Source organism: Ochotona curzoniae, unplaced genomic scaffold, assembly GCF_017591425.1.
Source record: "Ochotona curzoniae isolate NIBS_2020 unplaced genomic scaffold, NIBS_Ocur_1.0 contig_517, whole genome shotgun sequence".
NCBI classification, from domain to species: domain Eukaryota; kingdom Metazoa; phylum Chordata; class Mammalia; order Lagomorpha; family Ochotonidae; genus Ochotona; species Ochotona curzoniae.
The window spans coordinates 8,125,536-8,189,287 of NW_024466454.1; the positions used below are offsets into that span (position 1 = coordinate 8,125,536).

The 63,752-nt window shown below is 38.9% G+C and overlaps 4 protein-coding genes across 4 annotated transcripts; 3 read left to right on the plus strand and 1 right to left on the minus strand.

The window, feature by feature from the left end:
* Window positions 1-5,371: 5,371 nt before the first annotated feature.
* LOC121162138 (olfactory receptor 502-like) lies at window positions 5,372-6,316 on the plus strand. Its single transcript, XM_040988984.1, has one exon. The coding sequence runs from the start codon at window positions 5,372-5,374 to the stop codon at window positions 6,314-6,316; it is 945 nt and encodes a 314-aa protein (XP_040844918.1).
* A 13,785-nt stretch (window positions 6,317-20,101) lies between these two features.
* Window positions 20,102-21,052, minus strand: LOC121162175 (olfactory receptor 10K1-like). Its single transcript, XM_040989017.1, has one exon. The coding sequence runs from the start codon at window positions 21,050-21,052 to the stop codon at window positions 20,102-20,104; it is 951 nt and encodes a 316-aa protein (XP_040844951.1).
* Window positions 21,053-35,226: 14,174 nt separating this feature from the next.
* On the plus strand, window positions 35,227-36,172 carry LOC121162139 (olfactory receptor 502). The gene has a single exon (XM_040988985.1). It carries the CDS (start codon window positions 35,228-35,230, stop codon window positions 36,170-36,172), a length of 945 nt encoding a protein of 314 aa, XP_040844919.1. The 5' UTR covers window position 35,227.
* Window positions 36,173-51,594: 15,422 nt separating this feature from the next.
* On the plus strand, window positions 51,595-52,533 carry LOC121162140 (olfactory receptor 491-like). The gene has a single exon (XM_040988986.1). It carries the CDS (start codon window positions 51,601-51,603, stop codon window positions 52,531-52,533), a length of 933 nt encoding a protein of 310 aa, XP_040844920.1. The 5' UTR covers window positions 51,595-51,600.
* The last annotated feature ends 11,219 nt before the right edge of the window (window positions 52,534-63,752 follow it).

Below are 63,752 nucleotides of genomic sequence, written 5' to 3' on the forward strand. Positions count from 1 at the left end.
TTCTTGTCTTTCTGGACTTCCTTTATTTGTCATTATATATGTTTTCTGTCATTGCTATATTTGCATGCTCTTTTCTTTCTTTTTAAAAAATTTTTCTTTTGTTGGGAATTCCAATATACAAAGAGAAGGAGATACACAGTCTTTTGACCTCCTGTTTTCTGGTTCACTAAAAAAGTTGGCTGAAACATCCAGTGCTGAGCTGATCTGAAGCCAGGAGTCAGGAACCTCTACTGAGTTTCCCACAGGTGACCAGATACCTAAGGCTTTGGGGCATCCTATACTGCCTCCTAGGACACAAGCAGGGAGTTGGATGGGAAGTGGAGCAGTTGGGATAAGATGCATGCTAGGTGCATAGTAGGTGAGGATTTAGTATATATGCTACTGTGCTGAGTTGTCTTTTATTATTTTTAATATTTTCATTTGGAAGACAGATTTTTACAGAGAAGGACAGACATTGAGAAAAGGTTTTTCCTTAAATTGTCACAACAGCCATAACTCATCTGAAACCATTAGTGAGAAGATTCATTTAGGTTTCCCACAAGGTTGCAGCATTCCAGGGAGCCAACCTCTACTGCTTTCCCAGGCCATACGTTGAGAATTGTAAGTGAAGCAGCTGGCATATTAACCAGTGTTCATATAGGATGCCAGTGCCACAGGCTGGAGAATTAGCTTGCTGTGTCATTACACTGGTCCTTGATTTTGTTTTGAGACAGTGGATATAACCGATATTTCATTAGGATTGAAAGAGAAATCAGTTATCCTGGCAGTAGGATCACTATGAAGAAACAACTTACCATCAAAATTTAAAGAGAAAGGTCACTTAAGAAGTATATCATTTAAGATAGAATCCAGAATGATAAGCTTTGCTCACCAGCAACTGATCCAGAGATTCATGGATCAGATTCTACAAAACAAATACTATTGCTATATGCCCGTGCAGATGGTGTTCAAATCCTCTACTTTTCTATTCTTTGGAACAGCATTGATGTCCCACAGGAAGACAGTATGGTTGCTGGAAGTACAACAAAAAATGCCTTCTGAAATCTGGGTTTCAAGAAAGCCCATTGGTCTCAGGGATCCAACTCACTATGCCCCCACAGCCACTGAGGGGATGACACAACAGAGTTCCTCAGGAAGAATCACCAGAGACAGTGTGATCAAGCATGTCTATTTGTTGTAAAGCAAACACAATCTTACGTAGCCCAAGGGAAGGGGAGGGCAGAATGGAATCAACTGATAATCATCCCACCCAAATATGGCACTGCAATTGGCAAGAAGACATCTCTATCTCTCTGGACTCTACAATCCTGCTGCAGGCCATAAACATCATGTATGGCAGGTATGGTGCAGGTCATGTAACAACGTACGGCTGTCAGGGAACAGGGGACTGTAGAGACTTCTCAGAGTTTCTTTTCAAGAAAATCCCAGCACAGGTTTGTCCAAGGGTGGAGAAGGAAGACAGGGAGCTCCCCAGAGGAAACAGCATTCCATGTCATTACGACCTTCCAGATAGGCTGAGTAGGCAGAGAGATACATGGGTAATCTCCCACACATGGGCTTCTATCTGATGTCCACAGAGACACAAGTCTGGGAGGCATGCTCCATGAAGGTCTGGCTTAGGAGGAGGTTTTGAATGGTCAAAAGCAAGAATGATGCAATGATGCAAAGGTGTGGGCTACTTAAAGGTCCTGTTCACTTCTCCTTCACAGTTGATCTCTATTTACTTTCCAGTAATTGAATCAACACCGTTCTCACTGTCGTAGTGTGAATTATGAAAGTGAGTGTCATCTTTACAGACTTATACACTGGCTATCAGAAGGTAGTTTTATTCATCAGATGCACTTGTACCCAAGATAAATTGGTGAGTAGATCATAGCTTCTTCCTCTGCACTGGCAGAGGCTGCTTTTTTGTGTTGGGCACAGTATGCAGGTCAGAGTGTGTGGTGGTGGGGATGCTGCAGGCATTCACTCCATTCATGCAGCCTGTACTGCCAGTTTTCTGGTACTCCTTTCTTTTTTGACAGATTTATATATTTTTACTGGAAAGGCAGATCAGATTTACTAAGAGGAGAGACAGAGAGAAAGATCTTCCATCCACTGCTTCACCTCCCAAGGGCTGCAATGGCCAGGGCTGAGCCGATCCCAAGCCAGGAGCAAGAAGCTTCTTCTGAGTCTCCAACATGGGTGCAGGGTCCCAAGTGATTCATTCCCTCAAGCTTAGCAAGTTTTCCTGAGATCAGTCCTTCACTATAAATCACTCATACAGAAATTTGTAAGACCTTGATGTTGGTGAGCTTGTCACAATACAAAGTCCCAGTGAACACACAGAATGAGGTCTCCATATAATTTATAGTGCATATTGAGAATTTAAAATAAAGAAGAGTATGAACATCAAGTTCTGAATGCTGGCCACCAGTCCTTCCCCTGGGAAAAATAGTTATAACCTTTAAGCATCATGTCCAGTCATAAAATCATATAGACTGAATTCCTTTTTTGTTGGTGTTAAATTTTAATTTATGACTTGAAGGAAAACAAATGAAAATATGATAAGCTATTTTTTATATCATTTAATGTAGACATATGATTAGATGAAGTGACAATTTCATGACTGTTCAGATGATAGGAGCCATTCAAACACATTTCCCTCTGTGTTACAGGCTGAATTTCTATCCGCAGGCCCTCAGCACTTCCTATATTGGAGCCCCGAGTTATGTAATGACACACGGTACAGATAATTGATGCAAATACATTTCAGTACATTCAAAATGACTGTAGTGGATTGTTGAGTGTTTCACTATGAAGAATCCCAAAGCAAGCTTGGAATCAGTATTTATCTGTATTATAATTTATTATGTCACACTCTTTAATAATGGTAAATAGAAGTTCTGGATTTTGTATGAACACCTAGATATATAAAGAATAAATTAGCCACTGGAGTTCTAACTACTCTTGAAAGATCAGTTGTGTGCTTTGGAACTAAAATGCTAAATATCTGCTCCAGAAAATAATGACACCCTATGGTGCTTTTACCTTCCAAATTGATTCTCTGGTGTCTTCTGACATTTGTCCTCAAAGGAGAACACACCTGAAAGATAGCTATATAACCTCTAGGACTTTGATTTGTCACTGAAAGATGAATGAGTTCTCATTCCAAGAGGTAAGACTAGCAAACATATTCTAAGATGTATTGGTTTTTCTCTCACTATTTGGTAACACTTTACTCTTTTAAGTGGTTACCTGCACTCATATGATATAACGTGGAAATAGGGCAGATGTAATCAAACATTCAGGTACTGAACAACTTTGGCTGAATAGCTTTGTCTTCACCATCAGTTTTATGTAAAATATTAATATCCCCTGTGAATAAGATAGAAACTCCTTGTCTAAACACCATTCAAAGTTGGCGCTTGGTGAATGTCAGCTTTGAAATGGTTTGATAATTTATGGATATTTACAAAGTTTATATTGAAATTTTTAAAAGTAGGGTCTGGCACAGTAGTCTAGTGGCTAAAACCCTGGCCTTGCATCTGCTGGGATCCCATATGGGTACCAGTCTTGTTTGTCCCACATCTGACCCAGTTCCTTGCTTGTGGACTGGGACAGCAGTCAAGGACTGCCCAAAGCTTTGGGTCCCTGAGTCCACATGGCAGACCTGGAAGAAGCTCCTGGCTCTTGGCTTCAGATGGTCTCAGCTCCAGCCGTTGTGGTCAATTGAGGAGTGAATCAGTGGATGGCCATCTTTCTCTCTGTCTCTCCTTCTCTCTGCATATCTGCCTTTATAATAAAAATAAATCTTTAAAAAAGAAAATTTAATAGTAAAGACTTCATATGTTTTCAGAAATGTTTTCTGAGTTATGCATCTCAATGCTCTATAATCAAGACAATCATACAGGAAAAGATTGGTGCATAAACTTAATAAATGTGAAGGTGAACATCAGCTGGTTACCAGCACGCTGATATTTTGTGATTTTGAACTCTGCACTTCAGCCACAAATTTCATATACCACCCTGTCAACTACCAAACAGAAAACAGCGTTATGGTGGAAGCGGGGCTGCCAGGATTAGAACCCGTGCCAGTATGAAATCCCAGTGCATCTAAGGTGAGGACTTTAGCCACTAGGCTATAGTGCCATTCTGGATGATTTCATTGTAAATTATAGTTTCACATCTCTATCCCATTATAATATCAGCAACATACTTTTCTTTTAAAAATGATTGCATTCAACTGATAGATATGGTGAAACATGTAATTCTTAGGTGACATTTACATATATTAGTTGTCAAATGCTTAAAGAGGGTCAGTCTTTTACTCACTTCTGGGTGTTCTGCACTCTATGGTAAGTTATTCTTTAACTATACTTACTACACGGTTACTAAACGGTCTATTTTCTGACTCCACTATTTCTGTGTTGTTTTGCCCAAGTTCTATAATTTCTTTCTGACTTTGCTGAGACCAATGAGAGCAATATTATTTTTCAGAAAATGTAATGTAGTATAACATGCATATGCATAATCATTTAATGATATAAGAATATGATTAATATTTTAATTGAAACTATTGCTTTACTAAGTAGCTTAAGATAGCAATGAATCACTGAAAAAGCATGACCTATAATGATTACTCATATGGTCATATTCTAGTCTTATCCATATGCTTTTCATTTAGGTAGCATACAAAATGTTAGTTGTTACTGAAGATTTCATTAAAAGATTCTATGTATATGCTTTATTATGGCTATTTTCATTTTCCATACACACACACACACACACACACACACATAGTGATTGAGAGACAGAGACTTATTTATTTGAAATGCCGTATTAGAGGTATATTCAGAAAGATTGAGCAATAGACAGTTTTCATCCACTGGTTCACTCTCCAAAAGGCTGCAATGGATAGATCTGGGATAGTCTGAAACCAGAAGACAGGAGCTTCTTCCAGATCTGCAACAGGGGTTGCAGAAACCCACGCAAGTTGGGCTATCGTCTGCTGATTTCCCTGGTGCATTTTCAGGAAGCTGGATTGGAAACTGTGACTCATAAGGGGGGCTGGTAACTGCAGGAGGTGAAACTATGCTATGGCATTGACCCCTGATATACAGTTGTTATTTTTGGTATAGAGAATCTCAAGTGAATGTTTCAAAGCAGTATATTACAGAGAGAAAAGGAAAAATTTAATGAAGGAAATTTTGGTGATTTCTGATAACAACCAAATTTAAATCTGCAGAGTCATTATTGAATGTAATGGTGCTTGAATATCTTTCTAATGACATCTTGTAAGTTTTGATGAAAATGAAGGCATCACATTTGTAACTTCTAAAATGTACTTAAATTTTTATCAGATTTATTTTGTGAGAATCTGCATTGTCCCATGGATTCCCTGGTGGATAGGAACCTGACGTCAGTGTCAGAATTCATCCTACTAGGCTTAACAGATGACCCCATCCTACGAGTCATCCTCTTCACGCTCTTCCTATGCATCTACCTTGTAACCATATCTGGAAATCTCAGCACCATCATTCTCATCAGAATCTCTTCTCAGCTCCATCATCCCATGTACTTCTTTCTGAGCCACTTGGCTTTTGCTGACATGGGCTATTCATCTTCTGTCACACCCAACATGCTTGTCAACTTCCTGGTGGACAGAAACACAATATCCTACGCTGGATGTGCCGTCCAGCTTGGCTCAGGAGCTTTCTTTGGGACAGCAGAGTGCTTCCTTCTGGCTGCCATGGCATATGATCGATTTGTGGCCATCTGCAACCCACTGATTTATTCAACCAGAATGTCCACACAAGTCTGTGTCCAGCTCTTTGTAGTGACTTATATAGGTGGTTTTTTTAATGCTTCTACTTACATGTTTTCTTTCCTTTCTTTAATCTTCTGTGGACAAAACAGAGTCAACCACTTTTTCTGTGATTTTGCCCCTTTGGTTGAACTCTCCTGTTCTGATGTCAGTGTCCCTGCAATTGTTCCCTCATTTACTGTTGGCCCCATCATTATGGTCACAGTGTTTGTCATAGCTGTCTCCTACATTTACATCCTCATCACCATCCTGAAGATGCGCTCCACTGAGGGACGCCGTAAGGCCTTCTCTACCTGCACCTCCCACCTCACAGCAGTCACTCTGTTCTATGGGACCACTACTTTCATTTATGTAATGCCCAGGTCCAGCTACTCAACTGACCAGAACAAGGTGGTGTCTGTGTTCTACATGGTGGTGATCCCCATGTTGAATCCGCTCATTTATAGTCTCAGAAATAATGAGATTAAAGGGGCCTTTAAGAAAGAGATCAGCAGGAAAATATTTTCTTAGGGATCCTTGCAATTTTTGTAGCTTTTTGTAAAATGACGTTCCATAAGTAATTAAGAGGAAACTGAGAGATCATAGTTGGAATGTGTTTGCTTCTATATCATTAGTCAATATTGAACTTTCCAATAATGGAGGAGTTAGATTTGTAGAAAAAAAAGTAAATCAGAGTATGCAGTGAGTTACTTTGATAAAACCAAGTTAATTTTATAATTGAGAATATAAATTATTCACAGGAATAACCTGCCATAAATCCTTTAAGAATTGTATTCATTCTTGAAAAGTTGTGCTTTGTTTGATCTAAGTTTACGTTACTATCCTTCAAACCCATAGAGTATGTGCACTTCAACATTCACTAATTCTGAGAGAGATATAGTTATGATTGTGTATATGTGAGAAGAGATGACCTAAGGATGAGTGATGTGGGTTCATAAAATTCTAGTCTATGTTCTTACTTTCTGACTCTTGCCTTGGTTATGAGAGAACAAAATATCCCTGAAATATCCCTGAATAATCTGTGAATTCTGTTAGCTCAAATGTTGGTGACACACTCAGGTGGAATGTACAGTGTTCCTGAAACCCTACGGCATGTGTGAAGCAAACAAACCTATATTCAATAAAAAAAAAAAAATCAGCTTGTATCGTTGAAACTGAGCTTGCAAGGCCCGGCTTTTTGGAATTGCTTGTTTTTCAAACCCATCTCTTGCTCACCTAGCCCATGGGGGCTTTTTCTCTCTCCTGAAACACTGAATGCCTCAGGAGAGATTTAATCAACTTTCACATGCTGAAAACAATTGCATTCATTTAGCTTTCCTTGTCTTCTTCAGTGGTTCAGACACAATTTCCATCTTTGTTACGTGAACAGAATGAAGAACGTCAATATTTTCCTTATTTATGCTTTCATACCTTTTAAATCAAATGGAGTTATTATTATATTCCAGGCACTCATCTGGGCAACTGAAGATATGAATGAGTCAAAAACGTGTTCATTCATGGAAAGTGTTTTCTTTATATAATTTACAAAATAAAATTACAGTAAGTAATGTGGACTCTTAGAAGGGGTTGAGTACTACAGGGAAGGGAAAAACACAGCTAAGCTCACAGCATAATGTGCCAGAGATAGAAAGTAGTCAGTGTAAATCTCTCTGGCATTATAATATCTGAGAAAGGAACTCACAAAGTGACAACAGTTTAGTTTATACTGAATGTACAAGCTGTTTGGTATAAATGGAAACCAGCATGAATGTGAGTAAAAACTAGGTTCCCACGCAGGACACAGTAGTCATGGTCATGTAGTAAGGAACCAGGTTTAACAGGAAGAGCTGAAGATTAAAAAGGAGATAAGAAAATGCTGTTTGTAACAACTCACAAAGTTCCCAAGTTGAAATGCTAAAAAGCTAACTGCTGTGTATTTGCCTCTGTATCACCACTTGCTTGCGCCCACCAATGCTAAAAATAGCTCAAGTAACTTCTCTATGAATACTCCAGGAAATGAACCCTTGAGGCCCAAGTATTATGGAAGGATCCATGTTGGTTCCCTCTGGCATAAACATAGGCTATTTCCTTTCCACATGAGGCTATGGTGGTCAATTTTTCATTCCAGAGTTCCCAACAGGATGGACCAGGATGCTCTGATGGCTTGAGGTGACCTATCTCCAGGATCTGGGGCTTTTCACCCAAGGTTCAGAACTGAGAAGCACGCACACCCAGAATGATACCTGGGCTGTCCTTCCAAGAAGTGGGTCCTGACCGCAGAGCCAAGGACACAAACACATCAAGTAGAAATGAACCAGCCTACGCCAGCATTTCTAGATGGGGTAAGTCAGGAGAGGCATATGCAGGCAGGCTTGTTAATCCTGCGTGGAGCTGATGAGAACTGGATGTGGCTCACATGGTAAGGGTGGACAGTATGTGTCTCAGACTCACTGGATACTGGGGGTTTCTCTGCCAGTGTTGGAGTCTCTGCCTTAGTTAGCTCAGGAATTTAAACTGGAAATGCGTGGCCTCTGGGAAGGTTAAAGTGAGCTTGTGATTCCCTGCAATATGTTAACTCTAAGTCATTCTTTTCTTGCTAGAGGTGCTTTATGAAAAGAAAACACAAGTTTCATATATGCAAGTGTTTATGCTACTATACCCCAGTAAGTCAATACAGAGTAGTTCAGAAAATTGTGAATCCAAGTGTTTATTGGTCCATGTAAGTTAATAAAATATTTGATATAGAATCTGCTTTAAATTTGTTAACAGAAAAAGATACATTGAATGATTTCACAATGGTTAAGATACATTTGTGCTTGTGTCTGTTGGTCAGGGAATGTTATAATTATTCTTGTTATTGGTTTAAAATCACAAAAAATGTAATTTTGACTTCAGCATACTTTAGATGAAGGTATAATATTTATTGTGTTCTGTGCTTGAAATATAATGAACACGTTTTCGGGTTTTCTACAACAAATGATCTCATACATATTTCCTAGGTCATCTGGGTACAGTTGCTAAATGTAAATTTGGTAAATGTAAATAGAATAAATGCTTCTAAATACAGACTTAAATAGTCATGGCATATTATATTCTATCAAAAAATCTGGGTTTTAAAATATATATCTCCATAAATTTTATGTATATGAAGAGTAATTCAAGACTATTTCAAAGTAACTAATGTTAAAATTTGGTATGTTTTATTATAATTCAGAAAATGCCTTAATCTGTAGAGTTTTCAACAATTAAAAATATAATTCAAGGCAATTAGCAGATGGAAAATGCTGACAAGTATGACAACGTGTTCAAATAAGAAAATGTATAAAAGAAAGAGAATTTTTGGATAACAAAGTGCATTGCTCATAAAATATTTGGTCCTATGGAACAGTAGCTATATTACCCTAGGCTGGAAAGAAACAATGGACAAAATAGTGAAAGTGAGGCCACCCACACCTTCAAGTGCATGGCACAAGAATTACTAGGTCATTTTCTAACTCTGTTGAGAGACCACCAATGGGGAATGCCCCCCACCACTGGTTCCAGTCCAGACAAAGAGGGGCCAAGGAATGCCTATAATCCACAGACTCTTAGGAAAATCCTTCGGTCTCTCCTTCTCTGCTCTCAGCAAGCAACCCACCTCAAGACCCTCTCCTGAGAAGTGCTTCCCCCTTCCCTCTTCCTTCTATGTTCACCTGGTTACTTTTCAAAGAAAACTTGTCTGTCTGCAACAGATTCCTGGCTTTTTATTTCTATATTTAGCTGAGGAAAGAACCCAATGAGCTTTTTGGTACCATAAAAGTTTCATTATATTGAATAAAGGATGGGGAAGTCACACAAGTTTTGAGAAGAATAAATCTTGTATGGTTTATATGTGATATAATGGGCTATATTTCCTAAGGTATTATTACAGCATTGTCTAAAAATTTGGTATTCATACTTAAAGAATGCTGAGATAGAATTGAAATCTGATCCTCTGTTAAAGCAACAATTTTTCTGAAATACACATATATTGATATGCTAGTAAATAGCTGAACTAGTTGCTGTCTAATTTCCAATCTCTTTTAAAAGCCTGGAGCATCTCATTGTGAGGGATTAATGGTCACACTGTCAATTTTCTAGCAATGTCCAGAGAAACCTCCCATTCTGACTCTTAAATTGCTCCAAGTTACATGCCAATTCTCCTGTTTAAGGTTTTTATATCCTTTTATGGTGTCTGACTAAGGAAACATCCATCTTGTGTTTCTGTAAGGAAACCTCTTGGTTGCCTGTTATCTTTGTTCAGTTCCCATGGTTTAGAAAGAGCTGAGTTTTAATACGTAAGGATGTTTTTACATACGTACTTACTTTGAAATATTTGAGAGATCACTTCATTAACTGTCAATAAATCTGATTTCTTACTGGTTAGTTAAATCACCCTGACCAAAAGGGTAAACATTACTTTGTGATGATGAGGGATCTCATTTTGATGAGACATTTTAAGGCCTCTTGGCATATCTGATAGGTTTAATTCCTCTGGCTTTGGGATTTCCACATGGGCCCCTGCGAGTCTCAAGGTCCAGGGCTGTATCTTCCTTCTGATCAAAGTGGTAACTAATTTGGCTGTTTGAGTGTATGAGAAGCATTGTTAAGATGTGAAATTATGCTAACTTTGTTATGTCAATATTAAAGTGTTATTGATTTATATCAAAAAATAATATGAAAACTTAAAAAGTCTAATGGTTTTGTTGCATTATCAGTTCTGATGATCATCTTGATAAAGGGATGGCTCCAAGGCCTAAAAGAGACAAATGTAGATTGACATTTTATCTTGGAGAGTTTGTAAATCTGAGATGATTGTGTGTACTTGATGCAAACAGTCACACAACAAACTATAGTATGCTAGAGCTACATGAATAGTCAATTGTGATGTGTTTGCTTTTAGCATGCAAGCCCACTCATTACTTTTAAGATGCAAAATTGATTTGTTACATTTTGTTGTCTTTGATATGTATCTTTTTCTACTTGATCTTTGTTCCTATTGCTTGTCAGAGTTATACAAAAGTACAATTCCCAGCAAGATAGTGTCAGGCCTAGAACTTTCAGATGAGGACCCATGCTGTAGAACAGAAAAAGCTAAGTTTGAGTATATGCATCAAGTAAAGTTAGCATCAGGACCATCCCTGAACACTTTTTAAAGATGAGAGTAAAAGCCTGCAAGATGCAATATACTAAACTGAGAATTAAGTCAATGAACACAAGGTGGTTAAATCAGCTTATTCTTGGATGTTACAGAAATTTGGGGAGTGAATCAGCAGTTAGGAAATCACTTTCTGTCACTTCTCTCTATAAATCTGCCTTTCCATCTGAAAAAAAATAAATGTTAAAATACGAAACAAAACTCCAGTAATGCACCCTAGAAGCCCAGCCATTAAGCAACTATCCAGGCTGATGTCATCTATTGAACATTAAAACTGCGCTCGCTTCGGCAGCACATATATTAAAAATTGAAAATTAAAACTACTTCCCTTCCACAAGGGGCTACTGGGTTTCTCTATTGGTCAATCTTCATAAAAGTGTTAGTCTCACGTTTCATTTATATACAGTTAATTTTCTTTTGAGTTTTCTAATCTAACAATGGTAGGGTTGGTCATTGTAATCAATCCTATGGTGAGCACACCTAAAAGGAATGGTAAGATATCAAACATCTCTGAGATATCAAGTAGTGTTTACAGTGTAAGAGGAGGTTTGTGGGAGATTGCTCCTGGACCTCTGCCTGCCTTGCCTACGTGCGAGGTCATAGGTATACTGTACGTCATGTCCCCAGGGGAACACCCTGACCTTGGCTTTGGCTAACCGAGCCCTCAACCTGGCCAGTTCCCTGGTCATGCAGGTGAGAAAAGTAGGCTGCACCCCAGTCCCTCTTCACTGTCCTTGGACAAACTGTGCCAGAAATTTCTTGATAAGCAACTTGGAAAAGTCAACTGTGACCCATGGCCTACATGCTATCCACATGTTGTGAAAGTGACCTCAGGTGTATAGAAGACAGTTGTATATAAACTGAAATTGAAATGTCAATGAGCTAGTCACAGGATGTGGTTAAAACTTGCATTTTTAAAAAACATATTGGTTACTCAATACCATATCAAATAATTCCATAATGTTGTAAATTGTTGTTGATGTTATGTTGTGGCTTTTAATTGATTGGGATGATATACTGCCAGCTCTGCCTTCAGACCAGAGATGGTCTCCCCAAGAAACCATTGAATTTATCTGGACAATAGGATGCTGGACTCTATTCTTTGTATATGCTTGCAATCAAAGAATCTTGACTGAATTTGAATTGTAATATTGTACCAAATTAGAGGAATCCACCATGCGGTGGGGTGGGGGGGGAGGGTAAAGGGAGGGGCAGAGGGAATCCCAGAGCCTATGAAACTGCATCACATAATGCAATGTAATTAATATTGAAAAATAAATAAATCTAAAAACAAAGAACATTAAAAAAGAAAAGAAAGTGACCTTAGGAATACCTGCCAACCTACTTGTTGTATGTGAACTGTGATTTGATTGGAGAATCCAGAGAGACAATTCAAGTGTCACCGTTTGGTGGGAGGAATGCTAAGAGATACCCTTCTGCCTTTTCCTTCTTAGTCTTTATAAGTGTGTGTTTGCATTAAAATAAATGGACAGGCTTGATCAGACTGTCTCTAGTGAGTGCTGCTGAGGAACCCTGCTATCGCCTCACCCCCTTGTTGGTTTGAGGGAGGACTGCTGCTCAGGAAACCTCCAAGAGAGGATTAATGGTCAGAAAGTCTTAGGACACGGGAAGATAGATGTAACACTCAAATACTATTTATCCACTAGAGAATTTGGCAAGTCAGAAAAAAGTGTTGCAGTATTTTTACATATGTGGCATAAGTAAAAAACAATAAAACAATAAATCAGAGACATTTAGCAACTTACTTTGATAAAAACCAAGCTAATTTTATAACTGAGAATGTAAATTATCACAGGAAAAATCTGCTATAAACCTTGAAAAACTTATTCATATCTCTAAAAGTTGTTTTTTGATCCAAGTGTAGGTTACTACCCTTCAATTCTTTAGATTGTGTGTACTTGTATATCTGCCAATTCTGAAAGAGCTACAGTTATGACTGAGTACATGTGAGAAGAAATGAGAAATATGAGCCAGGTAGGAAACTTGCTGGAAACATTCTGGTAGAGAGATGACCTTCTAGGGATGAGTGATATGGACTCATAAAATTCTAGCCTATGTTCTTAGCTTCTGCCTCTTGTCTGGGTTACTAAGAGAATGGAATGAGATATCCCTGAATAATCTGTGAATTCTGCAAGTTCAAACACAGGTGACACATTCAGCTGGAATGAACAGGGTTCCTGAGTACCTATTAATTGAGTGAAGCAAAACAAACCTACATTCAATAAAAAGAAATCAGCTTGTATCATTGAAATTGAGGTCACAATTTGGAATTGCTTTTGAATTTTTTGGAACTGCTGTCTGCTCAGGATGCCCTAGGGGCTGGGTCTCTCTCCTGGACCTCTGAATGCCCCCAGAATATATCTGATCCACTTTTATGTGATGAAAACAATCATACTTATTTTAGTTTCCTGTGTCCTCTTCAGTGGTTCAGACACAATGTCCAGTTTTGCTTTTGTTAACAGAGTGAAGACCATCAATATTTTAATTATTTTTGCTTCCATAAATTTAAAATCATATTGAGTCATTTTTACATTCCAGGTACTCTTCTAGGCTACTTAATATATGAATGCATTAAAAAATATCTTTGCTCAGGGAAAATGTCTTCTTGTATAGAACTCGCACAAAAAATTAGCAGTAAATATTGTAGACTTCTAGAAGGGGATGAGTACTACATGGAAGGGAGAAACACAGTTCAGCTCAGGGAGGGCCAGAGGTAGAGTGGTCAGTGTAGATCTCTCTGGCATTATATCACCTGAAAAAGAAACTCACAAAGTGACAGAGTGGGAGACGCAGAAGAAACCTCAGACTCCTGGATTCGTAATTGCTCAGCTCCAACCATTGTGGCCATTTGGGGAGTGAACTAGTGAATTGAATCTTTCTCTCTGTATCTCCTTCTCTGTATATCTGCTTTTCCAATAAATAAATAAATAAATAACCTGTCAGAAAATACCGAGGAATCAATTAAATCAAGATCTGACACACATCTACAATTAAAACAATAACACTGATGAAAGAAGTAAAAGGATGCGTATAAAAATGGAAAGGCTTTGCATGCTCATGGTCTAAAGACTTTAATACTGTTACAATTCTATACTACTCAAAGAGATCTAATATTTAATGCAATGACTATAAAAAGAAAAATCATTTCCACTGTGCTAGAAAAACAATATTAAAATTCACTGGGAGTGGAAAAGACTTTTTTTTTTAAAGATTTATTTATTTATTGGAAAGACAGATATACAGAGAGGAGGAGAGACAGAGAGGAAGATCTTCCATCCGATGATTCACTCCCCAAGTGAGCGCTACAGCCGATGCTGTGCCTATCCGAAGCTAGGATCCCGGAACTTCTTCCGAGTCTCCCACGTGGGTGCAGGGTCCCAAGGCCTTGGGCCGTCCTCAACTGCTTTCCCAGGCCACAAGCAGGGAGCTGGATGGGAAGTGGAACTGCTGGGATTAGAACCGGCGCCCATATGGGATCCTGGTGTGTTCAAGGCAAGGACTTTAGCTGCTAGGCCATGCCACCGGGCCCGAAAAGGTTTTCAAACAGGCAATGTTATGTTGAGTAAAAAAGTAGGATACTAGGATACGGGCCGGCGTGGTGGTACAGTGGTTAAGGTCCTTGCCTTGCACATGCCCGGGATCCCAAATGGGCGCCAGTTCTAATCCCAGTGGCCCCGCTTCCCTTCCAGCTCCCTGCCTGTGGCCCGGAAAAGCAGTCAAGGACATTCCAAGGCTTTGGGACCCTGCACCCGCGTGGGAGACCCGGAAGAGGCTCCTGGCTTCAGATCGGCATAGCATCAGCCGTTGCGCTCACTTGGGGAGTGAATCATCGGACGGAAGATCTTACTCTCTGTCTCTCCTCCTCTCTGTATATCTGACTTTCCAATAAATAAATAAATCTTTAAAAAAAAAAAGTAGGATGCATCACAATATGTGGTTTCCAGGCAAACTTCAAATCTATAATAACTAAAGTAGTAGGGTATTGGTACAAAACAGGCACACATACCTAGAAAAGAATGGAAATTCCAGGAATGAATCCAAGCATTTACAGCCAACTGATTCTCAATAAGGAAGATAACGAAATACACTGAGAAAGAACAGCTTAACTGAATATCCATATGAAGACTGAAACTTGGGTCCCCTACAAAACTAAACTCTATATGAAACTCAACTCAAAGCTGATTAAAAAACCTAAATATAAGACCGGGAAGCAGTAACCTGCTATATAAAAACACCGAGGAAATATTTCAAAACATGGAAATAGGCAACAAGTTTTTGGATAAGACCCAAAAATACAGGCAACAAAAGCAAAACTAGACAAAGTAGGTATAATCTAGACCAAGACATTTTTTGATAGCAAAGGAAAAATCAAGTGTGAAAAGAGAACTGACTGAATGGGAGAAAAAATATAAATAGCAAATTATTTACCTGCCAAAGAATTAATATCCAGAATATACATATGAGAGAGAAAAGACTCAATGATAATAAAAGGAAATATCCAGTAAAAAAATGAGCTAAGGAAATGAATGGACATTTCTCAGAAGAAATACAAATGGTCAATGGTTACATGAAAAGATGCTCAATATTGCTAACTACCAAGAAAATACAAATCAAAATCACATGGAGGTATAATTTCCTCCATGTAGAATTTCCTCCATGGCTATTATCAACATGACAAAACATAACAACTGCTGTAGAGGAAAGGGAACCCTTATACCCTGTTGGTGCAGATTAAGCTGTGAACCTGCAGGGCCAGCATCCCACAGAGGCATTGGTTGGAATCCTGGTCACTCTTCCAATCTGGCTCCCTGCCTATGTGCCTGGGAAAGCAATGAGAGATGGCCCAAGTCTTTGGCCCTGTCACCCATATGTGAGATCTGGAAGCCCCTGGCTCTCGGCTTTGTCCTAACCCAGTCCCAACTATTGTGGTCATTTGTGAAATGAACCAGGAGAAATGAACCAGGAGAAAGTTTTCTCTTTCCCCTACACCCTACCCTCTCCTCCTTTCTATATCTGCCTTTCAAATACATAAATCATCTAAATGTTCATGAAAATTTTTTAACTGATATAAAGTATACACTGTGCAATGTTCTAACCAGACTAAACATATCTGTAAGTTTTTTAACCAAAAAAGTATCATCCATTTTTATTAATCATTTCTACATCTATTTGAGTAAAGAGATGAAGAACTTATCTCAATTAGCTGTGTGCAGTTTTATCCATACTGTGTTTATCTCCTCATTGCTTCTTTATATGAATCAGAGAAGAATTTAATGAGAAAAAAATTGTTTTGAAGGAATGAAAGAAAAACATCAAAGCCCATTATAGATGGTTTCCACTGATCTTTGTTGGTGAGCTATATCTCCTGTAGGCAACAGACAGATGAATTTTTTTTTAACTTATCATACAATTTTGTATGGTCTGGATTCCCCTCTCCCCATTTTCTGCCCCCTGACTGATTTTCCCCATAAGGTCACACTCTTTATAAGGAGTTACAATTCCACCAGTCTGCCATTTAAGTGTGCCCTGACAATACTGGTATAGACAAGGTCAGACAGTCCATCATCCCATTGTCCAGATATATCCAACATTCTTGTTGGGAGTCCATCTTTTGTGTGGAAGCAGAGATGCAGGTTGCATTGTGTCCTCACCCTTGGACAGGGTGGTCCTCATTACTCCACCACTATACATTCCAGTTTGTATGATGGATTCCTTATATTAGAGAAAACATATGGTATTTCTCTCTTTTTAAAAAAAGATTTATATTATTTTTATTGGAAAGGCAGATATACAGAGAGGAGAGACAGAGAGGAAGATCTTCCATCCGATGATTCACTCCCCAAGTGAGTGCAATGGCCGATGCTATGCCGATCTGAAGCCAGGAGCCTCTTCCGGGTCTCCCATGCAGGTGCAGAGTCCCAAAGCTTTGGGCCGTCCTCGACTGCTTTCCCGGGCCACAGGCAGGGAGCTGGAAGGGAAGCGGGGCCGCTGGGATTAGAACTGGCGCCCATATTGAATCCCGGGCGTTCAAGGCAAGGACCTTAACCACTGCGCCATCACGCCGGGCCCTGGTATTTCTCTTTTTGTGATGGACTTATTTCACTGAGCATAATGGTCTCTAGTTGGGACCATCTAGTTGCAAATGGTGTAATTTCATTCTTTTTGATAGCTGAATAATATCCCATGGAGTAGATGTACCACTCCTCTTTGGATGAGCATCTGGGTTGTTTCCATGTTTTTGCTATTGTAGATTTAGGCTTAGATTTGCTATTGTGAATATAGGCTTACAGATCCCCTTCTCACATGTAGTTTTATTTTTTGGATATATTCCGAGGAGTATATTGTAAGGCAGTTTCATTTGCAATTCTCTAAGCTTTCTCCATACTGATTGCCATATTAGTTTTACTAGCCTACACTCCCACCAGCAGTGAAGGAGGGTACCTTTCTCCCCACATCCATGCCAGCAGGTGTTGTTAGTTGAGTTCTGAATGTAGGCCAATCTGACTGGAGTCAGGAGATGCCTCAATGTGGCTTTCATTTGTATCTCTCTGATGGTTAGGAAGCCTGAGCATCTTTTCATATGTCTGTTAGCCATTTGGATCTGTTCTTTTGAAAAATATCTGTTCATTTCCATTGCCCATTTTTTTCACAGGTTTTTTTTTTTTTAACTTTTACTGGGTATCTGAGGCTCTTTGTAAATCCTGGTTATTAGTCCCCTATCACAGGTGTAGAGTGCATAAATTTTCTCCCATTCTGTTGGTTGCTTCTTCACTTTGCTAATTGTTTCGTTTGTTGTACAGAATCTTTTTAGTTTGATGTAGTCCAATTGGTTCATTTTGGCTTTCACTGCCTGTGCTTTTGGCATCTTTTCTAACAAGACTTGCCCTGTTCCTACTTCTTTAAGAGTGTTTCCTATGTTTTTCTTTAATAGTTCAATGGTTTCTGGGTATAGATTTAGGTCCTAGATCCATGATACATAATTTTTGGTGATATTTGTTGTTGAACTAGATGGATTTTGTCAATTTAAATTCAATGTACTAAATTACAAGGCTTGATTGATTGGTTTTAGCCATTTATATTCAGGGTTAATATGAATGGGTGGTAATTTGGTTCTGTCATTTTAGCATTGATTTAGTCTTCTGTTGTTGTTTTACTGGGATGGTCTTCACATTTGCTTTTGGTTTTGGTGGGTGCTATTCCTCTTCTCTGTCAAGAGAACATCTTTAAGTATCCTTTATAGAGCAGGTTTGAAAGACACAAATTCTTTTAACTTTTTTTTTTTTTTTTTTACCGTGGAAGAGTTTTATTTCATTTTCAAAGACGAAAAAAGAAAAAACTTTCTGGATATGTTATCCTGAGCTGAGAATTTTTTCTTTTAGAATCTGGAGTGTGTCTCTCCATTCTCTTCTGGCATGTAGAGTTTCCTGTGAGAGGTCTCCTGTGAGTTTAATTTGCATTCCTTTATAGGTCAGTTGATTTTGTTTTCACATGCACATTTAAGTGTCTTATGCCTTAAGAGATATGCCTTATGTTCGATTGAATAGAGCTTGATAATCCTGTGTCATGAAGAACACTTTTGGTCAAGCCTCCTGGGAGTTCTGTGCCCTTCCTGGATGTTGTTTCCCAATTCATTCTCTAGATCAGGGAAATTCTTCCCTTATTATTTCACTGAATACAGCTTTAAACTCAGCTTCTCTTTCTGTGCCTTCTGGGACTCCCACAACTCTTATATTTGGCATTTTAATAGTGTCTTTTAATTCTTGAATAATTTTTTAGCTTGACCCAGCTATGCTTCCAGCTTTTTGATTGTTTTCCCATTAAGACAAGAAATATCTTCCAATTCTGAGATTCTTTCTTCTGCCTTTTCATTCTATTATGGAGAATTTTCAATCAATTTTTAATTTGCTCTATTGAGTCCCCGATTTCCAATAATTCTGCTTGATTTTGTCTGTGTTGCTATATCCTGTGTGACATATTCCTTGAACTCCTGCATGTGCTTCACATTAATAAGAAGCTTTATACCAAGAAGTTTTGAATTCTGTATTCCCCATTTTCTTGATGTCTTCTTCAGTTAACTCTGAGGTTGGAAAAGGCTTTTGCTCCTGTGAAAGGGGGCGGGTCTTCAATAATATTCACTGTGCCTTTGTCTCTTCTTTTGCTCTTGGTCATCATATTTCTGGTTAGTAGAATCTTCTCCTTTGGGCAGGTTTCTAAGCTGTGTCAACCACAGGTCTACAAATTGATTTTGCTGATGTGTTTTGTGCCCAGTTCTTTTTGTGTAGTCATTTGTGCCACTCTACAGGGAGCTTTAAGCCTGGGCTCTTGTGTTAGACTTTCGCCGTGATCTCTGTAGCCCCATTTCCAGGCTCCCCGCTCTTCACCCCCTGTGATCCCGTGCTGTAGCTGCACCATTGTCTACAACCTTTCTCCGACTTCAGTTTGAGCTCTTCCTATTTAGAGAGACATCAGGTGTTCTGAAAAATTAGGTTGTTGGTGGTACTGATCCTGCTGGAAACTGTTGTCCATTTTTCCCCAATTCAGTGCATCCACACAAAGCTCATGGCTGTCCCTCCAGCCTTTGCCACACTGTAAAAAATGGCGCATGATATGCCAGTGGTGGAATTCTGTATCTGCTGACCATTAGGACTGGGGCTACTCAGACATGAGCTGGAAGAGAAGTGGAGCAGCCAAGACATGAACTGGTGCCTATATGGGATCCTGGCACAGCAAGGCAAGGACTTTACCAACTATGCTACCACACCAGCGCCCCATCTCTACAACCTTCATTTTAACTTTGAAGGGCTGTGCCTTCTGCCTTAAGGAAATGAATTTGTATCTTTTCCTTCCTCTTACACTTACGTAGTTAGTATAATTCTTTTCAATAACTACAGATTATTACTTTTCTGATATTGTTTCAAAATGTGATGCATTTTCAAATATATATGCATGTGCATATATAATACTTAAAATACTCTAAAATCATATATTGAGTAGAAAAATGGCAAAATAAGGATACCTGTCAGGTAACTTAGATAACATTTTGAATGCTTCGTACACAAGCTATGATTTTACCAGTTTCAGTTATCAAAGTCTTAACATTTGTACTAAGAATTCTCATCTCATTTATTTGCCATCTGAAAGATAAACCTACTGCAATTGTCTAGAACTTTCTTCAGAGCGATTCGCATTTCTTGATTCCTTAGACTATAAACGATGGGGTTAAGCAGTGGTGTTAGCACTGTATATGTCACAGCCATCAGCATGTCTTCACGAAATGCGTCACTGCCCTTGGACCTCAGATAGACAAAGCAAGCAAATCCATAGTGTATGGACACCACAATGAGGTGGGAGGAACAAGTTGAAAAGGCCTTATACCTTCCTTTTGTAGACGGCATCTTCACAACTATGGATGCTATGAAGACATAGGAAATCATAATTAAAACCAAGCTACCGACCAAGACAAAGGCAGAGAGCACAAAAATAGTCATTTCATGATGGAAAGCATAATCACAAGCAAGGTGCACCACAGGTGAGATGTCACAGAAGAAATGCTGGATGATGTAAGAGTCACAAAAAGACAAGTTGAATACAATGGTGATGATGCACAGAGAAATGAGGAACCCAGTAATACAAGAGGCCACCATGAGCTGAAAGCAGATCTTATGGGTCATCAGGATGGGATAGCGCAGCGGGTTGTGGATGGCTGAGTAGCGGTCATAGGACATGGCAGCCAAGATGAAGCAGTTGTTGGACGACAAGCCAAAGAAGAACAACATCTGTGTGGCACACTCAGGAAGAGATATGGTCTTGCTATCTGATAACAAATCCACTAACATGCGGGGGATGATCACCAGGGTGGTACAAGTTTCTGAAAAGGACAGGCCAAAGAGGAGGAAGTACATGGGGGTGTGAAGGTTTGGACTGAGCCTGATGGCCACCATGATGGCCGCATTTGCAGCCAGGATGGTCACATGGGAGAAGAAAATCACCACAAAGAGTAGACTCTGCAGGTGTGGGAAACTGGAAAATCCCCACAGAAGGAATGTGTGCACTGTGGTGTGATTGCCCATCCTCCCAAGGCTGATGGGCTTTTTCACACAGGTTTGCAGGTGCTTAAAGGGCAAGATCCTGAAATGATTGTAAAAAGTTTGTGCACTGCTGTCAGCTGGACACAGAGTCTCTGGACAAGTGTGAAGCAATGCTTCGTGAAAACGTCTGAGGACAGGGAGAAAATGCACTTGGCAGAAGTCAAGGTCAGGATTCTGAATGAAGAGAATGACTCTAGTACAACAAATCATGTAAATGCAGTAAGATGAATGCTGGAATCTACCAGAGCTAACTGTAGTTTATTTCTCCTCTTGTCATTATCTGCAATGAACAGATAAATAATACGTTTCTGTGATCTATTTTTTAAAGTATTTATTTACTTACAGTTAGAATGAGAGACAGAGATGGAGAGAGAGAGAGAGAGAAGGAGAAAGAGAGAGAGAGAGAGAAAGAGAGACAGAGAGAGATTTTTCTACCAGTTATTCTCCTACTAAATGGCCAGAATTGATACTGCCGGAGAAGGTCAAAGTCAGGGTCATAAATGTCCATCTGGGTGATAATTATGAAAATGTTTGGAGAGCATGGATGAATTTGACATGCAATTTTGCTGTGTTGAGATATATAACAATACGAAAGTACTTTTCAAAGTTCATGGAATATGTGTTATGAAGAAGCATGAATGAATTTAAAAATATTTTATGTTTGTTACATATTTAAATTCCATTTCATATGAACTTCTGAAGCATGCTCATCTTTGATGGTTGAAATATGCAATAGGTCTTGTCAACAAAATTAAGATATATCCTACACTTTCAAAGTTGTTAACAACTCAGTGAAATTCTTTTAAAACTTGCCTAATAAAACAGCTTGCAGTGAAATGATTTGGACGTTGCCATCTAATTCTAGTATAGCATATTTTGGTGATATTGTGATGAATTTTGAGTTTTTAGCAGGAACTCTAGGACATTTTCTGATAATACATATTTTAAGTTATTTCTTTTTGCAAGACTGATCTGAGAGGAATCAATTCCAATTCCTCAGATAGACTTTGCAGATTTTATTTCTATTTCAATCTTTCATTAATTATCCAATCCATGGGTTGGAGGAGATAAGGACAGAAGAAGTACATGAAAACTACACATAGACTCTCAATTTTTAATTTGCTCACCGTTAAAGATGAAGGCAAAGCAAGGAAGCAATCATGGAAACTAAAGTGGCAGGGAGCAACAGAAAGACTGGCTGACAATTACTATGTCAGATTCACAAACATTAAAGAAAAAGAAGATGAAGATCATGACTATACTGTTAGCTGAAATGTTGCTAATTTTTACATTTATATTTAACCTTGGGCACATAATATAAGAATTCAGGTAAACAGCACTTACTAGTGATAATTTGCCTGATGGTATAAATGCAATTAAGATAGCAGTAAAATGTATAATGCTCACACATGTATGTGGTAGCAACTTTCATTTAGATTTTACAAAAGATGCAAGCAAAGTACATCATGATTAATTGGCTATCAGGTCATGAATTCACCCAACATGTGTTGACTGACTAATCATGATTTGCAAAACAATTCTCTGCATGGGGATCAGACCATGGCACCCCACACACAGGATCTCTGAAGTAGCAGCACATGTCTGATATTTACACAGTCTGGGAAGCCCTATCTGGGGACTTAACCACAGAAGGACAATATGTGAACAACATGCAAAGCAGGAAGAGTATAATCGGCACAAAGCATGACTCACAAAGACCTCAACACAGGAAAAATCCTCCCAAGCAATCTTCATCCAGGCCTTTTGTGGCGTATGGTTGAGGCCACTTAACATAGATTCTCTTTCATCTGATGGTTTCCTAGGTTATTAGTTACTTGCCTCTCAAGAATATATTTTCTGTTCTTATCATTTCAGCTTCCCCAAAAGATTTAAATTTCTTATGGCACACTTTTAATGTCAGAATTACTCCAAGTATTGCATGAAAAATGTTCAGAATAGAAATGTCAATATTCTCCTTCATGTTTTTCTCATGTGATTTGTCTTACCCTTTTTAACTAATGTCATTTCCCAATGCTGCACATGTTCACGAGCTGCAATCTTAATCTTTCTCTTTTTTCTTAAATTTCTACTTGGATGTTTCCCATGGCTGATTATGGCATCTCACTATTTATTAGTCATATGTCTCTCACATGTCTGTTTCATTTACCATACTGTGAGTAGATATGAGATTACTAACACAGGATAGAAGTCAGACAGTATCAAACACAGAGCAAACCGCTAACAGCAGAAAAAAATCCAAATAATGCAATCTAGAAGAAAATATCAAGTACCTCAGCAAAGAGGCATAGGACTGTTTATAAAGTGATATCAAGACACTTCTGGCTCATTGTACATCCCATGACTCTACTTGCCCCATACTCTAAACTTGAATTACCCTTATCTTCTGAATGCATCATGATTCTTCCTTCACGTTGCTGCTCCATTATGTACTGGATTTTCTCTCAAGTTTCCCCTCCTTTGCATTACTTTGTATCAGACTTCTACATATATATAAGGCTGTTGCTTCAATTAATTTGACTCCTCATTTTTGCTGTGTATATTTTCTAGATTATAGGAATTTAACTAAAAGTTTATTCCATTCTATTCTTCAACCAGATTTCTGCAACAACTCCCCTTTCTTCAGTTACTACAAATTTTTCATATCAAATCTATGATCTTGCAGTGCCTCTTCCCTAAAGGCATCTCTGGATCGCTTTTGCTTACAAGCTAGAGATAATGTCCAACCTTTATTATATGATTCACTTATGCAGTGTCATATGGCTTAACTGTTACTCCAGGAAGTAAGCGATATGAAAATGTTTGTAGTTATAATGAAGATTCTACAACCAGATGGTTATTTAATTTGCAAAAAGTAATATGGCTGGAGTAGTTATTGAGCAAGACATCGAGAGCTTGAAGAACCATTTGTCAGCTTATTGATTACAAGACCTTCCCAATTGTGGTACTAAGCCTTATTTGTTTCATCTCATTTGTTCCTGCAAACCTCCACTGTATTATGAACATTCCACTGCTTCTCAAACCTGTACTTTCATGGTTCTCCTACTTGGCATTTCTCTAGCCTGCAATATCCTTCCTAGCTCTCTTTATCTGCTAAAAACACATCTTTCTTGAAGACCAAATTCACTTGCCATGGGAGCCTCTGAAAACTCCTAGGCTGTGTAAGTAATTTCTTCTTCTAGATTCACATCTCAATCTATTTTCATTGATTTTTTTTTTATTGCTGCTGATTCATTTATTTGTTTACATTTCAAAACGTTAATTCATTTTTGACAGATTAAATAGTTTGTAGATATAACTCTAAGAACATAATGGTATTAACTTTCCTCACTTCCTCTCTCTTCCTTCCCCTTGCACTTGATTTTTTTCTTTCTCTCTGTTTTGTTTTTGAGATAACATACTACATTAGTCAAAAGGCTTAATGCTTCACCAAATAAGAAGTTTATGAAGTAAAAAGAAAAAAACCTTCTAGTTTAATGGGAATATAGGCAACAGCTATAAATAATAATAATTTAATGAATAAGGAATAATTTAATCAATATATGTAAATTTTAAGGTAATACATTGCTTCTGTTTTTTAAAAGCTTGATTCCTATATACTAAAAAGGGCAAAGATTTGTTTTAGATTATATGCCCCATATGGGCTCCCAATACAACCAAAATCTCTTCTTCGCTAGACAGGTTAAATAGCCATAGGTAGAGAATCTTATATCTCTGAAAAACTTGCATGATTATCATTTAAATGCCTTTACTAACTCCTCTAGAAAATACTCTTTGAACAATCTGGCAATAATATATACATTCACCAAAGATGGTCAGTTATTTTCCAAATAATTTTTAGAAATCATGTCCTTTAGCAATGTAAAATGACTGTAGAGATGGATTCCTCATTCTTGTTTCTCATTCAATACACATACATTAAGCAAACAAGAAAAACAAGGAAAGAAAACTTGTCAAAACACTAGTGCTTACCTAGGGCCTTAACAGATAACTAGAACCTACAAGAAAAAAAAACACCTTTCCATTTATACACTACCCATATTTGCTGTAGTGTTACATCAAATTTTCCCTACTTAAGTGGTCTTTTAGCAAGGCACATACACAAATTGCCAAAATTTTGTCCACAGCATCTCTGTCTATACTCACCACACGCCTCTTCAAGGAGAGAAATTTTCTGGACACAAGATATGTAGAGTTTGCCTAATCTTTATTAGTGATTTTGATGATGATTTAAATTTTATATATTCTCATATATGCTGATGATAAACTCTTTCCTCATATCACTCAAGTACAGAAAAATGTAAAAATGTACAACCTAGCATTATTTCCATTCTCTCACGCAAATCTGGCAGTCACTGCAGAATAAGAAGCCTTTAGCCCTGTGCCAGTCTTTCTGCTTGTTTTGCTCGAGCCTTTTCCTCTTTTGAAACCTGGCTTTCACCTTCAGTTTGCTATCCTATGCTCGGCTTTCAAAGTTTCAACACTTTCCCGCGTAGTGTTTGGGGTTTCCTCTCTCCCAGCAAAGGCACTAACAACATTTCTAATTCCCAGCTTATCTCTGCACAAAGTTTCTTCAGTCTCTTTAACAAGCTATAAGAATGCACAGGCACTTGATTATTAGAGGACAAAATGATGTTCATTTTAAAGAGTGAGAAAACCTGAATATTTCTGTCTACTACCCAGGAAGGAAAGTGCACATTTATACTTGCCTTCCCCATTAGAGTTTCCTCTAACTCTGGATCCTCATTCAAACTTCCCACCAATGCAGTCCATGATAGGCAGCCATTATGGGTCAAGTGTTAGGTTTCTGCCTCCTATTGGGCAGGTCTGGTTGACTTTCCAGACTTCCATCTTAGGCTCTGGACCCATCCTGGCCATTCCAGGCATCTGAATGTCTGAGGAGTTCTCTTTGAAATTAGAGTCTCTTATACCTGTAGTGTCTTCATTCATTCAGGGTAGAACTCCAAAGCATCAGGACTTTAATTAGAGTCCTGGGGCCAATGTGATGATTACCTTGAGACCTTTGCTTTAGTACAAGAAGTCTTGTGCATTTGGATCTTAGCTTTAATCTGATGTCCACAAAAATGCTTTCAAATTATATTTAAAAAAATCTTATCAATAGGTTTAACATTATTGATTGGAATAATGATGGAAATGACTGTAATATATTTCTTCAAACTATTACTTAGAAGTGCAAAGGACTCCCTTGGGGATGGTTTTGTTCTTCATAATACAATTTATCATTCTGACAGTTTGCAAAGGCTCTTATATTCCTTCTTCCCTGTTTGTAGAACTGGGGATTATAGTGTCAGGAGGGCTGTTGCCGAGGGCACGGGGAAGGGTTGGGGGAATCCCAGAGCCTATGAAACTGTGTCACATAATGCAATGTAATTAATTAAAAAAGAGAAAGAAAACATGGTAAAAGGGTTCTACATAAACTTGGAGAAATGACTATGTGATATTAATGGAGATTAGATTTAGTAGAGACAATAAATATTCCTTTAGAGGCAAAAAAAAGAAAAGAAAGATAAAGAACATGGGCAGAAAGAAGAAAGCAAATCTGCTGGATGATCACTGTGATTGCTTTCTCATAGGAGAGAATACATTATACATAATCTTACTGAAAAAAAAATAGCCCTTTTATCCAAATGCCCAGTGACTGCACTGACCTGCCTGATATACACAAATGGTTCCTTATGGTCACTCACAGAATCTTGTCAAATTCTTTACCATCTGGACTATCTTCTGCACAATGAATGCTCAAATTCACCTCTATTATTTGATGTTATAACTTTAATTTTTATGGAAAACTGCTCAATATCTTATCTATTGATTACATTCTGAACTTCAGTATACCATATTATGTTTTTTTTTCCAGTGTGAAAAGCCCTTGGGTGACGTAATCCATCTAAAATCTTGTCTGTATTTCAAAGTTCAGTGCATATGCAATCTCACCAAAGTTGGTGATTACTTAAAATATGACCAAAGCAGAAACTACAGCCAGTAACAATTATGCTCCTCTATGTATGTGAATATGTATAGGAAAAAAAACTATTTTAAAATTAACAAACAATAGAAAAAGGAAAAATTCTACTAGGGGAAGCATTTATTTAGAAAACTCATGGTAGTTAGCAGAATAGCAATGTTAAGATATGTTGTACAGGGTCTGTAGGAATGGCCTAGTGGCTAAAGTCCTTGCTTTAAACACGCCATGATCCCATATGGGCACGGGTTCTACCCCGACAGCTCCACTTGCCATCCAGCTCCCTGCTTGTGTTTTGGGAAAGCAGTTGAGGACGGCCCAAAGCTTTGGGACCCTGTACCCGTGTGGGATACCCGGAAGAGGTTCCTGGTTCCTGGCTTCGGATTGGTGCAGCGCCAGCCGTTGTGCTCACTTGAAGAATGAATCATGGGACAGAAAATCTTCCTCTCTGTCTCTCCTCCTCTCTGTATATCTGACTTTGTAATAAAAATAGATAAATCTTTGTTTTTAAAAAGATATGTGCTGCAACAGTCTAGGCAGTTGTATATAATGATATATTAGGATTTTGAAATTTAAAAATTTTTTAATATTGTTAGCACAGTTGAGAGTTATGAATACCAATGAGGGTCTAGCATGGGGACAAGGGTCATATTCTATTCTCACGTGGGGATTAATCCTTATGGATGTCAAGGTCAGGAAGAATGTTACAAGGTTGTTACTTGAATGGTTCTGACAGTTCTGAGACGACATTCTCTTCATTAAATCAGGTTTGAGAATCTTTTTCCAAGGTTTATTGGCTGAGAACTCCACCTTAGTATATCCCAAGGCTCAGGAACATGTTGCAAAACTTGGCCAAGAGAGTTGTTCAATCTGTTCTGTGTTCTGATCCTCTAAAAAGGCTGCTTACTTCCTGTATGGGCCTAGATGAGCTGGCTGTCTAGGCATGCTGTCTGCTGCACAGGCATCACAACTGAGGAGGCCCAGTCCTGGTATATGCACTCTAAGGTCGTGTCAACTATCTTGTGGTTTTCCCTGTGACTGGGATTTGAGTCCAGTCATCTAGTTGAGAGATGCTCAAGAAACCTCACCTGGCTGACCACAGGCTTTCTTGTTGTATGCCCAGCCAGTATAGGCTCATGGTTTTGTGTATCACTTGTACCAGCCCATGCACATAGTAGTGGATGCAGTTGCCTGGATCTGCACCTAACCTCATCTCTCAAATTAACTAATGGGTTCTGTGGCCTAGCTCAGGCCAGTCCACCAAAGATCCAGTATTCCTGCACACCAGTGAGTGCTTCAGACAAATCGAGGTGACCCCCAATGACCAACACCACACCAGCACCATTCCCAGTTCACACATGCACTGGCACATGCTGTGGCCTTGCCCTGTCTGTCCGATGTGCCATCTGGCTCTCATGCATACACATGTGTGCTGCAGCCTGGCTTAGTCCACCCTGCCCCTAGACCTGGCCCTCACTTATGCTGATGGGTGCTGCCTTAACCACCCTGGCCTGCCCTGAGTCCTGGATCTTGCACCTGCCAGGGGTGTTGTGGGCCAACAGTATTACTGATTCATACTCAGCCCTAGTACCTGTCAGTATGTGCTGTGGCCCAGCCAGGCTGGCCCACACCCATCTGGCTCTTGTGCATGCCAGGCTGTGTGGCAGCCTATCACAGGCTGTCCTGCTTCCAGAATGCCTGCCACTAGTCCCAGTTCTCACAGTGGAAGCCGTGGCCCAGCAGGGGGTTCTTGAAGTTCCCCTACCAGACCCACTCTAAGGAGCTGCAGCCTAGAAGGGGAAATCCCCATTTCCCTGCCAGGCCTGCTCCCAGCAACAGGTATGCCCTGTGTCAGTGGGTATTCACTGACACTCACTGACAGGTACTGAGGTTTAGAAGACTGATTGGCCTGCATCCATTTCAGCTTTCACTAGCTGGTGCGACAGCCTCGCCCAGCCTGGCCTACACCAGACCTAGCTCTCATTTTATCCAGTGGGTGGTACAGCCTAGTCAGCATATGTACAAAAGTTCTGGCTCTCACAAGTGCCAGCAGGTACTGGGGCCTAGCCCAGTCTGGCCTGTCCCACATCCAACCCACACACATAGAGATGGGTGCTTCAGCCTTGCCTAGCCTAGTCTGCAGCCACATCTAGCTGACACCTTCACCAATGAATGCTGCAGCCTAGCAGAGTGGTTTCTATCAGTCCTGCTAATCATCCCTGTTCTTGAGTAGTGGGCTGATGGGTGCTTCAACACAGCCTGGCAAAGCCCATTCAGCTTTTGCCAAGCCAGACACAGTCCACTCTGTCCTGGCTCTCATGTATGGTGGGTGCTACAGCCTTGCCTAGCTGTCCCCCTCACAGCCCCAGCTCTTGTGCTCCCCAGGGGCAGCTGTGGACTAGTAGGGGACTTCTCTATGTTCCCTACCAGGCCCACTTCCAGCCCTGGATCTCATGTGTGCTGTCAGGTGTTGTGGCCCTGCTTGGCATGGTCTGCCCTCAGCAGTGGCCTCTGCATAGGCTGGTGGTTGCTGCAGCCTGGTCCATCCCAGCCTCCTCTCAGTTCCTGTTCCTGTGAATGTCAGATGAATTTCTGTCTGCCAGGTTAGTTGCACCGTTTAGCCAGGCTAGGCCATCACTACTCCAGTTCTCTATAAAAATAGCATGTGCATTAGTCTCACAGTGAGCCCTCAATTTCCCCACAGAATCTGCCCCCACATTCTGTTTTCCCATGTTCTGGAGGGTGCTGTGTCCCAGTCTGATGTGTACCACCCCTTGCTGTGACATTCACTGGCAGGGACTGCAGCCTAGTCACCCAAGACATGCCCTCCAGCTTCAGCTTTTTCATGTGCCAGCAGGCAGCAGGTAATGTGTGGTAACACAGTCTCAAGCACTTGGGCCATCTTCTGCTGCTTTCCCAGACTCATTACAGGGAACTTGATCAGAAACAGAGTGGGTAGCACTTAAACACACTCCACTACGGGGTGCTGGTGTTGCAGGTGCCTGAAGCTAATGCACTCAGTGCCAGACTGAACAAATGGAGATTTATGCATCAGGAAAATGCAATGTGAAATCCGTATGTTTTGATCTCTTTTCTGGTTCCTTTACTTTTTCATCAATGATTAACTTAGTTTTATAAACAATCCCCTCAACTTGACAGCTTACCTGTGGTATAACTGTCAGGCAAAAGCGTATGTTTTTACAACTTGATGGTTCTAAGCTTATAAAAAATTTCACAGAATAAAAAAGAGTAACGGGAAAACTGCTCAACAAATATGTTCATGAAGTAAAATGCATGTAGAGAAAGGAACATGTGAGAAAAGAGGAGACTGATCTATGTAGGAAAAGTGAATCCTGGAAGGTAAGGTGTGAAGATTTCAGGATAGGAATCTACAGAACTCAAATCTCCCTAGTTTCCTGAGTAAGAATGACAACTTGTCGGATTTAAACTTCAAAGTGCTGACTCCTACCTCAGATGGCTCCACTCCTTGCTGAATCTTAAATGAATATAAAAAGCTTGGGGACATAGGGAAAAAAGTCACACATAACATTCCATTTTCTGTGGCTGTAGACTTGGGATTGCTACCAAAAAAATTCTGAAGAAAATTTCAATGGAATGCTGTCACTTTGCCGAATCTGGTCCCTGAGGTAATACTTTGAAAATATCTACTGTTTCTCTTAATAATGGTTTCGATGGTAGGTATTACAAAGACATTGCAGAAAAAAAAATACGTATGTTCAAAGCCAGTGTTAAGTCACTCAAGGTTGACAAGCGAAAAAATGGGGCATTATCATCATGTAAAACTCACATAAGAATTCTTGTCTTTCTGGACTTCCTTTATTTGTCATTATATATGTTTTCTGTCATTGCTATATTTGCATGCTCTTTTCTTTCCTTTTTAAAATTTTTCTTTTGTTGGGAATTCCAATATACAAAGAGAAGGAGATACACAGTCTTTTGACCTCCTGTTTTCTGGTTCACTAAAAAAGTTGGCTGAAACATCCAGTGCTGAGCTGATCTGAAGCCAGGAGTCAGGAACCTCTACTGAGTTTCCCACAGGTGACCAGATACCTAAGGCTTTGGGGCATCCTATACTGCCTCCTAGGACACAAGCAGGGAGTTGGATGGGAAGTGGAGCAGTTGGGATAAGATGCATGCTAGGTGCATACTAGGTGAGGATTTAGTATATATGCTACTGTGCTGAGTTGTCTTTTATTATTTTTAATATTTTCATTTGGAAGACAGATTTTTACAGAGAAGGACAGACATTGAGAAAAGGTTTTTCCTTAAATTGTCACAACAGCCATAACTCATCTGAAACCATTAGTGAGAAGATTCATTTAGGTTTCCCACAAGGTTGCAGCATTCCAGGGAGCCAACCTCTACTGCTTTCCCAGGCCATACGCAGAGAATTGTAAGTGAAGCAACTGGCATATTAACCAGTGTTCATATAGGATGCCAGTGCCACAGGCTGGAGAATTAGCTTGCTGTGTCATTACACTGGTCCTTGATTTTGTTTTGAGACAGTGGATATAACCGATATTTCATTAGGATTGAAAGAGAAATCAGTTATCCTGGCAGTAGGATCACTATGAAGAAACAACTTACCATCAAAATTTAAAGAGAAAGGTCACTTAAGAAGTATATCATTTAAGATAGAATCCAGAATGATAAGCTTTGCTCACCAGCAACTGATCCAGAGATTCATGGATCAGATTCTACAAAACAAATACTATTGCTATATGCCCGTGCAGATGGTGTTCAAATCTACCACTTTTCTATTCTTTGGAACAGCAATGATGTCCCACAGGAAGACAGTATGGTTGCTGGAAGTACAACAAAAAATGTCTTCTGAAATCTGGGTTTCAAGAAAGCCCATTGGTCTCAGGGATCCAACTCACTATGCCCCCACAGCCACTGAGGGGATGACACAACAGAGTTCCTCAGGAAGAATCACCAGAGACAGTGTGATCAAGCATGTCTATTTGTTGTAAAGCAAACACAATCTTACGTAGCCCAAGGGAAGGGGAGGGCAGAATGGAATCAACTGAGAATCATCCCACCCAAATATGGCACTGCAATTGGCAAGAAGACATCTCTATCTCTCTGGACTCTACAATCCTGCTGCAGGCCATAAACATCATGTATGGCTGGTAGGTATGGTTCAGGTCATGTAACAACGTACGGCTGTCAGGGAACAGGGGACTGTAGAGACTTCTCAGAGTTTCTTTTCAAGAAAATCCCAGCACAGGTTTGTCCAAGGGTGGAGAAGGAAGACAGGGAGCTCCCCAGAGGACACAGCATTCCATGTCATTACGACCTTCCAGATAGGCTGAGTAGGCAGAGAGATACATGGGTAATCTCCCACACATGGGCTTCTATCTGATGTCCACAGAGACACAAGTCTGGGAGGCATGCTCCATGAAGGTCTGGCTTAGGAGGAGGTTTTGAATGGTCAAAAGCAAGAATGATGCAATGATGTAAAGGTGTGGGCTACTTAAAGGTCCTGTTCACTTCTCCTTCACAATTTTTCTCTATTTTCCAAGCTTGAAATCAGTATTTATCTGTATTATAATTTATTATGTCACACTCTTTAATGATGGTTAAACAGAGGTTCTGGATTTTGTATGAACACCTAGATATATAAAGAATAAATTAGCCACTGTAGTTCTAACTACTCAGTTGTGTGCTTTGGAACTAAATTGCTAAATATCTGCTCCAGAAAATAATGACACCCTATGGTGCTTTTACCTTCCAAATTGATTCTCTGGTGTCTTCTGACATTTATCCTCAAAGGAGAACAAAACTGAAAGATAGCTATATAACCTCTAGGAATTTGATTTGTCACTGAAAGATGAATGAGTTCTCATTCTAAGAGGTAAGACTAGCCAACATATTCTAAGATGTATTGGTTTTGCACTCAGCATTTGGTGACAGTTTACTTCTTTAGTGTGATCATTTTTACTGATAGTGTGTAGTGCACACAATGCACATGTACTCAAGCATCTTTGGCTGAACAGATTTGTTTCCACCATCAGTTTTGTGGTATAAACTAACATCTCTTGTGAAGCCATGAGTAAGACAGAAGCTCCTTGTCTTTAAATACCATTTAAGTTGGCGCTTGGTGAAGATGTCAGCTTAGAAATGCTCTCGGGCATAATTAATATTTAAACTTTTTTTTTTGCAAATTTGAAAAGTAAAGCCTGAACTTTAGCCTAGTGGCTAATGTCCTTGCCTTGCATGTGCCAGGATGCCACATAGATGCCAGTTCACGTCCTGGTGGCACCATTTCCCATCCAGCTCCCTTCTTGTGGCATGGGAGGCAGTCGAGGAAGGCCCAAAGTCTTGGGACCCTGTGCCCACATGAGAGAACTTGGAAGAAGCTCCTGGCTCTTGGTTTTATATGGGCACAGCTATGGCTGTTGTGGCCACTTGGAGAGGTAATCTGTAGATGGAAGATCTTTTCCTCTGTCCTTCTCCCTGTATAATAACTGCCTTTCCAATAAAAATAAATGTTAAAAAAATTAAAAAGTAAAGACGTGATATATTTTCAGAAATGTTTGCTGAGTTATGGTTCTGAACACCCTACAACGAAGACAACCATGCATCAGAAAAAGATTGGAACACAAACTTTAATGAACATGGAGATGAACATCAGCTGGCAACCAGCACACTGATGTTTTGTGATTTTAAACTATTTACTTGTCAGCCACATATGTTAGACATGCTCACATTTCATTCTGTCTGCTTCCAAACAGAAAACAGCATCACAGTAGAAAGCGGATAATTTTGTTTAAATTAACCTCTTTAAACTATGGGCTGAGTATTAATTATGCTTTTTCAGAGTATTTACACTGTTATTTCTGCCATCTGGTAAAATATTATAAATTTAAATCAGTAGTTTACTTCATTCATAATTTTAGTTTGACATTTCTATCTAGTTATAATACCAGGAACAGTATTGTTTTTCTTTGAAAAATGTCTGTAGTCAACTGATAGATATGGTGAAACACGTAACAACTTAGGTGACTCTTACATACATTAGTTATCAAAGGGTTAAAATGTTTCTGTCATTCAATCACTTCCAGGTGTACTGAGTTGTCTATGGTTACTAAAGTGTCTATAATCTGACTCTGTTTGCTGAGAGCAATAAAAGTAATATTACTTTCTAGAAAATTTAATGTAATACAACATAATCATATGATATGAGAGCATGTTTAATATTTTAAATTGAAAATATTACTTTACCAAGTAGCTTGGGATAGCAATGAATCACTGTGAAAAAGAATGATATATAATTATATACATATATACTAGTCTTATCTATTTGCTTATCATTTAGGCAACATGCAAAATGTTAGCTATTACTGAACATTTAATTAAAAGGTTTTATGAATATAATGTTTTTGCTAGTTTCATTTGCCATATATATATACATACATTGATTTCATTTTCGATACATATATAAAACACTATACTCTTTTGCCACCACACAAAGTTCTTTCCATTCTATTCTCCAGTTTATATATAAATACATATATTTCAAAAACATACATATTTCTAAAATACATATATATTAGAGACTTTTTCATTTGAAGTGCTGAGTTAGAGAGTGATTCAGAAAGTGAGAGATATCTTTCATTCACTGGTTCACTCCATACAAGGCTATGATGACTAGATCTGGGTTAGTCTGAAACCAGGAGCTGGAAGCTTCTTGCACATCTGCCACATGGGTAGCAGGAGCCCAAGCAATTCTGCCATCTTCTGCTGATTTCTCTGGTGCATTTTCAGGTAGCTGAATTGAAAAGCAGCACTCACGTGGGAGGCTGGTGCTACAGGCAGTCATACTATACTATGGTATTGGCCCCTGATATACAGTTTTCATTCTTTGGCCTCAGAGCACCTCAAGTGAATATGTCAGAGCAGTGTACTACAGAAGGAAAAGAAAATATTTCATGAGGGATTTTTTTCTAGGGTGTCTGGTAAAAATCAAATTTAAACTAGAGATAGAATCATTATTAAATGTATTGGTGGTTCAATATCTTTCTAATGACATCTTGTACGTATTGATGAAAATGAAGGCATCACATTTGTAACTTCTAAAATGCACTTTTTAAAAAATCACAGATTTATTTTGTCAGTAGTTACACTGTCCCATGGATTTCCTGGTGAATGGGAACCTCACTACAGTGTCAGAATTCATTCTACTAGGCTTAACAGACGACCCCATCCTACAAGTCATCCTCTTCATGCTCTTCCTATGCATCTACCTCATGACCATATCTGGAAATCTCAGCACCATCATTCTCATCAGAATCTCTCCTCAGCTCCATCATCCCATGTACTTCTTTCTGAGCCACTTGGCTTTTGCTGACATGGGCTATTCATCTTCTGTCACACCCAACATGCTTGTCAACTTCCTGGTGGACAAAAACACAATCTCCTACACTGGATGTGCCGTCCAGCTTGGCTCAGCAGTTTTCTTTGGGACAGCAGAGTGCTTTCTTCTGGCTGCCATGGCATATGATCGATTCGTGGCCATCTGCAACCCACTGCTCTATTCAACCAGAATGTCTACACAAGTCTGTGTCCAGCTCTTTGTAGTGGCTTATACAGGTGGGCTTTTTAATGCTTCTAGTTTCACATTTTCTTTCTTCTCTTTACTTTTCTGTGGACCCAACAGAGTCAACCACTTTTTCTGTGATTTTGCCCCTTTGGTTGAACTCTCCTGTTCTGATGTCAGTGTCCCTGCAGTTGTTCCCTCATTCACTGCTGGCTCCATCATTGTGGTCACAGTGTTTGTCATAGCTGTCTCCTACATCTACATCCTCATCACCATCCTGAAGATGCGCTCCACTGAGGGACGCCGTAAGGCCTTCTCTACCTGCACCTCCCACCTCACAGCAGTCACTCTGTTCTATGGGACCATTACCTTCATTTATGTGATGCCCAAGTCCAGCTACTCAACTGACCAGAACAAGGTGGTGTCTGTGTTCTACATGGTGGTGATCCCCATGTTGAACCCCCTCATTTATAGTCTCAGAAATAATGAGATTAAAGGGGCCTTAAAGAAAGAGATCAGCAGGAAAATATTTTCTTAGGGACCCTTGCAATTTTTGTAGCTTTTGCTATAGTAATGATCCATAAGTATGTTAGATGAAATTGAGTGATTGTAACTGGAATGCATCTGTTTCTATATCATTAGTTATTACTGAAGTTTCCAGTAAATGAAGGAGTTAGATATGTAGAGAAAAAAGTAAATCAGAGACACTTAGTGAGTTATTTTGATAAACTCAAGTTAAATTTATAATTGAGGATATAAATTATTCACAAGAAATATCTGCTCTTAACCCTTTAAAACCTGTATCTTTAAAAGTTGTTTTTTCATCTATATTTAGGTTACGATCCTTCAATACTTGGACTGTGTCCATTTCAACACCTGCTAATTCTGAGAGAACTACTGTTATGTCTGAGTACCTGTGAGAAGGAATGAGAAATTTGAGCCAAATAGGAAGCTTACTGAAATCATACTTGTGGAGAGATGATCTTTTCAAGAAGAACATAGTCTATGTTCTTAGTTTTTTGCCTCCTGATGGGTTATTGAGCGAAGTGAGGCCAGGGAATACTTAAAATCCCCAGACCTTTGTGAAAATCTTTTGGTATCTCCCCCTCTCTCCTTTCCAGAGGCAGCCCCCTCAGTCCCTCTCCTGACATGAGCTTTTCATTTCCCTCTTCTTTTTATGTTTACTTGGTTATTTTCCAAACCAGACTTCTCTGTCTAAAATAGATTTCCAGTTTTTATTTCTATAGTATGTTGAGAAAAAAAATGTTATCAAGCTTTTATGGTAACACCAACGTTCACTATGTTGAAGAAATAGGAAAGTCCCTGTGTTGAGAGGAATAGATTTTGTATGGTTTATATGTGACATAATTGGCTATAGTTCTTAATGTACTGATACAGCATTGTCTAAAGATTTAGCATTCATAACCAATGTAAGTCAACATAGAACTGGAATCTGATCCACTGCTAAGGCAAGAAAGTTTTGAAATACACATATATCAATATGCTGGTAAGCAGCTGAACCAGTTAATGTCTATATTGAATCCGTTTTGAAAACCTGGAGCATTTCATTAGTGGTTTTTGTTAATTGGCCACTCTGTGTCAATTTTCTAGCAACCCCCAGTAAGCCCTCCTATGATCCCTGATTCCTTCTCTGTTCAACTGATACTAGTTGTGAGATATTTTTATGTGTTAATTCTTTTGTCAAAAGTTTTTATATCTTTTTATGGTGTCTGACTAAGGAAACATCCATCTTGTGTTTTCAAGTTAACCTCTTGGATTACATTATCTTTGCTCAGTTTTTATGGTCTGAAAAGAACTGAGGTTTAAAACAGCTAAGGATTCTTTTGGATATGTACTTACTTTGAAATATTTGAGAGATCACTTCATTAACTGTCAATAAATCTGATTTCTAACTGGTTAAATCACCCTGACCAAAAGGGTAGACATTACTTTGTGATGATGAGGGATCTCATTTTGATGAGACATTTTAAGGCCTCTTGGCATATCTCATAGGTTTAATTCCTCTGGCTTTGGGATTTCCACATGGGCCCCTGCGAGTCTCAAGGTCCAGGGCTGTATCTTCCTTCTGATCAAAGTGGTAACTAATTTGGCTGTTTGAGTGTATGAGAAGCATTGTTAAGATGTGAAATTATGCTAACTTTGTTATGTCAATATTAAAGTGTTATTGATTTATATCAAAAAATAATATGAAAACTTAAAAAGTCTAATGGTTTTGTTGCATTGTTATCAGTCCTGATGATCATCTTGATAAAGGGATGGCTCCAAGGCCTAAAAGAGACAAATGTAGATTGACATTTTATCTTGGAGAGTTTGTAAATCTGAGATGATTGTGTGTACTTGATGCAAACAGTCACACAACAAACTATAGTATGCTAGAGCTACATGAATAGTCAATTGTGATGTGTTTGCTTTTAGCATGCAAGCCCACTCATTACTTTTAAGATGCAAAATTGATTTGTTACATTTTGTTGTCTTTGATATGTATCTTTTTCTACTTGATCTTTGTTCCTATTGCTTGTCAGAGTTATACAAAAGTACAATTCCCAGCAAGATAGTGTTGGCCTGGAAATTTCAGATGAGGACCCATGCTGTAGAACAGAAAAAGCTAAGTTTGACAATAATTATCAGGTAGTTAGTATCAGTACAATTCCTGAATACTTCTTAAATAAGATTTATTTTATTTTTCTTAATTGGAAAGTCAGATATACAGAGAGGATAGACAGAGAAGATCTTCCATCTTTTGACTCACTCCCCAAGTGCCCACAATGGCCTGAGCTGCGCCAATCTCAATTCAGGAGCCTGGATCCCCACTGGGTCTCACATTTAGGTGCAGAGTCCTAAGGGTTTGTGACCTCCACGACTGTTTTCCTAGGACACAAGAAGGGAAGTGGATGGGAAGCTGGGCTGCTGGGATTAGAATCGGCACCCATATGGGCTTCTGGCAGATGCAAGGCAAGGACTTTAGCTGCTAGGCTACCGTGCTGGGTCCCTGAATACTTTTTATGTATGGTAGTAGAAACTTAAAGGATGCAACATGAGTTTCCAAACTGAGTATTAGGTCATACTGATGACAAGGAGATTGAGATGTGCGGTCTCCCATTACATTGGTCATCATCAGAGGACAGAATATCTTGATGCTCAGACCTGGGCCTTTTATCTCTCAAAGGAGAGGTGAATTTTGTGCAGTTCAGGTGTCAAGTTGGATTCACCATGCCCACACAAAACCAACAGCATATCTGAACCAGGGAAGCAAGACTTCAGTTCTTGATTCCTCCACCTCACTGACAGTAAAGCTCAACCAGAAATAGTGATACTCAACACAGCTTTGTCAGACCTGAACCAGACCAGCTTGACTGTCTGCATCCCACTCACTAGTGTTACCTGAAATGGCTCACTGCAGAGATCCTCCTGGCTGTAATCATGCACCTGGCTTTGGGTGGTTATCCAAGATAGTGACCAGGGAGGAAGTGGTCTGGTACTGTTGATGGAGGAACCTCAACCTCTTGAGAGCCCTGGCTAGTCCACTAACTGCCTCAGTGGTTATGTTCCTCTGTGAATTCACGTTTGAACTCCCTGTTAGAAACCTCTTTACACGATGTATTCAACCTAGAATTAAGTCAGTCAAATTACAGTTAGTGCTACAAGAATATAAAAAATACCACTGTGTAAAATAAATGGTTCGTAAGGAATTATGGAGGTGAAGAGAAAGGGATGACGTGCAAACCATCCTGTCTGTGGGCAAAAAAAAAACAAGTTCACATGCGGGACATGGTGGTCATGTAGTAAGAAACCAGGTATCAAGGAACAGCAGAGTCAGGCAAAGAGAAGAAAGCCAAGGATAAGAAAGGAGATAAGGAGATGCTGGCTGTAACAACTCAGGATCATAATTCCCAAAAGCTAACCACTGTGTTTGTGCTTTTGTATTCCCATTTGCTTGTTGCCTTCCTCCACTTCACCAGTGCTAAAAATAGCCTCATGTAACTTCTCTACAAAATCTCCGGAAAATGGGAGCTAGCACAATGGCTCAATTGGCTAACCCTCCACCTAAAGTGCCAGCATCCCATACACACACTAGTTTGTGTCCCAGCCATCTCCTGCTGATGGCCTGGGAAAGGAACAGAGTATGGCTCAAAGCTTTGGTGCCCTGTACCTATGTGGAAGACCTGGAAGAAAATCCTGGCTTTGAATCAGCTCAGCTCTGGCTGATGTGGCCACTTGGGAAGTGAACCAACAGATTGAACAACTTTTTCTTTGTCTTTCCTCCTATCTGTATATCTTCCTTTCCAATGGGAAAAAAATATTCTAAAAAAAAAAAAACTTCCAGAAAATGGACCCTAAGAGGCTCAGTCAATGTGGAATGAACCAGGCTGGTGCTCTCTACACTAAATAAAGGTTACTTCCTTTCCACATGTAGCTATCATGTTTCTGGTGGTAAATTTCTGTAACATTGTGAGCCTCACATTCCATTCACATATGCTTAATTTTCTTTGAGGTTTCTATTCTAACAATGGTAGAGTTGGTCATTGTAATTAATCCTATTGTGAGTACATCTAAAAGGAATGGTAAGATATCAAACACCTCTGAGATATCATATTGTGTTTATATGATAAAAGGAGGCTTAGTTATCAGGAAGTTTGAGGACACAGAGAAGGAGACATAATAGTTAAATATTATTTTGTCATGACATAATTTCCTAAGACATTAGAAAGTGTTGTCACATTTTTACTTATCTAAAAATAATATAACATAAGTAAAAATTAAAAAATATGATCTGGTGAGCAGTGATATGCTAGACACATACCACAAGATGAAGGGAAATGTAGAGTAACCAGTGCTCACAAAGATTTGTAGCCCTTCTGCCCCTCTTGTTGACTCCAGAGAAAGGATGACACATAAAGATGCACATGAATTTTGCTTGAGTCTCCGCAGCCAGGGTGCCCTCCTTGACGCCCTCAGGTTGCCGATCCCAGTCTTTTGCATCTGTTTTACTGGAGGTCATTTGCACAGAGCAGGGGAGACCCCAGAGTGGAGCGGGTGGACAGGAGGAGGCTTGTATCCCAATCCTGAAGACTCCCGGATCCCCATCAAGGACTATCAGTACAGGCACCAAGGACTACATCCCAACTGCCAAGGAGACCATGGGAAATTGGAGTGCCTTCAGAGACCAAGAACTCTGAGGTCACCCACCCCCATTTGGATCTACCACATGGGATGGAAGAAGCCCAAATCCTTCCTTGCAGAATCTAAGGTCACCTGAACAACAGCCAGGAGCCCTGAGTGGTCCGCAGAAACGGAACAGTAAACTTCCTTTGGGACTAGGGAGAGGAGCTTTCCCTGGTTCTTACTTAGTTCCAACTTTGGATCCCCACCCTCTCTTGCAAACAAAAAAATTAGGATAGACAGAGAACAACAAGGAAAGCTTAGAACCACACAGGAAACAGTCAGCCTTACTAAGTAGAACATATACCTTACTAAGTAGAACACAAAAATTAATTGCTCCTCACTAAGGTATTGAAGATTTCTCTGCACACCCTTCCTAAAACTGTTCTGCACCTCAACTGTTGACATATGCTTTGTTAGAGTTATAAGCCAGTCTAGACTGCCCGGAAAACAGCCAGGTTAGGCAAAATCATGCTTCAATGCTATAAAATGCTAAATACTATAATGAAAATAGACATGAGACAGCTGAATAGTTCCCTATAGCCATTTTAAGGTGTATAGCAACCTGTTCTGTATATAAACTGAAATTGAAATGTCAATGAGCTAGTCACTGGATGTGGTTAAAACTTGCATTTTTAAAACATATTTGTTACTCAATACCATGTCAATTAATTCCATAATGTTGTAAATTGTTGTTGATGTTGTGCTGGGGCTTCCAATTGATCGGGATGATATTCTGTCAGCTTTACCTGCAGACCAGAGATGGTCTCCCCAAAAAAACGTTTAATTCATCTGGACAATAAGATGCTGGACTCTATGCTTGGTATATGCTTGCAAAGAAAGAATCTTGACTGAATTTGAACTGTAATACTGCAACAAGCTGGAGGAACCCACCAGGATGGGGAGGGCACAGAGAGGGGTTGGGGGAATCCCAGAGCCTATGAAACTGTGTCACATAATGCAATGTAATTAATTAATAATAATAATAATAATAAAAGATGCACATGAAAAGACAGCCAAGCCAGTCTATACTGGAAATCTGCATTTTTTAAAGAAAAAAAAATCACAATGGAAATTACAAATGATAAGAACAATCCGATATCTAACAACTTATGTAGAGGTAAAACAGCTTTCTAGGGGAATCCACATTTTAGAGTTAAGCTTCAATTAAAATTTCTATCCATTTCAAAGAGAGTATTGTAATAAAAACTCAGGCTGTAGAAGGAAATAATTACAAAATGAATAACAAATTAAGGCAATGAGGAAAGATAATAGCCAAGTATTTCTTTTTTCTTATGCTGAGTTTCCTGGGTCTTAATATGAAAAAAAAAATAAGGAAGATACAAACAATAATTATAAGGAAGGTGAAGGGTATAGCAAACAATATTTTAAGACCTTGCATAGGACTACAGAATTAACTACAAACAACTCTGTAAAATTTTTGATAACTGAAATAAACTGAAGAATAAAATATAAACATAAATTATAAGACATCAAAATTAAACACAATTTTAGAATCATTTAATATTTAAGGAAATTTAATTAGTAGGTAAGTAACTATTCCTGCAAAGAAAAAAAAGCAGAAAAAAAAGGCCACACTGAAGCTTTAGCAAATATTAAAGACACTCAAGGATATAATTCCAAGTAATTTACATTTAAAGTAACTGAGTGAGGACAGAAAAACTAGACATGGTTTTTCTTATCCCTTGGTCCAGTCTTATCTATTACATATATGACCTGCAAGACAAGGTTTGTCTAAGATGTTATAAGGACAAGCTCTATGAAAGAAAAGACTGCCTGTGCCATCAATAAGGTTGTGAAGGACAGAGGAGGTAGGCCCAATGAAATTGGGCTTCCACCCCTTAGATTCACAACCAAGGTGAAAAAGCCATGGACTACATCAAACTAAAAGCTTCCATGTAGTAAAAGAAAGAATCAACAAAGTGAAGAAGCAATCATCAAATGGCAGAAAATATCAATATTGATAGCCCTTTCAATACTGTTTTTGCTATAATTCATGAGTATATTTTTGTTTTTATTTTCATTCATTCAAAAAAAGTTTTGTTATTCTTATTAATTTCCTAATTCATAGGTCACATAATAGCATCGTTTGCTTCAAGAAAGTCTTTGATTTTCTTTTTTATTTCTTCAGTGACACATTGATGATGCAGTGGCATGTTATGTAACTTCATGTTGTAAAGTTTTCCATTTTTGTCTCTGTTGTAGAGGTTGTTTTTATGGCTTTTCATTTAAGTGGATATATACTAACTGTGTAGTAAAGACTATCACATGCAGGTGTGAAGATACAATGAAGTGTGAATCTGTACTTACAAAGCACAGATGGCCTCCCGATGAAACTATTGAATACATCTTGATAATAGCATGCTGCACTTTCTACCATTGTCCATGCCAATAATATAAGTATTGTGAAGAACTATACTACTGTAATTATTTGGGGGAAATTAGTCAGGTTAGGGAGAGTGGAGACTTGTAGAGTGAGGAAGGGAAATCACACAGCCTATGGCATTGTATCATGGAATAAAAATACAAATAAATAAATTCTTTAAAAAGTATTTATAAATTTAAAAAAGATAACGATTTCAATTACATATAAAACTTTACACTTCTCGTATGCCCACATTTTATGCTACTGATGTCACACTTCACATCTTTCTTTATTGTACACTCAATTAGAACTCATTTGTGCTTTTATACTCTTTTTTAAAAAAAGATTTATTTATTTTTATTAGAAAGGTGGCTATACAGAGAGGAGGAGAGACAGAGAGGAAGATCTTCTGTTCGATGATTCACTCCTCAAGCAGCTGTAATGGCTGGAGCTGCGCCAATCCTAAGCCAGGAGCCAGGAGCTTCCTCCAGGTCTCCCACACAGGTGCAGGGTCTTAAAGCTTTGGGCCGTTCCTTGACTGCTTTCCCAGCAACAAGTGGGGAGCTGGATCTAAAGCGGGGCTGCTGGGATTAGAACTGGCACCCATATGGGATCCCAGCGCGTTCAAGGTGAAGACTTTAACCACTACACTATCGTGCCGGGCCCATACTTTTGTCTTTTAAAAGTCGAGATTCATAAAGCACCATTAATGTACTATTCTGAATTTTACTTTATATTTCCCTTTACCCATGGATTTCATTCTTTATTATGTTTTCATGTATTACTTAGTGTGTTTTAATTGTACTCAAAGAACTCCCCCTTAGAATTTCTTGTGGATCTGCATCATGATTCCTCTACGTCAGTGGAGTTCTCCGGGTTGGATTACTAGGCGGGGCACTGAGTAGCATGTAGCACTGCTGCAGTTTATGTTCAGAGGACTGAAACTGAGTCACAGAGGTATTTCCTGGCCCACAGCTGAGACTAAGGCCTGCAGGTCCTCCAGTGGGTTCATGAAGGTAACCATTTCATAGTGAGCTCTTGAACCTGCTCTTGGACTATAATTTTAAGGAACTGGAGGTGACTTTAAAGACCTTGTTAATAACAACATCCAGTTTAGTGGTTTGCTAGCAGAAGCTAAAAAATACTTAGATGGTTTTCCATAGAAGGAATATATTCCCATGTAGGGCATGGAAGAAATACATAGTATAAGAAGTAAAGGAGTTTGGCTCTGAGCAGAACATGAGGGTACACATTAATAGCTGCATATAGCAAAACTAACCATTTTGGGATGCTGCTGTCAACTGGAATATTTCAAAAGAGTCATAGGAATGATGGATCTCAATGCTTAGGACATTTAAAGAAAGGTGAGGTATTTGGGCTATGAAATGCGTCAACCATCTGTTTACTTGGTGTGATATCTCAAAGGCATACAGATACTTAGATACCTCAGAGGAGTTTCTTAAACTGTCATGCTGAGGGATGGAAAGAAGAATCCTAAGACACATAAAGTGAATAATATAGTATATACAGAACTGTGTGCATTTTTTTGTGCAGCAAAATAGTCCCTAAATCAAAATAATACTCTCCTTCCTTAATCTTCCTTTCATCTACTTCAATGCAATTTTTCACTTTGAATCATAGAATATTGCAATTGGAAGTTATCGTGACATCATCATACTAAGTCTAACCAATCAGGTCAGTTACTTGTTCTCAGTATCAGATATGCTTCAGGAATCCCTTGTTTCATTTATAAAGGGAGAAAGAATGTTCCTTTTGGGACGACCAGCCAAGATTAACAAGTCACCTGGTTCAACAAATTATTTTTGCACTAAAATCCAAGGACTTTTTCTCAAAGGGGAAGAAACAATGCCTTAGAGGATTTTGAATGTTCTGTTAGAGCCTTATTTTCTCTCCCATTACACATACAAACACACCTTGCTTGTTCACACAGCATGTAACTCTGTTTCTTCACTGATGGATATATCAGTAGCTCATATTCTTGAAAGTTTGGTCCCAAATAACCATACAAGTAAGTATATTTACTTTGTAAGTTTCTCTTTGGAATTTAACATCAATAATTATGCTTCTAAAAGGTGAGTGAAAGGTCCATGGACTTTGTAAAAATAACTCAAATTCTATTTGTTTTAATAAGAAATTCAAAACTGTTTTGATTAATTTTATCTTTTGACACCTTTGAAATTGTGCCTACTTAATGGTCATTCTTGGCACATATACAGCGGATTTTTCAGGAGATGTCAGGCAAATATTGACAGTTGGCAAAAGCCCTTGCAAAACTCAAGTAACTGAGAATAGAAAACAGCCTGATTCTCAGGTTAGAGCAAGCTCATAGCCTCATATTCTCTTAAACTGTCTTATGACATCATTCAAAATGGCCAATCTGTTGATTAATATATATAATATATATATATATATCTGTTGTAATATATATTTACATAGTCAGAGTCCCTAGTCCAGGTGGACAGGCATTAATAAGCTGTCAAAACAGAGAGCTCGAGAAACAACTTTGGATGGTCAGTGGAGAGGAAGATGAAAACTAGAATCAGTGGGATGGTATATAACTGAATGGCATAATGCAGAACTAAGAAAGCATCAGATGCTCTACTTTCTGTCTCATTTTAGATTTGTGGTGAAAACATCCTGCCTGGGGTTGAAAGTAAAATCACATTACTCATAAAAAACAGTTAAATTTCAGCAAATCTACTTATACTTGACTTTCATTTTAGTTTTAAAGGTCACATAATGCTGATTTACGACTGACTGTTTCTGGTGACTTTACATATATCATTTGAAAAATCATAACAAATTTGCACCATAGGGATAATTTTCCTATTTTATAGGGTGAAAATAGAATCAGTTTATGTGCAGGTTCATACAGAGGACCAATCGAGGGTCAACAGTCAGAATTTTCTGACTTCAGTTTCCATGACACTGCTTTCAGCACAGGTTAAAGCTTATATAAAGTCACAATGAAAGCAGGATCATCTCACAAAACTCCAGTTGAATCAGAAGTTGAAGAATGCAAATATTACTTAGTGCTTTGCATTATTCCCTAAGCCAAGGCATTGAAACATACCTTAAAACAGCCTTGAAACAGGCTGATAGAGAAATATGAGAAACTTGACAAGTATATTATATCTAGAATGGTCAAAGGAACTATGGATACTGAATTCTGGAAATGGAAGACAGTGGACATGCAACAGCTGTAGTAAGATGGTTCAAGACGTTTACATAGAGAGTAGATAATGTTTGCTATTAAAATAATGGTGAAATAATTATTAAAATTAAAAACATTTAACAGATGCAATTAATACCAGAGCTGTAAGCTACCTGTCAGTAGAGCAGTTTACATATAATTGATGAAGATCAACTAAAGAAGAAACGGGATACATTCTTAATTATTGTTTCATTATGTCTCATAATTCAATCAAAGAAATCAGTCATACCACTGGAGAAAGAAACTAAATGATACTTATTATAAAAAATCTCTAAAGCTTTTAAGTAATTAGATATTTTAAAAATATTTTAACACTGACATCAATCATTTCTGAAAAATATCTAAAACTCAAAGTTAGTAATGTAAGTAGAAAATTATTCTCTGAAAATTATGATTAACCTTGGGTAGATATTTCAGTCATGCTGGCATGACTCATGAAAAGTATGGAAATTGTAAGGAAGCATATGTAACAAACAGATATATTAAGAAAAATTATTGATGGTTTATGAAGCTCTATAAAAATATGCTAAAGAGTTTGATGGATATTCCATATAGTATTTCGGTCATGAAGGTTATTCAGAAAATGGGAAACATTTAATTGATAAAAATAAAAATGTCAATAACAAAAGGCGAAATAATTGCAAGCAAGTAAATGCTATCATCATGTAACTCAAATTCTATACATTTATAAGTCAAAATGGATTATCATGCATTTAAGTTAGAAATTATAGGAGCCTACTTTATTAAAGAACATGAAAAAAGTGCCAAAAGATTTTGTAAATCTGTATACCTCCTCTAAAAGAATTTTTATTAAGCTGATATTAGTAGAAAGCAATAATACACATTAATGAAATTTTCAGGCCAGGAAATATTCTAGGTGTTTTATTTTACAGTATTTTATAGAATGTAAAATAAATTCTATATCTTGATTTTCTGATTTTGATAAATTTCTTTTATAATTGTGACTGAATCCCTACTATAGATGTTGTAAATTCTGTATCTTTTTTTTTTTAATTTTTATTATTTTTTCATTGGAAAGGCGGATATACAGAGAGGAGAGACAGAGAGGAAGATCTTCCGTCCGATGATTCACTCCCCAAGTGAGCGCAACGGGCCGATACTATGCCGATCCGAAGCCAGGAGCCTCTTCTGGGTCTCCCACACGGGTGCAGGGTCCCAAAGCTTTGGGCCGTCCTCGACTGCTTTCCCAGGCCACAGGCAGGGAGCTGGAAGGGAAGCGGGGCTGCCGGGATTAGAACCGGCGCCCATATGGGATCCCGGGCGTGCAAGGCGAGGACTTAACCACTTGCGCCACCGCGCCAGGCCCAAATTCTGTATCTTTGTATTAGTTGTTAATTTTGCTTTCTTAAGACTGCTTCAAATGAAGGATTTTGCTTTTGTCCCTTCACAATGGAAAGACATGGAGAAAGCACTTTGTAATCAAAATACAACTAAGGTTTCAATAGATAAAACAATAGGGAACACTTGGTTTAGAATTTTTGCAAGCTGAAATTATCTTGGAGCACAGATCATACTTATTTTAAATTTATGCCTTCAAGAAAACAGCTAGCATTGAAATTATTATACTTATCTTATTTTTTCACTTTATCCTGTTGATGCCAGATTGCATTGTGGGGTCATTAGTTCTGATAATAAAAAGTGGTAAAGAGCTAAATGCTCAAAAGAATAGTGATTAATAAATTCAGTCCTATTCACTCAATGCATTATCATGAAGGTCTCAAAAATTGTGTTTGGGTGCAAGTAAAACTGATAGAATTCTTATATTGAAATGTAAAGTAAAATATCAATATTATAAATTACAATATATTAAAAGGCATATCAAAATATATCCAGAGGAGAAAAGCTTATAGTAAAAATGTACAAAATTTCTTTAATTTTATTTATTTGAAAGGCAAAAGGAAGAGCAGAGAAGAGACAGAGGGTGAGGGAGGGAGGTAGAATGAGGAAGTGAGTCAGGGAGAAGGGAGGAGGGGAGAGTGAGAAGTGGGAGAATGAGGGGGCGGAGAGGAGAGAATAGGGTAAGGTGGAGACAGGGAAAGAGGATGAGAGTCAGGGAAACAGGGAGGGAAACGGAGAGGGAGGGGAAGAGAAACACGGAGAGGGAAGGAGGAGAGAGAGAATCTTGGATCTGTTGCTCATCTGTGAAATTTCGCTAACATTTAAGACTATGCTAGATTAAAGCCAGGAACCTGGAACTCAGTCTCAGTCTCCTACTTGCGTGGCACTGACCGAGGTACACCATCTGCTTCCTACCCGGATGCACATTAGCACGAAGCAGGAATGAGCAGAGCAGGGAGAGGAGGCGAGATACTCCAATATGGGAAATTTAGGTTTCCCAAGTCATGTCTTAACTGCCCCAAGTCTCTAAGCATTGACATGTATCATAGCAGCCACATATGAGGATTTTGTCTCCTTGGAAATTCCAAATGTTTTTAATCAATACATTTAATATAATCTTAACTTAAAAACTATCGAAACATCACTTAACATTACTTCTTAGTACTTTCCATGAATAAAAAGGCTTTCTTTGGCTCTTCTGTGAAACCTTTTTTTGGGGGGAAAGGGAACATAAACTATGTTTATCTGGGTTTCTCAGACACAATCCAGCATACTAATCATGCATGCATCAACTCACTAAGGACCTTTTCCCCCAGAACATTCTCTGCACAAGCACCCCAAATATTTGTGGGACAAGGATAAAAATGCAGTTAATGATGAGAATATGTACTGAGGAGAGTAAAGTATAAGTAACAATTGGTAAACACCATAACTCAGTATAAATGATGGCAATACAGATATCTGCAGAAAGTGTTGTACAGAATACAAAATAAGATTAACTTAGGAGTCAAAGATTTGATGAAAAATGAGAATGAGTGGAGGGGGATGGCAAGGTGGTATATAGGCTAATCTCTCCATCTGGGTTGTAGGCACCTCACATGGGTATCTGTTCGTATCCTGACTGCTCCACTTTTGATTCAGCTGCTAGTTAATGGTCTGGGAAAGCAGAGAATGGCCTAAGGCCTTGGGGGCATTAAACCCAAATGGGAACCTCAGTTGAAGCTCCTGACTGCTGGCCGAGCTCTGGTTATTGCAGCCATCTGGGCAGTGGCCCAGAGGATGGAAGGAAGGAAGATTCATTTCTCGTGTGTGTGTGTGTGTGTGTGTGTGTGTGTGTGTGTGTGTGTGTGTCTTCCTGTCTCTGTAAACTCTGACTTTCAAGTAAGATAATTCTTAAGAAAAAAGAATGAATGGGAGTTAATGAGATCTTTGATAGTGGCAAATGAGAACCATTATAGGAGAAAAGTGGAACAAAGAAAAAAACTAGAATTCATGGAGAACTCTATGAAGATTGGATGAGTGTTCATAATGGATACAAATATCATGAGAGACTCACAAATCACACACAGGAGGTATACCTGAAAATAAACTATTCACTGTGCTAATGAAATGAGATTTTGTCATGAAAGCTTGACAGAAATGGTAGAATTAAGGGAATCATTTAGGATCTTATCACTTTTGGTTTAGCAAGAGGTAACTCTGGCATAAGATTGCCAGTTACTCTTGGGAGTTTCCTGACCAGCAGCCCCCTGAAACCACTAAGAGCATGAGGTGATGGTATTTCTCAACAGCAAGAATCCTGGAGACAGTCTGATCGAGCATGCCCATTTATTGTAACACAAGCACAAACTTAAATAGACTAAGAAAGGGGGAGGCCAGAATGGTGTTTCCCAACAGTCCTCCTACCCACCCAACAATGACACTGTAATTGGCTGTAAGCCATGTTTGTCTATATGGACACTTCAGTCATTTAACAGGTCCCATACACCATGCATGGCTGGCAGGTATGCCTCAGGTCACGTTCACCACATGTGGCTGTGGCTTACCATGTAGATAAGAAGGAGCACACTTGACTTCTCAGAGTTGTTTATGAAGAAGTCCCAGCATAGCTCATCCAAGGACAGAAAAGGGAAATTGGGGTGAGGTCCACTGCTCTAGTCTATGCAGCCAGTGATCAAGGCCATGTGAGGTCACAGTGTGCCAGGGCCATTGTCAGAGTGTTACTCCAGGGACAAGGTGTTCTGCATCGATATGACCTTCCCCTTAGGCCAAGTAGGCAGAGATGCTGGGTCAATTTCAGACAAATAAATCTCACACACAAAAAAGATTTATTTATTTTTAATGAAAAATCAGATCAGATTTATAGAGAGTAGGAGAGACTGAGAGAAAGATTTCTGCCTGCTGGTTCACTCCCCAAATGGCCATGATGGCTGGGTTAAGACGTTCTGAAGACAGGATCCATGAGCATCTTCTGGATCTGCCACACGGGTACAGGTTCCCACAATTTTTGGGATATCTTCTACTGCTTTCCCAGGCCACAAGCAGGGAGCTGGATGGGATGTGGAGCAGCTGGGACATGAATCAGCACACATTTGGGATCCTGGTGTTGGTAAGGCCATTGAGCTGGGCCTTTTCTCTCTTTTTACCCTTCTTCCTTTTTAAAAAATATTTATTTTACCAGAAATGTTTGTGAGTTATAAGGTAACAAGAATGAAAGCAGAGTGGCACACAGGCAAGTAAATTAAAGAGAAAAAATTACCAAGGGATCTGGGACTGGAAAAGAGGAAATAAAGAAATAAAATTGGGAACTAATTAGAGACAGATCCATCTGAATTTTATTGGATGCGGTATCATGAGAGGAAGATAGCTGAGAAAATTCTCAGGTCAAAACAAGACTGGTGCATGGCGGTGTCTTTCCTTAGACACAAAATTTAGCCGTAGCTATAGGAAGCTGTGAGTTAGGTATGGAGAAGCCTGAATTTGAGTTAATTTTGGGATTTCCAACTGGAGAATCTCAGTAGATTATTGAAACCATATGTCTGGACCTAAGGAAAGATTTAGGTGGGGTGAAGTTTGAGATGCATTTTATATAGAAAAGAATATAGAAAGTGAGGCTCAATCACATTTGTTTCATGAAAAAAAGAAACGGACAAAACTCCAAACCCTTGGAATATGGGTACTTACAGGTTAGGTAAAAGAAGTGGTCACTATGAAAACTATGAAAAGAAAATGAACCAGGAATGTTGGAATGAAAGCATAAAGCAAATATTTCCATTTCCTTCAACAGGAACAATTCATAGAGAATATGGAGGTTGGAAACCATAGCACTGTGACAGAATTCATCATTGTGGGACTAACACGGGATCCTGTACTCTGTGTCATCTTGTTTGTGATATTTCTAGGCATATATGCTGCCACTTTAGTAGGTAATGTCAGCATAATCACTTTAATAAGAGCCTGTTCCCACCTTCACACCCCCATGTACCTCTTCCTCAGCCACCTGGCTTTTGTGGACATCGGACTTTCCACATCAGTCACTCCTACAATGCTTGTGGGATTCCTTGGTCATGGGATAGCCCTTCCTGTCACTGGCTGTGAAGCCCAGCTCTATGCTATGGTAATGTCTGGAACAGCTGAGTGCTTCCTGCTAGCTGCCATGGCTTATGATCGCTACATGGCTATCTGTTACCCCCTGCTCTACTCCACCCGCATGGCCCATGGAGTCTGTGGCCTTTTAGTGGGAGTTTCCTACCTGGGTGGCTTCGTGAATGCTTCAACATTTATTAGTTCTTTATTGAATATATACTTCTGTGGACCAAATCAGATAGATCACTTTTTTTGTGATTTCTCCCCTTTGCTGAAACTTTCCTGCTCTGATATCACCATCATTGGAAGTCTCCCTTCCATCTCTTCTGGCTCCATCATTGTGGTCACAGTGTCTGTCATAGCTGTCTCCTACACTTACATCCTCATCACCATCCTGAAGATGCGCTCCACTGAGGGACGTCATAAGGCCTTCTCCACCTGCACATCTCATCTCTCTGCAGTCACTCTGTACTATGGAACCATTACCTTCATTTATGTGATGCCCAAGTCAAACTACTCAAATGAGCAGAACAAGGTGGTGTCTGTGTTCTACACCGTAGTGATCCCCATGCTGAACCCCCTCATTTACAGTCTGAGGAACAAAGATGTAAAGGAGGCCTTAAGAAAAACATTGTCAAAATACATATCTTAGGATCTGCTTTGAATTTAAGATAAACTATAAGATTTATCCACATCACACTTAGTAGCTACTACATGCTACTGAACTGACTGCTTATATCTTAACCACATTTCTTTGTGCTAAGTCACCTCAATAAATTTTTATTTCAATCAGAATACACCCTAGCAACAGTAATAAAGACACCAATAATTAAAACTACTGTTGAAATCTTAAGCATGCAAATATTTTCCCTAATTTTATTTAGCAAATAATAATCTGTACTTACTATGTGCCAGACCCCATTCTAAATGCATTACACAATAAACTCATTTTTTCCTCACAACATCCCAAAGAGGTGACCATTATTTATGCCTTAAAAATAAGTTATCTCAGCATGGAAACATTAGCTACAGTTCCCAGGCATGCAGATGTGGGATCAATCTTTGAATATATGAAGTCTGGTTCTAAAATCACTATGCTACTCCATTTAATTTTTATACTAATTCTATGACATAGCTATTATTAACTAATTCCCCTTAATTAACAGATGAAAAACTTGGGTCTTACAGAGATCAAACACCTTTTCAAGATAGGTATAAAATTTATTCATCTCTTTCTATGGTCCACATAGGTAATCTATACCTCTATAATCAGTCCAATTATGTCACCACTGCTAATGCTGAAAAGAACTTGAACAGAGTACTCTAGTCCAAATTGGTACATTGTATCAATTTTTTAAACCAACTTTATGAACAAAGAGTTTAGGTACTACAGTCTCCAGGAGAAAATAAGAATGGAAACCCTATGGATTTCCATCTTTAGGAGATCAGGCCAGACACCACAATCACAGGATTTTTATTGGAATTCCACCCATATTTAAATGCTTACATTAAACAAACAGTTCTAATTGGCATAGTTTAGTCTTTACTTATGGCTCTAAAAAGAGATTTTAAAAACCTGAGTGTTATAACCAATGTGTTAAAAATAATTATGATTCAATGAATCTGGATCTATAAAGAAATCAGAATCTGTTTTTTAAAAGGTATAATTTTGTTAAAGATCATAGCACTTTTTCTTATGGTAATAATCTATTTTCATATACAAAAACATGAAAGCAAATACTGAGACAAGTTTTTTTTTAATCTGAAAGAGATTCAGAATTCAATTGTCATCACTTGAGTATAATGAGAGATGTGATGTATATGTTTTAAAAGGTCTACTAAAACAAAAAATATTTAAATATTAAGTAAAACTATTCAGTGTAAGCTTTTTTAGTAGAAGATACAAAGTAAGCACTGAAAGATAGAATAAATTAAAAGATAAAAAATGGTGGATAAAAAGGTACTCTTAATACACAGCACATGGTATTGTAAACCTGGTCCAATCATTAAAGAAAACAAGGTAGGGATTCCTCAGAAATCTTCAAATAGTTCAACCACATAACCCAACCATCCCACTCCTGGGAATAAGCCCAAACGAAATGAAAACACCAGCATATGTACCCTCATATATATAGCAACTGAATTCAAAATAGTTAAGATACGGAATCAACCAAGATGTTCATCAACTGATGAATCATTAAAGAAAATGTGCTATACAAACATGATGGAATCCTACTCAGCCATAAAAAGGAACAAAATCCTGTCTTTTGCAATAAAATGTATGAAGCTGAATACCATTATGCTTAGTGAAATAAGGCAGACCCAAAAAGACAACTATCATAAGCTTTTTTTCTGATTTGTGGTAGTTAATCTATAGTGAAATAAAAAGAATATGAGTGAAATTGAAATCACTGGATTTGATTACTGTTTATAGCCCTTGTTTATATTCCTGTGAAAAAGTGGGTCTTTCTACTTTTTACTTGGTGAGATCTTTATATTGCGGAGCATTAAGTCTGTTATTACAAAAAAAAAATCAAAGTATGCTATTGCAAAAATTAAAAGAAAAAAGGAAGGAAGGTGGCAAGGTGGGAGAGAAATATTATATTCTTAGAACTGTATCAATCAAATATATGAAACCTCTATGTTAACATAAAAGTATAAAAAGGAAAATGTGAAATAATAGTACTGTGGGTACTTTATATTTTCAATACGTTCTTTTTCCATAGATTTTGCAATCAAGAAACATTAAAATACAGAAACTTTGGCAATATATGCAAGCAGTTGATAAATACTAGGACTCACAACAATGTAGCTGCCCTGAAAACAGGCAGAACAGATGTCTAAATGTCTACTTTGCATACTGACAGAACACAGTCCACTTTCCGATTACAGTCAGCAGAGTTCTACCCACATAGTAAAACTGTATGACTTCTCCAAGTGCTTTTTCTCCTTTGATTACATATCTTGTATTTAGAGGAAAACAAATCCCAGAAGAATGTTCCTTTAATTTTGTTGAATATAGTTCACCATAATGATTTTTTTTGAGCATTTATTCGGCAGGCATTGTGCTGGCACATAAAACACATAAACCATTGTCTAACTTCTCAATACTTGATGTATTGTATAGAACTCATGCATTTGTATAACCATTTTAAGGTGTATAGCAGTCGGTTGTGTATAAACTAAAACTGAAATGTATGATGGACTCAGCTATGTGTGACCAAGGAGCCTGCCATCAATCACAGGTAACGGAACCCGCAACAGTCAAGGCAGCAGCACCTGAATGTGCATCCTGAATAGGGTGTGAGGTGGGCCAGGCTGCAACATTCACCAGCTCATACAAGGCCAAATGGAAGGCCAGACTATGCTGAGCACTGGCCTAAAACCCAATAGCATGTATGAGAACTGGGTCTGGGAGTGGATCAAGTGGAGGAACTTGGGAAACTTCCCTGGTGAGCCATAGCTCCCGCTGGTGAACATGTGGTCCAGACCTGGGGGTCGGAAAAGCTGGGCACAGTAACTCCAATGGCTGGCCTATTGGTAATGGAACAGGATGTACCGGGTAGGACTAAGCAAACCTTAGCCCACAAGCAAAGCTAGAGACCAGGATGGAGCACAGGACATGCCGAGCTAGGCTCTTGCACATACCGGTCTGTGTAAGCCAGGGATGCTAAACCACAGTGTCTAAGGCAGGGATCGGGACAGGTGAGCGGCTGAGCCAAGCTGATTCAGAGCAACCAATGGCATGCATGTGATCTACGGCTGGGAACAGGCCTGGTTGGGGAGCTAAGAGGACACCCTAACTGGGTTGAGGTTCCTATCAAGGGACACGTGAGCTGGAATGAGGGCTGCATTCTGGTCAGGACAAAGCTGTAGTCTCCCTTCGCACAAGTGTGGACTGAGACTGGACGCACCAGGCTGGGCCAGACTCCAACACCTTCTGCTGTTCTGGAGGACCAGGATAGATGTAGGACGGACTAGGCTAGGTCTCAACCCCTACTGAGCAATGTGTGAGTTGTATGTGGGTATGGACGAGCAGTGGCTGGGCTGAAACATCCAACAGTAAGAACCAGATTAGGTTAAAGTCTATAAGGAAAAGCCACTGTTCCTGCTAGGACAGGTGAACTGAGTAGGGCTGGCTCATGGACCATCTAGTGTGCAAAAAATCTGGCACTGGGAGAGGTTCTGATGGAGGAGTTTGAGCAGCTCCTATGGCAGGACACAGACTTAGCAGGTGAGCACAAGAAGCATGAATGGAAATAGCCCAGAGTATGCCACAGAAAGTTTCCCACTGGCATATATTTGACATGGGTCAGAGGCAGACCAGGCTGAATCAGTTCATGTCATTCACTGGCAAATCTGAGCACCAGAACAGAGTGTGGGTCAGGCCAGGTTTGGTTGCGACAAAAAAACACTGCACATTATAGAATGCCAAGGTGAGGTTACCTGTACCAGATGTGGTGGCAGCGCCCACCACAGCACACATGAGAACCAGGAATGGAGGGAATGGAGCTGGCAGTGGGAATATGGGGGGTTGACAGGGTTCCCTTGCTGGAGAGTTACTCCCACTGTTGAGTGTGAGCTGGGATGGGGGCAGACTAGACTAAGCAGGTCTATAACACCTGTGCGCCTCCTGTGGACTAGATCAGGCAAAAGCCAGGCTGGGCTGATTGATCCTACTGGTGCAAACAAAATTAGACTGGGTGAGGGTTGCTGGGGCTTAGCTGCTGCATCAGCTGGCAGAAGCTGACACTGGGAGCTAATTCTGTCAAGTCAAACCACAGAATCACCTGGAGAGTGCATAATCAGGAAGTGGGAGTGGCCTGGGAGGGAAATAGTAGGCTCCTCCTTCTTGTGTTACCACTACCATTGGAGGGCATGAAAACTAGGAGAGGGGCTGGGGTGGCTAGACAGAGAGGCTCTCAACAATACCTGTGAGGGCTTGATTGTTGAGCTGGTAAGATGGAACAAGGCTTTAATACCCATTGACATGTATGGGTATTAGCTGAATGGGATGTGAGACAGACTGGACTAGTCTGCCACACATACTGGCAAACAAAGGTAGTGGGCGGGCCTGGTGGGGCTTATTGTGGGTCACTCTCACTAGGCTGCAGCTCACACTGGTTTATGTGAGGGCTGAGTGTGTGCTGGGCAGAACCAAGGTGGACTGCAACACCCATTGGTTCCGGTGGAAGACGTGGTTGGAAACAAAACCAACTTAGCAATTGCCACCACCAGCTGATGGGGGTGATGGACTGTGCTGGGCCCTGTACTTGCTAGTACACACAAGAATCTGGTCTGGGAACAACTCAGACAAAGTTTCTTTGGGGATCTCCCCAATCAAACTGCTGGACTCAGAACCCTAACCAAGAAAAGACAGAAGACAGAACAAGTCAATCAACCACCTCAGCTATATGTTGGCAGTGAAGTACGGGGCAAATGGAGACTCTATGATGGACTATGTCAATCAGTGGATTCTTCAACGACCTCTTAGTGCTTGCAGTGGAGATACTGGCAGCAACTCACAACAGGTGAACTATCAAAACCACTTGAGCAAGATCCTTGGAGCATGTGCCACATCAGGGACTTGGGGTGGGTGGGAGACTGGGTGGGGCTTCTCCCTTAAAATCCTCCTTTACCCCAGATATATGAAGGAAACAATATGGAAATAATAGTCTCACTCATTTTCATGTAGCCCTTGAACCTTTTTACCCAAATTAATTATGTAAAGATTGTGAAAAATATCATTGAAAAAATGAGAAAGTTTAAAAAAAAAGAAATGTCAATGATGTAGTCACAGGATGTGGTTGAGAACTTGCATTTTGTAACATATTGGTGACTTAATACCATGTCAATTAACTTCATGATGTTGTAAATTATTGAAGTTGTGAAGTGCCTTGCATTGGAGGGGATGATATTCTGCCAGCTCTACTTTCAGACCAGGGATGGTCTCTCAGTAAAACTGTTGAATTTATCTGGACAATAAGATGCTGGACTCTCTGCTCCCAATAAAGGAATCATGACTGGATATGAACTGTACTACTGTAACAATATGGAGGAATTCAATATTGGGGAGGGCTTCTTGGAAGGGTTGGGGGAATCCTAGAGCCTATGCTACTGTGTTATAAAATGAAATAAACAACAACAACAAAACAAAGTAATTAGGTACATGCAATATGGTAACCATAATAAAGAGTAATATTCCCAAGGTGGAGCAGGAGTGGCCTTGGCATTTTTCCCAGACAAGATTATAGAATATCACTTTCTGGAGAATAAAGCATTAAGACTTAGTTCTAGAACTTGATAAAATACGGTAACAGGATCGAAAAAGTGTTAGATATAATAGGTTACATAAAAAAGGCATGTAAGAATGAAAGGATAGGATGTTTGGTGAATTACAAGTCTTTGCACATTTATGACTTTTGAAAAGTGCTGAGAGATGTTGTTAAACAGAAGCGATTCATTAAGAGAGATACATTCCATTTTAAGGAGTGTTTTATCCAAAAAACTACCCATACAACCTTATGCATGAAAGTAAAATGGTTAGATGTGTCCATATCGTGAACAATAAAATGAAGTTTATTTTAAGAAAAACTGATGAACAGAAAATCCTCCAGGGCACAGGGGATAAATATTTTAACCAATTAGTTTGACAGAAAACAAGGAGAGAACAGCTTTGATGACAATTGGAATTGAGGGTTGGCAGAAACTGTTAGTTATAAATTGTGGGAGATTAGAGAGAAGGAATATTCCACAGTGACTCCTGTGGTTCAAATTTAGGATTATTTAGGTTTGTAGGTGCTGTTAGTGGCAGCAATCCCCAGTCTGAAATCCCAAGATGAGTAGGAAAGAGAAAGATATTTGTAAAATCTGTTGTCACTCACACTACGCTCACTGCTATCATTAGAGTAGACACTAAGACTCAAAGCCCAGCTCACGGAGGAAAATTCCTTAAATTCACATAGACTATTCAAACATGTTCATGAGATCCTACATTTCTTAGTCTCTTGCTCCTTATCATTCTGCTTCATTATAACAGGCATTCACAAGTAAAAAATTTTTTACTTTTGTCTCCAGAGGTTCTGGTCCTGATTCTTTATCTTTTGGTGAGCATCAGCTATTATGTGCTAAAAATTTTAGGTGTACCCCAACTTCCATGAAATCTTGGATCTTTAGTTAGTTGAACTCTTTAGGCCTAAATATAAAGACCTTGTGAACACCCTTAGACCACTATCTTGGAGGTCAGAAAGTTTAAGGACCTCCTGAGTTTTAATTCAGGTGTTTAATTTTTTGAAAACGTATTTACTTTTATTGCAAAGAGAGGACTACAGAAAGAGAGAAGGAGAGACAGAAAGAGAAAAATTCCATCTACTGGTTTACTCCACAAATGGCTACAATGGCTGGAGTTGGGCCAGTCTGAATGCAGCAGCCAGCACTTCCTTCTGCATTTTCCCATGTGGGTTCAGTGACCCACGGATTTGGGCCATACTCCACTGCCTTCCCAGGCAATAAACAGGGAGCTGGGTCAAAAGTGGAGCAGCTGGGACCCAAACTGTCATCGATATGGGATACTGGCACCACAGCCCCACAGGAGGAGGCTTAGCATACTACACCACTATATCAGGCCTCAAGTATTGGAAGTGATAGTGAATTAACCCAAACCCAGTACTAACAAGGAGCATCAAGTATTATAAATAGTGTCTCCTTTTTGCCATGTTTATTAATAATTCAGACAGAAAAGAAGTCGGGGGTAAGCCCATGCTATACTTGAGTAGCTTCCTTGTATATTTCCTACTCATGGTAGGTTGAAAATTTAAAGACACCATCCATAGTTCCTGTAAACATGCTACATAATTTCTTCAAAAGTAAGAGTGTCATCAGTGACATTTCTACACTATTAAATATAGTAGTAACCTATGACCTAGAAATTTCATTCCCAGATATATTCCCAAGATAAATAAAAACACGTCATGTGAAAATTTGTATATGGAGGCTAGCATTGTGGCACAATGGGTGCCACCCGGAGTGTTGGCATCCCATATGGGAGCCACCACTTCAGATCCAGCTTCCTGTTAATATTTCTGGGGTGGGGGGAAACAACACAGGACGGATCAAATTCTTGGGCCCCTGCCATGTGGAACACCCAAAAGAAGCTCCTGGTTCCTGCCTTTGGATCAGCTTAGCTCTATCCTTTGTGGCCAACTGGAGAGTCAACCAGTGGATGACAGGTCTTTATCTGCCTCACCTTTCTGTAGCACTTAAAATCTTTTTTTTTTTTTAAGGAAAAATCACAGAATAGCCACAAATACAAAAGAAATTTAAAATATCCAGAGAAAGATACTATTTCCTTAATAAAAGAAAAGATTGATAAGTGATCTTTGTAAAGAAATATTATAAGAGAACATTGAAATATTATAATTGTACAAAGATTTTTAACTCATAACCTAGAATTTTATTCCCACCCCCCAAAAAGCTAAAAATGAATGTAGAAGAGCAGATATTTGGCATAGCAGGTTAAGTAACTGCTTGCGACACACATCCCAGAGTGCCACTTTGAGCTTCAGCTATTCCACTTCTGATACAGATTCCTGCTAATGTACCTGGAAAATAGCAGATGATGCTAAGATGCTTGGATCCCAGTCACCTATATGGAAGATCCTGGATCTGGCTTAGGCCAGGGCCAGCCCTTGCTGTTGCAGCAATTTGGAAAGTAAACCAGCAGATGGAAAGGGCCTCTGTTTCTCTTCCTTTCTTTCTTTCCTCTCTTTATCTCTCTTCCTCCCTTTCCTTCCTCCCCATTACCCTGCTTCCCAAAAAACTTGAAAAAGTAAAATCTGACACAACACCAGTAAATTTAATGATAATCATGTTTCTCCTTTTAATGTAAGTATAATGGTGATGAATTTTTTTTTTTTTGTCAAAAAGACCCTTTTTGTTATATCTTTACTTTTGAGAGCTTTTTTAATTTTTGGTAGAATTCTAAGTTACCAGCCAAATAAATCTTCAGGCATGTTCAAGATTCCATTGCTTTCTTTCATCTTCTTAAAAGGTTTATTTTTATTGACTTGAAAAGCCAAATTACAGAGAGGAGATACACACATAGAAACACAGAGAAGTCAACCAACCATCTCAGCTATGATGGACTATGTCAATCAGTGGATTTTTCAAAGACCTCATAGTGCTTGGAGTGGCAAGACTGACAGCGATTCATAGCTGTGGGAATATCAAAACCACTTGAGCAAGAACCTCAGAGCATGCCCCACATCCGGGACCAGGGGAGGGTGGGAAATTGGGTGGGCCTTCTCCCTTAATACCCCCCTTTAAACTTGAAGGTAACAATATGGAAAACATACTAGTATTATCCACTTTCCTGTAGCTCTTGAACCTTCTTACCCTAATTAACTCTGTAAAGAATGTCAAAATAAAATTTTATTAAAAAAAAAAAAGAAAGAAACACAGAGAAAAAGAAAGGCATTTTTCCATCTGTTGGTTCATGCCCCTAAAGGTGTCAATGGCCAGGTCTGAGCTAAGTAGAAGCCTGGAACTCCACCCAATCTCCTACATGTGTGACGGGGTCAAGTACATGGGCCATCTCCTGTTAACTTCCCTGTAACAGCAGGGAGCTGAATTGGGAGTAAAGTGCTATCAGGACTCATACTTGCACTGGATGGCAAGCTGGTGTCACAGACAACGCTTTAACTCCTGCACTATAATGTGGGCCGTGGTTATTGCTAATACTTAACAAATATTACCTTCACTGAATTATACCATCTTAATAATATACACTTCGTTCCTCATTTATGATCATTTTCATGAACCTAACCTGTATTATGAACCTCATAAAATCTGTTTTAAAGAAAATACTACATATACACTATATACACGTATATCTCTATGTAATAAGTAAATTTGGTTAAATAATAAAAATAGTTAATTTCCAAAAAGTAAATATAATTTAAAATGCTAAGATAAATAATAAAAAGGAAAAATAATAGCTTCTTTTTCCAAAAGGAAAATCAATGTAGATTACAGATGTAAGCATAGTTTTAATAAAAAGAATAACACCACAAATCAGAATAAATCTGCAGGAAACTTGAGAGATACAACAAACTGAAAGGCAACAATTCTGAGAAACAGTAGCATTGGATTACATAGGTAGGTAGGACATACTCAGAAAGATAATCACTTCTGCCAATAGCCTTAGTTTACAAAGCAGAAACATTTCACCCCTGTTAGCACGTATATCATTCCAAAATAAAAAAAATTACACTGTTAGTGGGAGGATAACTAGTTCAAACATTATGGAAGACAATATGCAGATTCCCCAGAAATCTGAAAATAGATCTACCATATGACTAACTCATTCCATTCCTGGAAATTAACCCAAAAGAAATGAAATGATCGTATGAAAGTTATCTGTAACCCAATATTCATATAAATTCAACTGATAACAGCTAAGGTATGGAATCAACACATATGCCCAACAACTCTTGACTGAATAAAGAAAATGTGGTATATATGCATAATGAATACTACTTAGCCATAAAGAAAAATGAAATCCTATCTTCTGCAACAAAATGGATGCAAGTAGAAATCATTAAACTTAGTGAAATAAGCCGGTCCCAAAAGACAAATATCATGTTTTCCATGATTTGCAGTTACAAATATGGAATACATAAAAGCATATTTCATACTTTGAGATTTGATTAGTTTATAGCCCTTGTCCATACTCTTGAGTACAAGTGCTTTTTATACTTATTATTTGTTGAATTCTTTGTTTAGTGGTTATTACATTGAAAGCATTGTCATTGTGAAATTAAAAGGAAAAAATGAAAAAAGAAAGAATGGAAGAGAAGGAAGGAAGCAGACAGGGTAGATAGGAGGGAAAGTATCATTACGATCTTAAAACTGTATATATAAAATACATAAATATTTTCCCTCTTATAAATAAAGTTAAATAAATAATGAGAAAAATTAAAGGGAGAGCAAAGAATTTTCTTGTAGAATCCTTTTAGAAGTAATTTTATTGATGTTTACATTCTCAAAATTTAAATACAGACTGATGATTTATGACACCTGTTTAGCTACCAGCCAATCATCACGTGCAATGATTTTATTACCCCTAAGAAGTTACCTCTTACTCCTTTAATTGAAAATATTTTGTGAAAGAAAGTATTTCACAGAATCTTAAGAAGTGTTTAAGACTCAGAAAGTCACAATGCATTTCAGAAGAGGAAGGGTTCCATGAATTTATATTTAGACTAAGAACCTCTTAATAACATTTAACAGGACAAAATCTTAAAAATGCTTCTAGAAGTCTGGCACAATGGCCTGGTGGCTAAAGTTCTTCCCTTGCATGCACTGGGATTGCATATGGGCATCAGGTCATGTCCTGGCTGGTCTACTTCCCATACAGCTCCTTGCTTGTGGCCTGGGAAAGCAGTACAGGATGGCCTAAAAACCTTGGGATCCTGCACCCATGTGGCAGACCCAGAAGAATTTCCTGACTTCAGATCACCTCAGTTCTGGCCACAGCAGCCACTTTTTGGAGTGAATCACTGGATGGAGGACCTTTCTCTCCAATCTCTCCTTCTCCCTATAAATCTTTTTTTACGCTAATAATAAACAAATCTTTAAAAAAATACTCAGTTCAAATCCCTGCTTTTGAAGTATAATCTGCAATCCATAGCAAATAAAAGACTTGAAAACAAACTTATTAAAGGAGTTTTTTATTGTTCCCAATATAGGTATTATTATTATCAGTAACCTTGATATACTGATTCACTTTCTGGAATATGCTTCTCACAATTCTTGATGTTTCTCCCCTCTCTAGGAGATTCATCGACTAGCATAACATACATCTGGGTTTTT

What these genes read in the sequence shown, in the direction of transcription:
- LOC121162138 (XM_040988984.1), top strand. Translation starts at nt 5,372, where the DNA reads ATGGATTCCCTGGTGGATAGGAACCTGACGTCAGTGTCAGAATTCATC.
- LOC121162175 (XM_040989017.1), bottom strand. Translation starts at nt 21,052, where the DNA reads ATGGGCAATCACACCACAGTGCACACATTCCTTCTGTGGGGATTTTCC.
- LOC121162139 (XM_040988985.1), top strand. Translation starts at nt 35,228, where the DNA reads ATGGATTTCCTGGTGAATGGGAACCTCACTACAGTGTCAGAATTCATT.
- LOC121162140 (XM_040988986.1), top strand. Translation starts at nt 51,601, where the DNA reads ATGGAGGTTGGAAACCATAGCACTGTGACAGAATTCATCATTGTGGGA.